The following is a 72,089-nucleotide window of genomic DNA, read 5'->3' as shown; positions in this document are numbered from 1 at the left end:
GAGAGAATGAATGCATAGTTAGGGACCTTCTGTAAAGGTGTTCTCTTTATCAGCATCATAAAAGCTGATAGGCTATTTACACCACATAAATAGCCTATACATCCAAGCCAAACTGATATTTTATCAAAAGCATGTTGGGTCGTTTTAACAACTCTTAATGTCCTTAAAATCGGTCAAACTGGGTCAAACTGATGTCATTTGGAAATTTTGCACATTTCTTTTTTTAGTTATTGCATTTTCTCCCGGTCCCTAAACGTCTTTGCTGCATGAGAGAGGCAGAGATGAAAGAATAAGAGAAAACAAACTTTACAGATGTCAACAGAAGAGAAGCTGCAGACAAGTTCACAAACAAATAGCCTACCAAAATGTTGGAAATTATAAGCAGAAACATAAGCCTATTTTAAAAGGCCTGTCAAAAAATCCTTCAGCCATCTCTGACTGACTATAAAATACATTTTCTGTATTTGCGGGTTACGGTCAGATTTCAACTTTATCACATATAGTTGGGCGGTTGCAGATGGTTATTAGCAGCTGTGGAACGGGTGAACTAACAGCTGACCCGCACACCACTAATATGTCGGGGTCTGGGGTAGTACATAGGGGGTGTTGTGTTGTGGGAGAGGGGAGGTAGCACAGGCCATGGGAAGCAGGAAATACCTGTGGGGGGAGAAGAAGACCTAGTGTCAAAAGTTGTGTCAGTGGTAAATTGTCCCCCAATCCAGACACACACACCTTCACACAACAAACACTTCTAGCACCTGGAAAAGTGCTCTATAAATGTAATCTAGTAAAAAAAAAAAGTAGTATTATGACTATCATTGCTATGACAGAGTTACACTGACCCGGGGAAAGCCATAGGGGGAGGTGGTACATTCTGTCCCTGGGCGGGTACTTGGGACGGTTGCTGGGCGTGGTAATAACCCCAAGGACTGCCATTATGTCCTGGAGTCAGCTGTGGCCAATACGGCATGCTGATTGGCCCCATAGGAAAGGGGTTGGAGCCAATGGGCATCAGGTAGTAACTGTCATCAGAGAGAGAAAGGAAATGTGAATTACTTAAATGTACTGGACATCAGGGCTAATGGTGAGCTAATGCTAAATTCAGTGCTAATTCTAGTGTAAAATGTTAGAGGCAATTAATAAACTGCTAGTCTCAAGTTGAGTTGAGTAGGGTGCTATAAATGGAGGCAGGGATCTCAACCATATGTTCTCTTCAAACAGGGAATTGAATGCACACTGCTCAACTTCGGGAATGATGGCATCAAAAACATATTCCGCTAACTCTGTTTTCATTGCCTGTAAATCGGGTTGTAAACATAGGGTTGGGCGGAGCGGGAGGGGCATTGCGGCACAAACTTTAGGGGGATGGAGACTTACCGTCCCCAGGGTTTACTTCTTGCGCTCCCAGAATCTCAATAGAAAAATGTGATTTTAATTTCTGAGATTAATAATCTGCTAACATGATACCTCATAGAATTGGATGTTGTCACTCATGATTTTATTTCCATAAACAGTGAATTGGTTTGAATCAAACAGGTTAATTATATTTCGAAGCAACTTCCACAGAGAAGGTATAGCTAATGTCACCACTAAATTCAAATCTGATATCCTTGCTGATGTTGCTGTTGAGATTAACAGTACTCTCGCCACATCAAGAGTACTGCTAAGACTACTACAGTATATACATTGGCAAGAAAAAGTATGTGAACCCTTTGGAAATACCTGGATTTCTGCATAAATTGGTCATACAATTTGATCTGATCTTCATCTAGGTCACAACAATAGACAAACACAGTCTGCTTAAACTAATAACACAAACAATTATACATTTTCATGTCTTTATTGAACACACCGTGTAAACAATCACAGTCCAGGGTGGAAAAAGTATGTGAACCCTTGGATTTAATAACTGGTTGACCCTCATTTGGCAGCAATAACCTCAACCAAACGTTTTCTGTAGTTGCGGATCAGACCTGCACAACAGTCAGGAGAAATTTTGAACCATTCCTCTTTACGAAACTGTTTCAGTTCAGCAATATTTTTGCGATGTCTGGTGTGAACTTCTCTCTTGAGGTCATGCCACAGCATCTCAATCGGGTTGAGGTCAGGACTGACTGGGCCACTCAAGAAGGTGTTTTTTCTTCTGTTGAAGCCATCCTGTTGTTGATTTACTTCTGTGTTTTGGGTCATTGTCCTGTTGCCTCACCCAACTACTGTTGAGCTTCAATTGGTGGACAGAGCCTAACATTCTCCTGCTAAATGTCTTGATAAACTTGGGAATAAATTTTTCCGTCGATGATAGCAAGCTGTCCAGGCCATGAGGCAGCATAGCAGCCCCAAACCATGATGCTCCCTCCATACTTTACAGTTGGGATGAAGTTTTGATGTTGGCATGCTGTGGCTTTTTTTCTCCACACATAGTGTTGTGTGTTCCTTCTAAACAACTCATCTGTAGATTCATCTGTCCACACAATATTTTCCCAGTAGTGCTGGCAGTAGTCCTGGAACATCCAGGTGCACTTTTGCAAACTTCATACGTGCAGCAATGTTTTTTGGACAGCAGTGGCTTCTTCCGTGGTGTCTTCCAATGAACACCATTCTTGTTTAGTGTTTTACATATCGTAGACTCGTCAACAGAGATGTTAGCATGTTCCAGAGATTTCTTTAAGTCTTTAGCTAACACTCTAAGATTCTTCTTAAACTCATTGAGCATTCTGCGCTGTGCTCTTGCAGTCATCTTTGCAGGACGGCCACTCCTAGGGAGAGTAGCAACAGTGCTGAACTTTTTCCATTTAGACAATTTGTCTTCCCGTGGACTGATGAACATCTAGGCTTTGAGAGATACTTTGTAACGCTTTCCAGCTTTATGCAAGTCAACAATTCTTAATCTTAGGTCTTCTGAGATCTCTTTTGCTTGAGGCATGGTTCCCATCAGGCAATGCTTCTTTTGAATAGCACACTCAAATTTTGTGAGTGTTTTTTACAGGGCAAGGCAGCTCTAACCAATGTCTCCAATCTCGTCTCATTGATTGGGCTCCAGGTTAGCTGACTCCTGACTCCAATTAGCTTTTGGAGAAGTCATTAGCCTAGGGGTTCACATACTTTTTCCAATCTACACTGTGAATGTTTAAATGATGTATTCAATATAGACAAGACAAATGCAATAATTTGTGTGTTATTAGTTTAAGCACAATATGTTTGTCTACCGTTGTGATTTATATGAAGATCAGATCAAATTTGATGACCAATTTATGTAGAAATCCATGTAATTCCAAAGGGTTCACATACAGTACATCACAAGGCGCAGACGGGGAGGCTTTCAGTTGAATATGGTGATGATTTCATACGTAATCCAATGTATCTCTCAGTTCACGATCAAAAGAAGGCAAACTGAAGTGGTTCAGCCGGCCACTTGTCATTGATGTGCGAAGGCGATTAAAAAAAATCCTAGTTGTTGTTGAGAAAAGTCTCTCCACACTGCATGATGACATTGGAAGTGTGATAATGATCCTTAATGTAACGGCAGATTTCCTCCTCTTCGTCTGAAGAGAAGGTGTAGCAGGGATCGGACCAAGACGCAGCGTAGTTAGTGTCCATGTTTTAATAATAAACAACTGAACCAGACACAATACAAAATAACAAAAGTGAATCAACCGAAACAGTCCTATCTGGTGCAATGAACACAAAGACAGAAGACAACCACCCACAACCCCAACACAAAACAAGCTACCTAAATATGGTTCCCAATCAGAGACAATGACAAAAACCTGCCTCTGATTGAGAACCATATTAGGCTAAACAACAAACCCAAAATAGAAACACAACATATAGATAACCCACCCAACTCACGCCCTGACCACACTAAAACAAAGACAAAACCAAAAGAACTATGGTCAGAACGTGACACTTAAGTTATATTATACATTTTAGCATGGCATTTGATCCCTTCATTTTCAGAGGTGGATTTCTAATTATTTACTGGATTATTATTATATTTAAAAAAAAAATTTATTATCTAATTGATCCGGTATGCATGTTTTAATGTGATTTTAAACAGCTAGTAAAACTAAATGCATGCTCTTCAACCGATCGCTGCACGCACCCGCCCGCCCAACTAGCATCACTACTCTGGACTGTTCTGACTTAAAATATGTGGACAACTACAAATACCTAGGTGTCTGGCTAGACTGTAAACTCTCCTTCCAGACTCATATAAAGCATCTCCAATCCAAAATTAAATCTAGAATCGGCTTCCTATTTCGGAACAAAGCCACCTTCACTCACGATGCCAAACATACCTTCATAAAACTGACCATCCTACCGATCCTCGACTTCGGCAATGTCATTTACAAAATAGCCTCCAACACTCTACTCAGCAAACTGGATGCAGTCTATCACAGTGCCATCCGTTTTGTCACCAAAGCCCCATATACCACCCACCACTGCGACCTGTATGCTCTCCTTGGCTGGCCCTCACTACATATTTGTTGCCAAATTCACTGGCTCCAGGTCCATCTATAAGTCTTTACTAGGTAAAGCCCAGCCTTATCTCAGCTCACTGGTCACCATAGCAACACCCACCCATAGCACGCGCTCCAGCAGGTATATGTCACTGGTGATTCCCAAAGTCAACACCCACTTTGGCCGCCTTTCCTTCCAGTTCTCTGCTGCTAATGACTGGAACGAATTGCAAAAATCACTGAAGTTGGAGACTTATATCTCCCTCACTAACTTTAAGCATCAGCTATCTGAGCAGCTTACCGATTGCTGCAGCTGTACACAGCCCATCTGTAAATAGCCCATCCAACTACCTACCCCATCCCCATATTGTTTATATTTAATTTTTTGCTCTTTTGCACCCCAGTATCTCTACTTGCACATTCATCTTCTGCCTTAACTCCCTTATTTTACCTAATTTGCACTCACTGTATACTTTTTGTTTTGTTTTCAATCATCTCCTTTGTCTTGATCACGTTGAGGGAGAGGTTGTTGTCCTGGCACCACACAGCCAGGTCTCTGACCTCCTCCCTATAGGCTGTCTCGTCGTTGTCGGTGATCAGGCCTACCACTGTTGTGTCATCGGCAAACTTATGATGGTGTTGGAGTTGTGCCTGGCCGTGCAGTCATGAGTGAACAGTGAGTACAGGAGGGGGCTGAACACGTACCCATGAGGGGCCCCTGTGTTGAGGATCAGCGTGGCGGATGTGTTGTTACCTACCCTTACCACCTCGGGGCGGCCCATCATGAAGTCCAGGATCCAGTTGCAGAGGGAGGTGTTTAGTCCCAGGGTCCTTAGCTTATTGATGAGCTTTGAGTGCACTATGGTGTTGAACGCTGAGCTGTAGTCAATGAATAGCATTCTCACATAGGTGTTCCTTTTGTCCAGGTGGGAAAGGGCAGTGTGGAGTACAATAGAGATTGCATCATCTGTGGATCTGTTGGGACGGTATGCAAAATTGGAGTGGGTCTAGGGTTTCTGGGATAATGGTGTTGATGTGAGCCATGACCAGCCTTTGAAAGCACTTCACGACCACAGACGTGAGTGCTACGGGTCGGTAGTCATTTAGGCAGGTTACCTTAGTGTTCTTGGGCACAGGGACTATGGTGATCTGCTTAAAACATGTTGGTATTACAGACTCGGACAGGGAGAGGTTGAAAATGTCAGTGAAGACACTTGCCAGTTGGTCAGCGCATGCTTGCAGTACACATCCTGGTAACCCGTCTGGCCCTGCGGCCTTGTGAATGTTGACCTGTTTAAAGGTCTTACTCACATCGGCTGCGGAGAGCGTGATCACACAGTCTTCCGGAACAGCTGGTGCTTTCATGCATTGTTTCGGTGCCATTTGCCTCAAAGCGAGCATAGAAGTTTAGCTCGTCTAGCTCGTCTGGTAGTTTAGCTCGTCTGGTAGTCTCGTGTCACTGGGCAGCTCTCGGCTGTGCTTCCCTTTGTTGTCTGTAATGGTTTGCAAGCCCTGCCACATCTGACGAGCGTCAGAGTGGGTGTAGTACGATTCGATCTTAGTACTGTATTGATGCTTTGCCTGTTTGATGGTTTGTCGGAGGGCATAGCGGGATTTCTTATAAAAGCTACCGGGTTAGAGTCCCGCTCCTTGAAAGCGGCAGCTCTAGCCTTTAGCTCAGTGTGAATGTTGCCTGTAATCCATGGCTTCTGGTTGGGTTACTGCTTGGATATTAAACTGGCTAGCTATTATGGTGCTATTGTCTGCTATTGCCTATAATCCATGTCTTCTGGTTGGGGTATGTACGTACGGTCACTGTGGGGACGATGTCATCAATGCACTTATTGATGAAGCCAATGACAGATGTGGTGTATTCCACAATGCCATCGGAGGAATCCCGGAACGTATTCCAGTCTGTGCTAGCGAAACAGCCCTGTAGTTTAGCATCTCCTTCATCAACAGCCGACAAAGTGATACATAGCCTTTAAATACAAATGAAATTCAACATCAACAATAACCAAATCAATTTTTAGACCTGTTTAATTTATTGGAAATGCAACAATTTAGCATCCCAACAAGGATTTATGGAGCAAATGATCTACCCAATATTTATATAATCAATAGGATTTAATTCAGACATACACAATCATAGAAACCTCTCTCCTGTAAATTGAGACCCATACACCCACACTCTCTGTTGTAGGGTAGGTAGAGAAGTAACATTTGGGGGCATGTAGAGACAGGAAAGAGTGAGAGCAGTGGGTGGGAGGTCTTAAACTGCTAATTGACTGTGTTTGTGTCTCTCCAGTCTCTACGACCCACTGTCCCTGATTATCAACAGCCCACATCCAGGATAGACAATAGAAATAGAAGCTGTAGAAGGGGATGCCTGTTCTACTCATTCTAATTCTGTGAATAGAACACTGTAGTTGTCTCATTACAAACGTTGAGATCCACAGAGTGCAGTTGGGCTCTACCACAGTGTCATGTTTCATGTGTGTTTCATACGTCTTGGCTGACATGGTAATATGATATTGGTCTCGCTCGCTCGCTTGCACGCACACACACACTCACATACACCCCCCGACACATGCACACACACGCATGCACACAAGCGCACGTACACACACAATAAGCCTCAAGGGGCCCATTCTATTGATTTATCTTTGTATCTTTAAGCCATTTAGACTATAATGGATGGAAGCCAGGGCAACTCATCCCATCTCATTATATTGAGGAGTCTTTTCATTGTACTTCAATATCAAACACATGTCCATTTCTAAATATACCCCACTGAGTAGACGGCCTTATAAGGTATTATTACAGTAATACGACCCTATACTTTCTGCATAATGTTCACAGTAATTTAGCTATTTTTATCATGATCTTCTATTCCCATTTGGTGAGAGGATGAGAACACACATACTTCATTATGATCTGCTTTCCTGACACTTTATTGTACCATAATGACTGACCCTAGTGCCCTGTCTCTCCTCCAGGGTGTACCACTAACCACTGTGTCCCCTCTAGTGACTGGCCCTAGTACCCTGTCTCTCCTCCAGGGGGTACCACTAACCACCGTGTCCCCTCTAGTGGCTGACCCTAGTGCCCTGTCTCTCCTCCAGGGTGTACCACTAACCACCGTGTCCCCTCTAGTGACAGACCCTAATGCCCTGTCTCTCTTCCAGGGTGTACTACTAACCACCGTGTCCCCTCTAGTGACTGACCCTAGTGCCCTGTCTCTCCTCCAGGATGTACCACTAACCACCGTGTCCCCTCTAGTGACTGACCCTAGTACCCTGTCTCTCCTCCAGGATGTACCACTAACCACTGTGTCCCCTCTAGTGACTGACCCTAGTGCCCTGTCTCTCCTCCAGGGGGTACCACTAACCACCGGGTTCGGAGTGAAAACCTACAGGACGGCAGCTCTCCTGGAACAGGGTTGGAGCAAAAACTTACAGGAGGGTAGCTCTCTAAGAACAGGGTTGGAGTGAAAACCTACAGGACGGTAGCTCTCCAAGAACAGGGTTGGAGCAATAACCTACAGGAGGGTAGCTCTCCAGGAACAGGGTTGGAGTGAAAACCTACAGAAGGGTAGCTCTCCAGGAATAGGGTTGGAGTGAAAACCTACAGGAGGGTAGCTCTCCAGGAACAGGGTTGGAGAGCCCTGATATAGACAATAGAATCAATGACCGAGACATACTGTAGTAGCCAAATGATCTCCCATGCGTATTTGTTTGGATAAAGAACAATGGCGCACTACTGTGTGAGGTCAACACAATCACCGCCTGTCCATATCACACAGGCTATGTCACAAATGACACACTTTTCCCTATGTAGTAGCCTGTCCCTATAGGGCTCTGGTCTAAAGTAGGCTAGTGCATTATGTAGGGCAGGGTTTCCCAAACTAGGTCCTGAGCCGTCGCCTGGGTACATGTCCAGGACAGAGTTTGGGAAATCCTGATGTGGGAAACGGGGTGCTATTTGGGAGGAAAGCGCAGTCAATTCTATTCTGAGACTGTCCTGTTGTCAAAATGAATAACGTTTGAGGCTCAATAAATAAGTGAACAGCAGCACTGAATAATACATGGAACATGTCATTATCTACAACAATGGTGTGACTTGAGTATTATGTTTCAGGCATAGTCACTGTAGAGTATGTGTGGATTAAAAGGGCCAATAAACAAATTGATAAATGATGCATTGTGGAGCCTACAGCCTCTCTGTAGGTTACACCTCTCAACCAGTGACATATGGGCTTTTTAGGTGAGCGCTGATGTCGCCCTTTGATAAGCATTGCCCACTTTGTCAAAGGCAGGGGTGAATAATATTTTGCTTGTCCATTCCCAGCGCCTCTCCAGGGTGCTGTTGGAGAGATGCACCTCTGCAGCGCTCCACCAACGTTCATTTAACAACATGATCTAACATAAATCATGTAGCAGATAGAGGATATGGTAGAAAGAGTATGTGGCCTTTTCTGTATCCTGCAGCCTGGAGATAAAATGTATGAAGATAGAGGACACTTTTACATCATGCAGGTTTTCCGATCAAATATGCTAATAACCTAAATGGCACTAAATCAGTTATAATGAGCTGTCATGTTAACAACATATCCTATAACAGGACAGGTCAAAGTAAAATGGACAATATGGAATTGACAATCACAACTGTTGTCCAGGAGTTTCACCCCATTGTCATGATCAGTGATTTCATGTTTGTATTTCTGAATTTGAAAAGCTTATCATAGCGAAAAATAAAATACTTCTGCATTTCCTGCTGTGTAAACACATTGCAAATAGGCTTGTGGTAACTCCTGATAAAGTTAGGTAGCTGGTGTTCAGAGCTTAAATAGACAAATTGATTAGTCACAGGAATCAAGACTAATAAAGCCAACTTTACAAATGGTGGGCCAACCACATGGATGGTCATTCAGAAAATTCCACTGGGGGCTGACATGGTAGGCTACACCCCAGCAAGCACGAGCCGACATCTTTTGGACGTCTTTTTTGGTCTTGTCCGGACGTCGGTAGGCTTATCATAAAGATGGGCATTCATACAATTAAATTTCAGGCAACACTGTAGGCTACACCTCTGTAAGGACGGACCAACGCTGACGCCTTTTGGACGTATTTTGGGTGCAGTTCGGGAGCAGACTTGATTTCTACCTCCACTTTTGGTCCAGTCAGGACCAAATCTGAACCAATCATAGACGCCTATGTTTGGTTCAGATTTTGTTCGGTCTGGACCAGCCATGATTTGGCCCAAACGTAGACATCTATAAATCACTTATTGTCACGGATGTCTTCGTCCTCCTCATCTGACGAGGAGAGGCGAGAAGGATCGGAGGACCAATACGCAGCGAGGTAAGTGTTCGTCATTATTTAATGAAAGAAACTGAACACTACAAAAAACAACAAAGTGACAACCGTGAAGCTAAATAACAATAGTGCTGACACAAACACTACACATAGACAATCACACACAAACCCCAACAGAAAACAGGCTACCTAAATATGGTTCCCAATCAGAGACAATGAATGACAGCTGCCTCTGAGAACCATATCAGGCCAAACGAGAAAACCCCACATAGAAACAGACAACATAGATAATACACACCCAACTCACGTCCTGACCAACTAAATAAAGACTAAACAAAGGAAATAAGGTCAGAAACGTGACACTTATTTTCAACTTTCATTCAGAGCCGAAAATTAACCTGATTTCAACATTTGGAAAATACATATATTTCTAAATCTACATTTCTAAATTCAATGTCCTGGAATATATGTATTTTAAACATACAGAAAATACCTCATCGTTCATTCAGAACATATATTGAACCTAACTTCAATGCCTGGAAAAGACATCTTTTAATAAAAAGTGACTCAAGTGTAAGTCACCCAGTAAAATACTACTTGAGTAAAAGTCTAAGTCTCTGGTTTTAAATATACTTCAGTATCAAAAGTAAAATAATAAATAATTTCAAATTCCTTATGTTAAGCAATCCAGATGGCACTATTTTTATTTTTAACGTTTTGCAAGGGGCACACTCCAACAGTCTGAGATATCAAACGAAGCGTAATCAAAAAGGGGATCATTTCGATCTCCCAGAAGCTTGGCTGGTGCATAAAACCCCCAAATTCAAACAAACACAGTGTGTGAGGTGTTCACATAAAGCTTACTTGATTTTTATTTTGACTGCATTAGGGATGGCGTACACAGACGTTTCAGTTTCTCCAGTGTGTAGGTACACATCTTTTTAATTCAAGACAGCATTTGTTGGGAACACAGACGAGCAACCCATGAGCAGCATGTGCTTCTGATCATTCCGCCAGATCAAAGGCAGTAGGGATGAACAGGTAGGGGATGTTCTCTTGATAAGTGTGTGATTTAGACATTTTTTATGTCCTGCTAAGCATTCAAAATGTAACCAAAAAACAGGCTACTATTGGGTGTCAGGGAAAGTGTATGGAGTAAAAAATGTATCATTTTCTTTAGGAATGTAGTGAAGCAGAAATTGTCATACATAAGTAGTAAAGTAAAGATACTCCCAAAAAGTACTTAAGTATTACTTTACACCACAGATAAAGACTATTGAGCCACAGACTTGCGATTCTTTCTACGTTTGACAGCCAACAAGATCTGCTCCAGGATCCTGTCTCTGTTGTTCTTCAAGTTGTCCTTGGCCTTCTTCAGGAGGTGGTCGATCTCAGGCACACCGTAGGGCTGCTGGAACGTTGTGTACTTCTCCCTCTCCTTCTTAATCTCCTCCTCGCCTGGGAAGAGAACAGAGAACCTTACAACACAACTTTGAACATATAGAACACAGAGGGTTCTATTTACAGCTGGGGTGTTAAGGCGACGCTAGTGTCAAATACACGTACGTTTGCAATTTCGTCATGTAAAAACTGACCCACTGGCATTTTCCTGCCCTAACGCCAGGTTCGGCAATTTACCTGTTTTATATCAGCTCCGTGCAATAAATGTACACATACATGTTATTCAATCACTACACCCACACTGCTCGTGTGGTCATCAAGCATCTGCGTGGCCAGGCGCTAAAATAAAACTTGGTTCTATTTGTGATGCTCAACACGCTGCAAGGGTTGCTCCCGCCTCTCCCATCTCCTGATTGGTTTTTAGGAACATATACCCATGTGGGTGATTGAAAGATGAACTGAGGTCTACACTCTATTCAGTTGCCAACCGCCATATAAAGTCCAAATAAGAAGAAGAAGAAGCCTGAAGGAAGGGTGAGGTGACTAGAAATTATTCGGTTGACCGTTTTATCTCTAGATTAATTATCGGAGTAGAGGACCTTGTCCATTTCAGGTAAAATAACAACCCAATGTTAATATCCCAGGACAAATTAGCTAGCAACAGCAAGCTAGCCAGCTAAATTGCCATAAATGTTTAATGCTTTTCGATAGGTCCCCAATATATTATAATTGGTTCAGAGTTTGTTTTGATATTTCAACCTGCATGTCCTGATCCCGTCTGGTGTGGGGGGACAAAATCAACATGCGTGAGGTCTGGTCAGCATGTAAGTAAAGACCATGACAAAGGATGAGAAAATGGTTAATGCAAATACTTCTAGTAAATTGAAACTTAGCTGGAGGAAATTCCAACACGGTTGCTGAGGTGAATGATTACATTGAAGCCTTAGTGGGGAGGAACACATCTGTAGCTTATTGTTTGGTTCATTTAGGAGCTGAATAGAATTGTTGCATTTCCATTGTCATTTTCGTTGCCGTAGCATCAATTCATCACATGATTTATGAACAGTATTGATGTGAAACAGGAATACCAAGGACACGGGTGGTAATGTTGAGAGAGTTCTAGAGTTCTGTACCTGTCTATTAATGTTATGTATGTCATTCTATGTAGTTCTGTCAGCTGCAATTGTCTTTTAATGTTTTGTATGCCGTATTGTATGTTGTATGTGGACCCCAGGAAGAGTAGCTGCAGCTTTGGCTGTAGCTAATGGGGTTCCTGATAAAAAATACTAAATACTAATGCCATCATAAAAAGCAGACAGTTGGTGACGATAAACAAGAAAAAGACATGACACAGAGAAGAACTAAGAGACAGAAAATAAGAGAGAGGTCAGAATAGGGCGTAGTCAGAGAGACAAGGATAAAAGACAGAGAGACACTGACTATTATGATGTCTACCACAGACCTGGGCAGTTCCGCAGGTTGAACAGGGGCATGTGCATGATGGTGGGCTCTTCAGGGCGTCGCCCCTGGAAAACGTAGCAGTCCTGAGGATGGTCTTTCTCCTTCCTCACACTCTCCTTCACCGGGGGAAGGGGAGCTTCAGCTCATCCGCGTACTGTTTAGCACTAAACACCGTCTGTGAGGAGCAGGACCAGCAGCATGGTTATGTCAATGTCCTTCTACAAACCAGCCCTTAGCCCCTACTCCCTAGGCCCTACTTCCTACTCCCTAGGTCAGGGGTGTCTCTCATTCCATGGCTGGCTGAGTGGCTGCGGGTTTTAGTTTTTCCTTTCAATTAAAACCTCCACAACCAGGTGAGGGTAGTTCCTTACTAATTAGTACCTTCATTTATCAATCAAGTACAATGATGGAGCGAAAACCCACAGACACTCAGCCCTCCGTGGAATGAGTTTGACATGTGCCCTACGTCCTAGTCACTACTCCCTAGAGAGAGAGCAGGAGACGGGAGAGAGAGAGAGGGTTCATGTTCTTCTCAAAGGCTTTACTGGAATATATATATATATATATATATATATACACACACACACACACACACACACACACACACACACACACACACACACACACACACCTTCCATTTGAATCATACTGCATAGAAAGGTAATGAAACAGGAATAAGCCTTGTGTGTGTGTGTGTGTGTGTGTGTGTGTGTGTGTGTGTGTGTGTGTGTGTGTGTGTGTGTGTGTGTGTGTGTGTGTGTGTGTGTGTGTGTGTGTGTGTGTGTGTGGTAATCGAAGTGGGTTTGTGTTCAGTAGATTGTTGTGTACAAGATGGCTGCCTCAGCCATCCAAGTTTTTGAAGCGCCCTCTATTAATTGTTTGTTGAGGTTTCGTAAAGTAGACCTTTTAGCTATAGCTGACCATTATGGATTCATTATCCCTGAGAAAGCCCTGAAGGCTGAGCTTTTGGCGCTAGTCAGGGAGGGATTAGTGAGAACGAATTCTCTCATTGCAAGGAGAGGAGACCGGTAGATCTTCCGATGCCAAGTCGGAGGAAGGGGTTGCTCGTACCCCCTTTACATTGCCTCGATCCTTTATCTTCTGCTTCAGGTCGTTCAGACGGGGCCGCTAGGCTGAAGGTGAGGCTGGCCCGGTTAGAAATGCAGCAGAAAGAGAGACAGATGAATTTTGATCTTGAAATTAGGAAAATAGAAGCCGACAAGGAGGTGAGGATCCGACAACTGGAGCTAGACGCTGGCTCCAGTACGACTCCAAAAGCTGCTCATCATCAAACCCACTTCGATGTGAGTAAAAACATAGCTTTAGTCCCTCCATTTCGAGAGTCGGAAGTTGATTCCTATTTCTCTGCGTTTGAGCGTGTGGCCGCTGCGCTGCATTGGCCACTCGAGGTTTGGCCGCTCTTGTTGCAATGTAAATTGTCTGGGAAAGCCCAGGAAGTAGTAGCTGCTCTCTCGCTGGAAGACAGTTTACATTACGATACAGTTAAAACTACCGTGTTGCGGGCTTATGAGTTGGTGCCTGAAGCTTACAGACAGCGCTTCAGGAACCACAAGAAACCCTCTCACCGTACTTTTGTTGAGTTTGCAAGGGACAAAGAGTCTCTGTTTAATCGATGGTGTTCAGCTAGCAAAGCTCACACCTTTGCTGATATTCGGGAGTTGATGCTGTTGGAGGATTTTAAAAGCAACCTCCCTGATGGAATTGTAGTTCATTTAAATGAACAGAAAGTGGTGACATTGGCCCAGGCAGCAGTGTTGGCAGATGAGTACACTTTGACACACAAGACTGTCTTTGGTGCACCTCGTTTTGAAGGTAGACTGATTATGTCATTAGTGCCTCGTTCAGGTCGCTTTTCCTCTGACAACTCTAAGCCTTTTCATGAAATCCGTGAATGTTTTTACTGTCACCAAAAGGGTTGTTGATTGCGGACTGCCCAGTTTTGAAAAATAAACCGAAACAGTCCCAGTCACCGTCCCCGAAAAGTTTGGGTCTAGTCTTTGGCTCGTCTATCAGCTTATCTCTGCCGGTTGTGTTTCCTTAACTGGAGAACAAGCTGATCAAAAGCCCATTAAAATCTTACGAGACACCGGGGCGGCGCAGTCAGTAATCATTACTGATGCTTTACCCTGGTCTCCTGAAACGTATTGTGGCTCACATGTCGTATTACAGGGGATAGAGACAAAAACAGTACCTGTACCATTACACTGGGTCCACTTAGTGTCAGACTTGGTATCAGGACGTTTCCGTGTTGGTGTGGTGTCTACCCTGCCAGTAAAAGGAGTCACATTGCTACTAGGGAATGATATTGCTGGTGGTAACGTCACTCCTGTGTTAGAGGTAGTAGACAACCCAGAAATCAGAACTACAGATGAGAAATTGGTTCAAGCATTTCCCCATGTTTTTCCTGCTTGTGTGTTAACGAGGGCACAATCTCACAAGCTTGGAGATGTGGATTTGGCTAGTTCCATTTTTGAGAATGTTGAAGTAGAAGACGATGCACCGAGTATTCCTTCTGCAAGGCCGACAGTTTTTACAGGTGTAAAAACTAGGGCAGGGGACTACGAAATCGCGCCCCAATTACATGACATTCTTTTGTCTGTCACCCCCGAGAAGGTGATTGAATGTCAAAAAGGAGACACCAGTCTTCGCAAGTATTTTGCTTCGGTAATTTCCATGAGGAAGCTAAAACTAAGGAGACCGCCTACTTTATGGAAGCAGGAGTTTTGATGCGTAAATGGGCAGCTCATGACACCGTTAATGACTGGCGTGAAGTGCGTCAAGTGGTTGTACACCGTTCTGACAGCAGGTGCTGTCACTCGCCCATGACCAGACGTGGTCTGGACATTTGGGGATCACAAAGACTTATAACCGAGTCCTTCGACATTTTTTCTGGCCAGGTTTGAAGTCTGACGTGGTCCAATTTTGTAAAAGATGTCATGTATGTCAACTCACTGGGAAAGCGAATCAAATAGTTCCTCAAGCACCGCTCTGCCCGATTCCTGTGGTGGGGGAACCGTTTGAAAGAGTGATAATCGATTGTGTAGGTCCATTGCTGAAAACCAGGTCAGGTAACCAGTTCTTACTAACAATAATGTGCAGTGCTACTCGATACCCAGAGGCTATTCCTCTCCGTACTATAATGGCTAAGACTGTGGTGAGGGCACTAGTGAAGTTCTTCTCTACGTTTAGACTCCCTAAAGTAATCCAAACTGATCAGGGATCCAACTTTATGTCAAAGCTGTACTCTAATGTGTTAAAGACATTGTGTATTTTTTTATCAGGTCTCCAGTCCGTATCATCCAGAGAGTCAAGGGGCTCTTGAACGCTGGCATCAGACGCTGAAGGCAATGCAACGCAAGTATTGTATGGATACCAGTAGGGATTGGGATGAGGGGGTGCCCTTTGTCCTACTTGCTATAAGGGAAACGATACAAGAGTCCTTAGGGTTCAGCCCTGCTGACCTTGTGTTTGGACACACCCCACGGGGTCCGCTGAAAGTTTTGAAGGAGCATATTTTATCTCCTACACCCAGTAGCACCCCTAAAAATGTGTTGGATTATGTCAGTAAGATGCGGGAGAGACTGCACGCCGCATGTGCGTTGGCCCAAAAGTCTCTCTCCTCTTCGCAAAAACTCATGAAGTTGCATTATGACAAGATAGCTGTTGGCCGTTCTTTTGCACCAGGGGATCAAGTTTTAGTTTTGTTGCCAATTCCTGGCTCATCTCTGTCAGCATGTTTCTCTGGACCATATCTTGTGGAAAAGAAACTCAGTGACACCAATTATGTGATAAAGACCCCAGATCGAAGGCGTTCTTCCCGTGTGTGTCATGTTATCATGCTAAAAGCATATTATGTACGTGACTCTCCAGACAGCTCCTCAAGTAAGCCGGTCCAGCCCGCCGTCTCCAGTGTGGCTGCGGTGGTGCTGAAGCCTGGCTGGGACCTAGAGGAGGATAAGGAGGACGGGTTGGAGTTACGCCATACGTTACAGCAGTGTGAACGCCTATGTAATTCAGAGATGCTGAAGAAGTTACCCTCTCAAATGGAACATTTGGATAACGATCAAACTAAGGACCTTATCCTATTGATAAACCGTTTTCTCAATGTGTTTCAGGATGTTCCAAGTCGCACGTCCATCTTGGAACATGACGTGGATGTAGGGAACGCTGCTCCTATACGTCAGCATCCGTACCGGGTTAATGCAAAGAAAAGGGAGGTAATGAAAAGTGAGGTAGCTTATTTATTACAGAATGACATGGCAAAACCTAGTAACAGCTCCTGGAGTTCCCCATGTATTCTTGTTCCTAAGCCTGACGGTACGTCCCGCTTATGCACGGACTATCGTCGTGTAAATGCAGTTAGAAAGTCTGATTCTTTTCCTCTACCTCGATTAGATGACTGCATTGATAGAATTTGATCTGCTGCTTACGTTAGTAAGTTAGATTTGTTAACTTCTCTGGGGCAGGTGGGACGCAAACGTGCCAATAGCCAGGGAAAATACAGCGCGCCATATTCAAATAACATGATATAAAAATCTAACTTTCATTAAATCACACATGTAAGATACCATGTAAGCTACACTCGTTGTGAATCCAGCCAACATGTCAGATTTCAAAAAAGCTTTTCGGCGAAAGCTTAAGATGCTATTATCTGATGATAGCACCATTGTAAACAAAGAGAGTAGCATAATTCAACACTGCAAGCACGACACAAAACTCAGAAATAAAATATAAATCATGCCTTACCTATGACGAGATTCTTTTGTTGGCACTCCAATATGTCCCATAAACATCACAAATGGTCCTTTTGTTCGATTAATTCCGTCTATATATATATATCCAAAATGTCAATTTATTTGGACCGTTTCATCCAGTGACTCTCTCAAAAGATTTACTTCATGTGACCCTCATTAACGGTAGCCCTACTTATTCACTGCACAAAGGAATAACCTCAACCGATTTCCAAGGACTGGAGACATCCAGTGGAAGCGGTAGGAACTGCAAGCAAGTCCATTAGAAATCCGGTGTCTCTAAAAAAAACATTGAAAAGACAGTGACATCAAAAAAAATACAAATTCTGAATGGTTTGTCCTCAGGGTTTTGCCTGCTACATAAGTTCTGTTATTCTCACAGACATGATTCAAGCAGTTTTAGAAACTTCAGAGTGTTTTCTATCCAGATCTACTAATAATATGCATATCTTATATTCTGGGGATGAGTAGCAAGCAGTTGAATTTTGGCATGCTATTTTTCCCGAAAGTGAAAATGCTGCCCCCTGCCCTCAAGAAGTTAAAAGGTTATTGGCAGGTGCTTCTGACCTCTCGAGCTTCTGACATATCGGCTTTTTTTACGCCTGATAACTTTGTACAATACACTGTGATGCCCTTTGGCATGTGTAATGCACCTGCTACTTTTCAGCGTCTAGTTAACATTGTGTTTGCAGATGTGCCAAATTGTACTGCTTACCTTGACGATGTGGTGATTCATTCGTCTACTTGGTCTGATCATCTCTCCCACTTTGAAAAGTGTGTTACAGCGGTTGGAGAATGCTGCTTTAACCCTCAATTTGGCCAAGTGTGAATTTGGGAAGGCTACGGTGACTTACTTAGGGAAACAAGTGGGACGAGGTCAAGTGCGCCCAGTATCTGGCAAGGTGGCGGCAATTGTTGCTTTTCCTGCTCCCACGACTCGACGCCAGTTGCGCAGATTCCTAGTGATGGTAGGGTACTATCGTACATTCTGTAAGAATTTCTCGAAGGTAGTAGCTCCCCTTTCATCTCTGCTTAGTCCCAAGGTACCATTTAGGTGGTCCAAGGACTGTAACTATGCTTTTGAGTCCGCTAAAGCGCTACTTTGTAGTGCCCCAGTGCTTGCCGACCCCAACTTTGACAAACCTTTTAAGTTGGAGGTAGACGCTAGTATAGTGGGGGTGGGTGCGGTTCTCTTACAGGAAGATGACGATGGAGTGGATCGGCCCGTCAGTTTCTTCTCCCGTAAGTTAAACTCGTGTCAGTCAAGGTACTCCACTATTGAACAAGAGACGCTGGCTTTATTGCTTGCCCTACAGTTCTTTGAGGTATATGTGGGATCCAGTGCCTTGCCTGTTATGGTCTTCACGGACCATAATCCATTGGTGTTCTTGAAACAAATGTACAATCAGAACCACCGCCTTATGCGGTGGGCTCTGATTGTACAAGGATATAATGTACAGATAGCCTATGTGAAGGGCTCGGCGAATGTGGTTGCCGACGCTCTATCACGGGTTTACTAACTGGGGAAGCGTTGGTTTTTGTTATTACAAACTGTAGGTTTGCAATTTGTGGTGGGCGTGTTACGTTCCCCAGTTTCTGTGTTGTAGTTTCTATTTGAGTGTGTGTTTCAGGAGATGGCTTCCTGGAATTTCTCCCCAAGCAGCTGATTGGTCGGCCCCAATTGATGATTGGAGAGCTGACCCCGCCCCCTCGTCAAGATACAACTGTCTCTAATTACCATTGCCACCTGAAGCTATAAAAGACAGTGTTCTGTTCAGAGAGAGAGATCAAGGGCAGGCAGAGAGAGATCAAGGGCAGGCAGAGATCAAGGGCAGGCAGAGATCATTGCTGGCTGAGATTGCCTGTGATATAGATCATTGCTGAGAGAGGAGGTTGATGGTTGAGGGGTATAGCATGTTGGTCGTGAGTATGTACTATGTTAGTTGTTGTTGGTAGCAGCTTTGGTGTGTTTGTGCTTTGTCAGAGCTTCTTTAGTGGCCTGAGTTAGTTTTCTCAGTTTTGTTGTGAAGTGGATTGTTTAATATTCTGTTTCATTTGTTCCCAGGGGGGAAGGGGAAGGCACCTAGGGAGTGCTTAGGCAAGAGGCCCGCGGGCATACATATACCCGTAGTATATTCACTGTCTAGGCACACTAGGTAAGACCTGGGCGGACCACCCCCTGTATTTTGGTTAGGGCACCAGGTGGTGCTAAGTTAGGTAAGAAGTGGGTAGGCAGGTTAGATAGGAGAGGGGGAGCTTTGATATTTACTTTCTTTGCTTTGGTTCCGTCCAGCCCCTTTTCCCTATATTACCGTGTAAAGGAAATAAATCCTAGTAAATGGTCAATTCTGCCTTTTTGTCATCCTTTCTCACACTTACAGTCCATACCTCTTTCGCTTCACGGAGAGTTGAGTTGTAGCAGGGTGTTGCGTTCCCTCTTCTCAGAGGCGTGTGAAACGGGGAGTGAGAAGCGAGAGAGAACCAACCAAGAAAGCTGCTATTTTGGAGGGAAACATACGATCCTGATGACTTATACTAGTTATGCTATCATGTTAGGAAGAGGTCTGATGTTACAGTACCTTGGATCTTGAAGAGGAAGTTGGACACAGTTCCCCATTCCCATGTTTGGACCAGAGGGAAAACGTTCTGTACAATCCACCAGTCTGGAGGAGACACACACCAATTTCAAATTATTCATATCAACATGTCAAAAATAATCTCAATGATGGAGAGAGTATGTAGTCTGTTCTGTATCCTTCATTTACTGGAATATACGCACGCACACACACACCTTCCATAGTAATCATACTGGACAGAAAGGTAATGGAAAAAAAACATTACCATCAGGGATCCAGGACTTTGTTATTGACACCTTATCCATCTTTCCTGTTGTCGCCATATACTTTGATCCATCTGCAGAGGCTAAAACAAGAAAGATTGCCTCATGGTCTGCTATGTATCACACGGTTTGAAAAAGCACGTGATAAAAATGAAGCTTCAGACGTCATTGATGTCATACTTTTGATAAAGTAATACACGCATCGGCACACTGCTTCAAAGTTAGCTGCTTAGAGACTTGGACACATGCCTCAGAGCTCCAGTATCAAACCTAACATCACTAGTAAAGGTTAGGCATTAACTTGGAGTGTTTAGGATTAGGCATTAACTTTGAGTGTTTAGGATTAGGCATTAACTTGGAGTGTCTTGGATAAGGGTAAACTGTCAGTGGAAGGTACTGTCAAAAATGTGCATTATCAACAAGAATTTGCAAACAAAAACACTTAAAGGACTTTTGTCAAAATTGACCCGATGCTGATTTGAACTCCTGACGTTCAGGTTGCATGTCATTGTTGTACGCCCAATCACAAACCCCAATCTAACACCTGGTAGGCCAATCTTCCATTTGTATCCCTCTGCATGGTTGTTATTGTCTGATACGTGCGTGCACACACACTTAGCCAGTAACCACTATCCCCTACAGCAGGAACAAGTATCCTATAAGTGACTGGGTGGCTGGACATGATGCTGAACCACAGGGGGCTGGTGTCGGGAGAAATCGGATCATGGGTTCACTGTAATGGATGGAACTGAATGAGAAATCGTACCAAACACGTGTTTGACATGTGTTTGATATCGTTCATGATGCCATTCCCAAGCATTACAATAAGCCTTCTTCTGATTTCTCCCTCCACCAGCCTCCCCTATTGGAGCTGTACTAGATACAGATGTCCACTGTTTATAACTACCTAGTACCATATACTCTCTTACACCTAGACCATATTACCACATAACCATACTGCATTTTACATCCAGGTCCCCAAAACCGTCTGTAAAAATCTCAGCTCCAAGGCATCAGCTCAGTGAACTAACATGGTCTTGAGTCATCAAGCCAGTCAGGTAATAGGAGTGGCACGGTGGAAGTTAGTGTTACCTGTGCAGGTGCAGGGTCTAATGCCTCTAAGAATAAAAGTACTACATAGTGCTACCTACCTATAAAGGGTTCATCAGTTGTCTCTGTGGGAGAACCCTTTGATAACCCGTTTGGGTTTCATGTAGAACCCTTTTAAGTTCCATGTAGAGCCTTTTCCAGAGAAGGTTATAAATGGAACCTAATGGGGTTCAACAGCACATGGAACCCATAAAGGTTCTTCAAAGTGTTCTCCCAGCCAGCCAGACCCAAAAATATTTTTGGAACCGCTGTAGTTCAATGGGCTAACCTGGTGTTGGAGTAATATTATGCCTTTGTTACCGTTGCAGATGCAGCGCTGGTCCTCCCAGTCTTTTGTCCAGCTGTCTGAGGTGAGGATGAGCTCCAGACTGACTGTCTCTATGAACTCCTTTCTCTCCACCAGGCTGGTTCTCTTCCACCTCTCAGAGTCCATGTTCCACAGCATCTCGCCCTTACTGCTCACATGACCTAGAGTCATTATGCACATAGGTCATGATAATATTGTGTGTGTGTGTGTGTGTGTGTGTGTGTGTGTGTGTGTGTGTGTGAGAGAGAGCCTGAGCATGTTTGTGTGTGTGTGTCTCACCTTCCAGTAGCTGTCTCAGTGTGGTGATGACTTCCCATGTCTTCAGTGGATCTGGGTCCTCAGCATTCACCATCAGCTCAGACACACACTTCACCACTCGGGAGGGCACACACTCACACACCTTTACCTTCCTGCATCCTCCAACCATACTCTTGCTCCCTTTCGACATCATGCTGTCCTGCACTGCAGAACAAAACAGGTTGGTCAGGTGTAGTGGAGGTGATTTGGAAACACACCCTCCTCATGATGAGGTAACCCTGTCTGAGACATGTAAATCTCAAGTGTCGTCCTTGGTTCTTGAGGATGTCCTCTTGGCCTATTCCATTCCAGCCATTACAATGAGCCTGACCTCCTATAGCTCCTCCCACCAGCCTCCTCTGGTCCATGTATCTCCCATCACCGGCTAGAATGCGGTTTTACCCAATCAGCATTCAGGATTAGACCCACCCGTTGTAAAATGTCTACTATTGTCATGTAGTTTGTCTACTATTGTCATGTAGTTTGTCTATTATACAACGGGTGGGTCTAAACACACACACACACACACACACACACACACACACACACACACACACACACACACACACACACACACACTGGGAGTAACAGATACTGGGATAATATGCAGGAGACACTTAATTAGTGTTACCTCCTTGGGGAACAGGAGTGGTAGGATTTTTTGGGGGTGTATTTGCTTATACCGAACAATACCAGTAGACCTACACCTATGACCATTTCACGTTCGCTAGTACCAACAGGAAATGTCACTTGCCTCATCATTTTTTTTAATGTCACTCAATCCTCAGTGTCACTCAGCATTCCTGATGTACCTTAGATGCTGCTACAGTATATACAGTATTTGCCCTGACTGCTATGTAAATACTGTGTAGTCAAGTTGCAGCCGCAGTAGCGATTTTACTTGGCTTTGACGGCCTTCTCAGTCTTCTTGGGGAGCAGCACTGCCTGGATGTTGGGCAGCACACCACTCTGAGCGATGGTCACGCCGCCAAGCAGTTTGTTCAGCTCCTCGTCGTCACGGACGGCCAGCTGCAGGTGACGGGGGATGATACGAGTCTTCTTGTTGTCACGGGCAGCGTTGCCAGCCAACTCCAGGATCTCAGCAGTCAGGTACTCGAGCACTGCGGCCAGGTACACTGGTGCGCCAGCGCCCACACGCTCGCCGTAGTTGCCTTTGCGCAGCAGCCTGTGCACACGGCCCACGGGGAACTGGAGTCCGGCACAGGATGAACGTGTCTTTGCCTTCGTCCTGGCCTTGCCTCTGGTTTTGCCTCTTCCGCTCATATTGGTAGCTTCAGTATGTCACAGAAAGTCTTCTACTTCCGGCGCCAACAGAGATGGCCGCCTCGCTTCGCGTTCCTAGGAAACTATGCAGTATTTTGTTTTTTTACGTGTTATTTCTTACATTGGTACCCCAGGTAATCTTAGGTTTTATCACATACAGTCAGGAGGAACTACTGAATATAAGAGCAACGTCAACTCACCATCATTACGACCAGGAATATGACTTTCCCGAAGCGGATCCAGTGTTTTGACTTCCACCCAGGACAATGGATCTGATCCCAGCCGGCGAACCTAAACAACGTCGCCGTAAAAGGGGAAAACGAAGCGGTCTTCTGGTCAGGCTCCGGAAACGTGCACATTGCGCACCACTCCCTAGCATACTACTCGCCGATGTCCAGTCTCTTGACAACAAGGTTGATGAAATCCAAGCAAGGGTTGCCTTCCAGAGAGACATCAGAGACTGTAACGTTCTTTGTTTCACGGAAACATGGCTCACTCGAGAGACGCTATCGGAGTCGGTGCAGCCAGCTGGTTTCTTCACGCATCGCGCCGACAGAAACATCTTTCTGGTAAGAAGAGGGGCGGGGGGGTATGCCTTATGATTAACGAGACGTGGTGTGATCATAACAACATACAGGAACTCAAGTCCTTCTGCTCACCTAACTTAGAATTCCTCACAATCAAATGTTGACCGCATTATCTACCAAGGGAATTCTCTTCGATTATAATAACAGCCGTATATATTCCCCCTCAAGCAGACACATCGATGGCCCTGAACGAATTTCATTTGACTCTATGTAAACTGGAAACCACATATCCTGAGGCTGCATTCATTGTAGCTTGGGATTTTAACAAGGCTTATCTGAAAACAAGACTCCCTAAATTCTATCAGCATATCGATTGCTCAACCAGGGCTGGTAAAACCCTGGATCATTGTTATTCTAACTTCCACGACGCATATAAGGCCCTCCCCCGCTCTCCTTTCGGAAAAGCTGACCACGACTCCATTTTGTTGCTTCCCGCCTACAGACAGAAACTAAAACAAGAAGCTCCCTCGCTCAGGTCTGTTCAACGCTGGTCCGACCAATCTGATTCCACGCTTCAAGACTGCTTCGATCACGTGGATTGGGATATGTTCCGCATTGCGTCCAACAACAACATTGACGAATACGCTGATTCGGTGAGCGAGTTCATTAGAAAGTGCATTGGCGAGGTCGTACCCACAACAACTATTAAAACATTCCCAAACCAGAAACTGTGGATTGATGGCAGCATTCGCGCGAAACTGAAAGCGCGAACCACTGCTTTTAACCAGGGCAAGGTGACCGGAAACATGACCGAATACAAACAGTGTAGCTATTCCCTCCGCAAGGCAATCAAACAAGCTAAGCGTCAGTATAGAGACAAAGTAGAGTTACAATTCAACGGCTCAGACACAAGAGGTATATGGCAGGGTCTACAGTCAATCACGGATTACAAAAAGAAAACCAGCCCCATTGCAGACCAGGATGTCTTGCTCCCAGACAGACTAAATGTGCTCGCTTTGAGGACAATACAGTGCCACTGACACGGCCCGCTACCAAAACCTGCGGACTCTCCTTCACTGCAGCCGACGTGAGTAAAACATTTAAATGTGTTAACCCTCGCAAGGCTGCAGGCCCAGACGGCATCCCCAGCCGCATCCTCAGAGCATGCGCAGACCAGCTGGCTGGTGTGTTTACGGACATATTCAATCAACCCTTATCCCAGTCTGCTGTTCCCACATGCTTCAAGAGGGCCACCATTGTTCCTGTTCCTAAGAAAGCTAAGGTAACTGAGCTAAACGACTACCGCCCCGTAGCACTCACTTCCGTCATCATGAAGTGCTTTGAGAGACTAGTCAAGGACCATATCACCTCCACCCTACCTGACACCCTAGACCCACTCCAATTTGCTTACCGCCCCAATAGATCCACAGACGGCGCAATCACAACCACACTGCACACTGCCCTAACCCATCTGGACAAGAGGAATACCTATGTGAGAATGCTGTTCATCGACTACAGCTCAGCATTTAACACCATAGTACCCTCCAAACTCGTCATCAAGCTCGAGACCCTGGGTCTCGACCCCGCCCTGTGCAACTGGGTCCTGGACTTCCTGACGGGCCGTCCCCAGGTGGTGAGGGTAGGTAACAACATCTCCACCCCGCTGATCCTCAACACTGGGGCCCCACAAGGGTACTTCACAGCCCTGTCCTGTACTCCCTGTTCACCCATGACTGCGTGGCCATGCACGCCTCCAACTCAATCATCAAGTTTGCGGACGACACTACAGTGGTAGGCTTGATTACCAACAACGATGAGACGGCCTACAGGCAGGAGGTGAGGGCCCTCGGAGTGTGGTGTCAGGAAAATAACCTCACACTCAACGTCAACAAAACAAAGGAGATGATTGTGGACTTCAGGAAACAGCAGAGGGAGCACCCCCCTATCCACATCGACGGGACAGTAGTGGAGAGGGTAGTAAGTTTTAAGTTCCTCGGCTACACATCACGGACAAACTGAATTGGTCCACCCACACAGACAGCGTTGTGAAGAAGGCGCAGCAGCGCCTCTTCAACCTCAGGAGGCTGAAGAAATTTGGCTTGTCACCAAAAGCACTCACAAACTTCTACAGATGCACAATCGAGAGCATCCTGTCGGGCTGTATCACCGCCTGGTATGGCAACTGCTCCGCCCATAACCGTAAGGCTCTCCAGAGGGTAGTGAGGTCTGCACAACGCATCACCGGGGGCAAACTACCTGCCCTCCAGGACACCTACACCACCCGATGTCACAGGAAGGCCATAAAGATCATCAAGGACAACAACCACCCGAGCCACTGCTTGTTCACCCCGCTATCATCCAGAAGGCGAGGTCAGTACAGGTGCATCAAAGCAGGGACCGAGAGACTGAAAAACAGCTTCTATCTCAAGGCCATCAGACTGTTAAACAGCCACCACTAACATCGAGTGGCTGCTGCCAACATACTGACTCAACTCCAGCTCACTTTAATAATGGAATTGATGGAAATTGATCAAAAATGTATCACTAGCCACTTTAAACAATGCCACTTAATATAATGTATATGTATATACTGTACTCTATATCATCTACTGCATCTTGCCATCTTTATGTAATACATGTATCACTAGCCACTTTAAACTATGCCACTTTATGTTTATATACCCTACATTACTCATCTCAGATGTATATACTATACCATTTACTGCATCTTGCCTATGCCGTTCTGTACCATCACTCATTCATATATCTTTATGTACATATTATTTATTTACACTTGTGTGTATAAGGTAGTAGTTGTGGAATTGTTAGGTTAGATTACTCGTTGGTTATTACTGCATTGTCGGAACTAGAAGCACAAGCATTTCGCTACATTCGCATTAACATCTGCTAACCATGTGTATGTGACAAATAAAATTTGATTTGATTTGATACTGTGTCTGTTTTTTGTCATGTTGTCATGCTACTTTGTGATTTGTGAATACCCTCAATGACTGGGCCACCAACAACAATGTTGACATTGGAGCACATGCAAATAAGACTTGATTTACATGTGTCAAAAGTCTCATTGTTTACTAATTGTCTCATTTAATTATGAAGTGATCATGAAGTGATCCAAACAGTGGTGAATGGGAAGATATATCTGTTACACAAAACACCAAAAAGTTTATGACATTGGCGATTGTCATTAGGCCAGAATTTATGCATCCACTGCAGTCCACGCACATCTCAGCCATTTATTTCTGCCTTGAAAAATGTTCTCGTAGAACAACATCACATGTTGGAGCGTAGGCTATACCACCGGTTCTCAAGTCCATTCGCTCAATTGTCTGACTGGCGGCAATTATAATGGTGTAACAGCCTACAGTTTTCTTGACGTTTTGTTTTCATTATTGTGATAGGCTCATGTTTTACCAGTATGGTGTACCACAACTATTTATTTTGTCGGGATGCCAGACCGGACCGGACCGCCTTACTTTCACCCCTGGAAGTGCTATAATTTGACATTTCTGAATGTTTAATGCCATTTAATTCAACAGTGGGAAATTAGCTTAATGAAAGTAGCTGATGCAGTTACTGAAACAGTGATACCTCTTGAATGACAGTAGATATTTCTGTTCTGATTTCAGATTTGAATGGTAGACAAGTAGACCATGGTTTCTTACCCTCTTTTAGAAACAACCGCTGTTTTGACCACTTTCCCAACAACTTGGACTAATACTTGGAGCGTATGACATCTTAGTCTACTTCTCTTCTCTACAAGTCAGCAATCAGAATAGAGATATATTCTACCAATCAGGAGATATAGCTGTTTAAGCAAACATTTTTTTAAGTAATACTTAAGTCGTTATTTTAGGCATCTGTACTTTACTTTAGTATTTATATTTTGACTACTTTTACTTTTACTTCACTACCGTCCTGAAGAAAATTATGTACTTTATACTCCATTTATTTTTCCTGACACGTGAAAGTACTTGTTACATATTTTATGCTTAGCAAGACAGGAAAGAGGTCCAATTCACACACTTATCATGAGAACATCCCTGGTCGTCCCTACTGCCTCTGATCTAGAGGACTCACTATGCTTCATTTGTAAATTATGTCCGCGTGTTGTAGTGTGCCCCTGGCTGTCCATAAATAAAAAAGCAAGAAAATTGTGCTGTCTGATCCTCTTATTATAAGCAATTTTTTAATTATTTATACTTTTACTTTTGATACATAAGTACATTTTTTGCAATTACATTTACTTTTGATACTTAACTATATTTAAAACCAAATACTTTTAGACTTTTACTCAAGTAGTATTTTTCTGGGTGACTTTCACTTTTACTTGAGTAATTTTCTATGAAGGTATCTTTACTTTTAGTCAAGTATGACAATTGGGTTCTTTTTCCCACCACTGTCTGTATCTCTGTTACGTTCCATCTTATGTTTTTAATGAATTTCTATTGTATTGCTATCTGTCTCAAGTTGTACAAATCATCAGCATGAAGAATATTTATTTTTGTTAAATTGTCAAGTGGACTGAATTCTCATTAAAATAATGTTGTGCCACTCAGCACACCTCTGCCTTTGCCTGCCACACAACCACTGCCTTAGAGTGGTTGGGTAAGCTCCTTCCTGGCTGGTCCTGTCCAGGGGTGACATTGGACGAGGCCACAGTGTCTCCCAACCCCCATGTCTCAGTCCCCAGCAAATTATTCTGCAATAGTGGGACCTGTGTCCGGGGGGCTACAGTCAATTTGTCAAATCAAACTGATCTAGGTTCAGTTTTTAGATCATGAGGAACACAATTATATTGACTGGTGGGACCTGACCCTAGATCAGCACTACTACTCTTGTGGGAGGCATTTCCATACAGGATTTATCCCAGTGTTTTACCCAAAAAGCTTAGACTTTTTATGTTTCCAGTTCAGTGATAACTGGGTAATAAGATGGTAATAACTATGTATTTATCAGGTAATTAGCTAGTAATGACCACTAGTTACCATCAGTAGTTACCATGTTGTTAACCCCCCAATCCTTTCCTGATATCCCTAACATCCCATGGTGTGTTACCTGGAAACGGAGATGGTAGTTTCTATGTATTAATACTGAATCAGTGCTGGAAAATGCATCATTACCTGTTTCTCTTTAGTTATACCATTATATCCCTCCCTTCCCCATAACTAACAGTAACATACATCCTTGTAGGTGACACTAAATTGATATGACAAGCAAAGCCCAGTTCAGTTCTTTATTGACAAAAAATATATCCACAAGATATGACTAATGATGGATATGACAAGTGACATTCAGTGACATTGTGCCTGTTGCCCTCTCATTGACTAGATTGGTCCCACCTGGTCTTGACTACTCCCGACTGCCTTCCAGTCTAAGTACCAGTCTCTTTAGCTAACATTCCACCCCTTGCTTAAAATAATAATAGGTTAGATCATATATAAATACAAATCAGCGTTCACATCAATAAAAGGGTTCATTATTAGGCTACATAACATGGTTTACATATTTAATAGTGACCATGGAAGTTTTTGTAGGACTACTGTTTTTTGGAGTCCAGCTTTCTTCAAAAAGTTGTTTTATAGTCAAACATCTTGTCTTCCAACTCTTATTGTTCACATTGCACATCATTGCCCACCATAGATCTTTAGTATTGTCATCCATGTCTGTATGGAAGACACCATGAAAGACATTCTTGGCATTTATACATACATCAAAATCAATACTTCTCATCAGATCCCATATTTCATTAGTTCTGTAGCAGCTCAATGAGAGGTGTTCTACACTCCTTCATCAGGACAAAATTAGCTTTTAACAAAACAGCTCCACTTGACTACAGCACTGGTAGGCCTAAACGTCGTACAGAAATCAACCATGCAGTATCTTTCAGCAATCTCAACATTCAATATGTGCTGGATTTACAGCTAGGGTGACCACATCTAAAAAGCCCAATGCGGGACTTGGGCAACAATTGGGCAGGTCGATGGATCATGTTCAAAAGGCGACATACACTGAGTGTTCAAAGCATTAAGGAAACCTGCTCTTTCCATGACATAAACTGACCAGGTGAAACCAGGTGAAAGTTATGATCCCTTATTGATGTCACTTGTTAAATCCACTTCAATCAGTGTAGATGAAGGGGAGGAGACAAGTTAAAGAAGGAATTTTAAGCCTTGAGACAATTGAGACACGGATTGCGTATGTGTGCCATTCAGAGGGTGAATGGGAAAGACAAAAGATTTAAGTGCCTTTGAACGGAGGTATGATAGTAGGTGCCATGCACACCGGTTTGTGTCAAGAACTACAATGCTGGCGGGTTTTTCACACTGAACAGTTTCCCAGCTGTATCAAATATGGTCCCCCACCCGGAGCCTCGGAGAGAGGGCACACACACTCAAACAGGGAATTCGCTAAATCAACCAAAAGTTGCTGGGGCAGCTTTAAAAAGTAGTTAAATGTGTCGCTATACGCTTTGAATAGTTAAAGTAGCTGGAGAGGTCTGAAACCTCACTGCATTTGTGAAACACCTTCAACCATAAACCTTTGCCTGTCCTCAAAGCATGCGCAGACCAGCTGGCTGGAGTGTTTACGGATATATTAAATCTCTCCCTATCCCAGTGTGCTGTCCCCACTTGCTTCAAGATGTCCACCATTGTTCCTGTACCCAAGAAAGTGAAGGTAACTGAACTAAATGACTATCGCCCCGTAGCACTCACTTCTGTCGTCATGAAGTGCTTTTATTTATTTACTTATTTACTAGAATATATATATATATTTTTTTTTATACAGTTTTCAACCCACCTCACCGCTAATTAGCCTACTAGAGGAGCTGATCATGGACTACAGGAAAAGGAGTGCCGAACAGGCCCCCATTAACATCGACAGGGCTGTAGAGGAGCAGGACCTATATACTAGGCGGTGTCAGAGGAAGGCCCAAAAAATGATCAAAGACTCCAGTCACCCAAGTCATTGACTGTTCTCTCTGCTACCGCACGGCAAGCGGTACCGATGCACAGAGTCTGTGCATCGGACCAAAAGGCTTCTCAACAGCTTCTACCCCCAAGCCATAAGACTGCTGACCAATTAATCAAATGGCTACCCAGACTATTACATTGACCCCCCTTTGTTTTTACACTGCTGCTACTTGCTGTTTATTATCTATGCATAGTCACTTTACCTCTACCTACATGTACACATTATCTCGACTAACCTGTACCCCAACATATTGACTTGGTACCGGTACCCCATTTATATAGCCTCGTTATTGTTATATTTTTTACTTTAGTTTATTTAGTAAATATTTTGTTAACTATATTGCTTGAACTGCACTGTTGGTTAAGGACTTGTAAGTAAGTCATTCACGGTAAGGTCTACACCTATTCCACGCATGTGACAAATAAAATTTGATTCGTTTTGATTTGACTCCAAGTTTACTTCGATATGATGCTTATTATATCAATATTTGCGTATAAAGGTGTGTCCACCACCGTTTCTTGCATAATTAATTTTACAGACACAAAAAGATCCAACCATGTCGAATGGCAACTTACAGTCAGTCGTGCGGTCAAACATTTTACTTACAGTATGGGTGGTCCTGTGAATTGAACCCACTACCCTGGCGGTACAAGCGCCACGCTCTACTAAGTGAGCTACCAAAAGTTCCTGTTTCCAACAGGCCTGTCGTGACATTTTTTATCCAATGTACATTATGAAAACCTGATGAAAACCTGTTTATTGACCTCCATACAAAAACTCCTCTAGTAGGCTACGTACTAATATACGTACGTACGGATGTTCAGACGAAGACTGATCCACAGTCCCCTCCCTGATTTCATCGTTAGTGACAACTATAATATTGATATCATGGATGGTCAGTCCTTGCATCCATAGCTCTGTCTGCCAAAACGGGCGAGGAGTACACTTTGTTATTGTTTCAAAGGCTGATTGCTGATTGCTACCGAGCTCTTCCTACATTTTCGGTTTGAACTCTGTGTACATTTGTGGCGAATTTACTAATTTTCTTTCTCAAGAAAATAGTGTGTGTGTGTGTGTGTGTGTGTGTGGTGTGGTGGGTGGGGGTGGGGGTGGGGGGGTGTTGCAGCATTTCACTGAATGTCTCTTGTCATATCTATCCATCATTAGTCGTATCTTGTGGCTATATTTTTTTGACAACAAAGAACTGAACTGTTTGTCATGTCATAGTAACTTATTATCACTTTACAAGGACGCATGTCACCGTTATGTTATGTTCGTTATTGGGAAGGGATATAATGGTATAACTAAAGAGAAACAGGTGATGATGCATTTTCCAGCACTGACTCAGCGTTATTACATAGAAACTACCATCTCCGTTTCTAGGTAACACACCATGGGCTGCTTGGGATGTCAGGAAAGGATTGGGGGCTAAACAACATGGTAACTGCTAATGGTAATAGTATTACTAGCTAATTACCTAGTAAATACAAAGTTATTACCATCTTATTACTCGGTTATTACCGAGCTGAAATGTAAAGTGGTATCTGCTTTTTAGGATATTTTTTGTTAAGATTTGTCTGTATCCTTCTCTCAAAAGTCACTAGAAATTCGATTTGCATGGGGGGCATGCAAAATGTGTCCCCCCTCATGTCCAGCTGACTCCTATGCTCTTTTCCTGGAGTCTTCTCCTAAGGAGATGTGGCTTTCTGTAGGCACATTTTGTGCAATTCTACTAAGTTTTCAACACTCTTTAGCAACAGTTGGCCTGTTGTCTTCCTAGCCACAACATTAAAAAATGAACTCCAGTGTTGTATCCCTCCCTTGCAGAAGCCATCTCTGTGCCTCCTCGTGGTACAAACGCCAGTCTACTATATAGTTCTGAAACACCTTGTTTCCGGGTTTCCTGATGGCAGTGAAATTATATACAATTCAAGATAAAAGTGTGTGTGTGTGACTGTGTGTGTGTTGGTGAGTGAAACCTATGTCCATGCATGCTTATTTAGATCAAAATGTAATGGCGTTGACGTGATTGTAAAATGAATAAAGAAACTGTCTGTTCTGCACAATGTTTTTTTTAATGAAAATAACTCTTTAAATGTAGATTTCTGCCTTAATAGACATTAAAAATAATAATAATAATGAGATGGATATAAACAATTAGAAATGCTGCATAGTTCTAGAAACGTCTGGAACTACATTTTCAAAACGTTGCTAATTAACTACAATGCTAAAGTTATCCTTGATAAGATTCAAACTTACAACCTTTTGGGTTGCTAGACATTCGCATTATACGCCCACCCGTCCACGCCGACCAAACACCCATCTTATGTAACTATACCAAACGTAACATTTCATACTAATTTCAGTGTCCCGGAATTGCATTTATATGTACATATTCTCATTCACCCCTTTAGATTTGTGTGTATTAGGTAGTTGTTGGGAAATTGTTAGATATTACTGCACTGTCGGAACTAGAAGCACAAGTATTTTGCGAGTCACATTAAATCAAATCAAATTTTATTGGTCACATACACATGGTTAGCAAATGTTAATGCGAGTGTAGCGAAATGCTTGTGCTTCTAGTTCCGACTGTGCAGTAAAATCTAACAAGTAATCTAACAATTTCACAACAACTACCTTATACACACAAGCGTAAAGGAATTAATAAGAATATGTACATATAAATATATGGATGAGCGATGGCCGAACGGCATAGGCAAGATGCAGTAGATGGTATAGAGTACAGTATATACATATGAGATGAATAATGTAGGGTATGTAAACATATAAAGTGGCATAGTTTAAAGTGACTAGTGAAACATTTGTTACATCTAATTTTTAATTATTAAAGTGGCTAGAGATTTGAGTCAGTATGTAGGCAGCAGCCACTCAATGTTAGTGATGGCTGTTTAACATTCTGATGGCCTTGAGATAGAAGCTGTTTTTCAGTCTCTCGGTCCCAGCTTTGATGCACCTGTACTGACCTCGCTTTCTGGTTGTTGTCCTTGATGACCTTTTTGGCCTCCCTGTGACATCAGGTGGTGTAGGTGTCCTGGAGGGCAGGTAGTTTGCCCCCAGTAATGCGTTGTGCAGACCTCACTACCCTCTGGATAGCCTTACGGTTGTGGGCGGAGCAGTTGCTGTACCAGGCGGTGATACGACCCGACAGGATGCTCTCGATTGTGCATCTGTAAAAGTTTGTGAGTGTTTTTGGTGACAAGCCAAATGTCTCCAGCATCCTGAGGTTGAAGAGGCGCTGTCTGTGTGGGTGGACCATTTCAGTTTGTCTGTGATGTGTACGCCGAGGAACTTTCCACCTTCTCCACTACTACTACCCACCGATGTGGATAGGGGGGTGCTCCCTCTGCTGTTTCCTGAAGTCCACAATCATTTCTTTTGTTTTGTTGACGTTGAGTGGGAGGTTATTTTCCTGACACCACACTCCGAGGGCCCTCACCTCCTCCCTGTAGGCCGTCTCGTCGTTGATGGTAATCAAGCCTACCACTGTAGAGTCATCTGCAAACTTGATGATTGAGTTGGAGGCGTGCATGGCCACGCAGTCATGGGGGAGCATGGAGTACAGGAGAAGGCTGTGAACGCACCCTTGTGGGGCCCCAGTGTTGAGGATCAGCGGGGTGGAGATGTTGTTTCCTACCCTCACCACCTGGGGGCGGCCAGTCAGCAAGTCCAGGACCCAGTTGCACTGGGCGAGGTCGAGACCCAGGGTTTGGAGGGTACTATGGTGTTAAATGCTGAGCTGTAATCAATGAACAGCATTCTTACATAGGTATTCCTCTTGTCCAGATGGGTTAGGGCAGTGTGCAGTGTGATTGCGTCATCTGTGGACCTATTGGAGCGGTAAGCAAATTGGAGTGGGTCTAGGGTGGAGGTGTGATATGATCCTTGACTAGTGTCTCAAAGCACTTCATGATGACAGAGGTGAGTTGTCATGATTAACATCTGCTAACCATGTGTATGTGACTAATACAATTTTATTTTATTGTTACGTCTAGTCTATAAGACCAGGCTGCTCTAGGTGTCAGTGGTAGGAGCACCCTTTGAAGAACTTTTTGGGTTTCATGTTGAACCATTTCCACAGAGGTTTCTAAATGGAACCCAAAATGGTTTGACATGGATCCCAAAAGGGTTCTTCAGAGTGCCCCTACAGGGACAAATGAAGAACCCTTTTTTTCTAAGAATGTAGTATGCAGGCCAATTTGGGAATTTAGCGAGAACATCTACAATACAGAGGAAAGCAACATATAGAAAATACAAATAATAAGGTCAAAGCTTTATGCACAGCCGTGCAACTTCAAGGTGCTACATTTTTTACATTTACATTTTAGTCATTTAGCAGACGCTCTTATCCAGAGCGACTTACAGTAGAGTGCATACATTTTATTACATTTTTTTACATACTGAGACAAGGATATCCCTACCGGCCAAACCCTCCCTAACCCGGGCGACACTATGCCAATTGTGTGTCGCCCCACGGATCTCCCGGTTGCGGCCGGCTGCGACAGAGCCTGGGCGCGAACCCAGAGACTCTGGTGGCGCAGCTAGCACCGCGATGCAGTGCCCTAGACCACTGCGCCACCCTGCGTCTACCTACCTCATCCCCAAACTGTTTTTATTTACTTTTCTGCTCTCTTGCACACCAGTATCTCTACTTGCACATCATCATCTGCTCATTTATCACTCCAGTGTTAATCTGCTAAATTGTAATTCTTTGCTACTATGGCCATTTATTGCCTACCTCCTCATGCCTTTTGCACACACTATATATAGACTTTCTTTTTTTCTACTGTCATTGACTTGCTTATTGTGTTATTGGCTTGTTTATTGTATGTTATTCCATGTGTAACTCTGTGTTGTTGTCTGTGTCACACTGCTTTGCTTTATCTTGGCCAGGTCGCAGTTGTAAATGAGAACGTGTTCTCAACTGGCCTACCTGGTTAAACTATCATTATGACATCATGGCCTACCTGGTTAAACTATCATTATGACATCATGGCCACCTGGTTAAACTATCATTATGACATCATGGCCACCTGGTTAAATAAAAAAACATCAGTTCAACAACTGCAGAGTTTGTGTCTCTGTTTTTAAGACAGTACTTACTTGTGTTAATCAGGGAACGGTCTCTCAAAACCATCTTATGGCTAAGTTCATCCTTAGAACCATTGGATGCCTTAAGATGCGTTTGGGAAACCGGGCCCAGATATCCAGTTTCCTCCTCCTCCTTTTTCGATCTGACAGTCATCTCCCCCTCCTCCTCTTTCACCCCAAAAGCTGCATCCTCCTCTTCTTTTACTGTAAAATCCTCCTCTTTGAACGCGTCTTCCTCTTCTTTCACTGAAACGTCTTTATATTCTTGTTTAACTGTAACAGCCTCACCCTCTAATTCTTGTTTTACTGTGACATCCTCCTCTTCCTCCTCCTCTTTCACCAGAGCTTCTTTCTCCGTCCAGCAGTCCTCCTCTTCATTAACAAGAGAGTAGCTTAGTGACCTCATGGTTGGAGATGTTAGCTTGCTAGGCTAATGCTAACTTAACCAGCCCGCTAGATGAATGAAAACAATACCGTAAATATAAAAATTATGAAATTAAAAGGGATAACTAACTAGACGACAGAAGTGGGTTTAAATTACAGTGGCTAATATACACTAAAGCGTCTAAAGAGCTTTATTGGTTCGTCTATTTTGTCTAGCAAGCTACAGAGGTGGCTGAATTACTTTTGCTGCTGTTGAAAGAAGCGTTCCGTCCGTGCTAATTCTAGCAGGAACAACTCAGTATCCCTAAATACAAGGAGAAATCACACACTTGAATGACAACGACCGACCATGGATATAAAATGTAGTTTTTAATTTCATTGCAGTGTACACATTTGGAATGAACAACGCGTTTCGCATTTGCTTCGTCAGGTTTTTTCTGAGTACAAAATGTATTCACGTTTACAGTAACCAACACAGACAATAGAGCCTCAGCTGTCACTGCTGAACAGGAGAGTAGCAGAATAAGTTCATCCAAATTAAAACTAGTAAGGCGGCATGTAGCCTAGGAGGTTAAGAGCGTTTTGCCCGTATAAACTGAAAGGTCGCTGATTCAAATCCCTGAGCTGACATGAAAGGGGGTGAATAAAGAGAAAGCAATGCATACAAAATCCATAAATGTTTAATTATTGTGCAATTCATATCTATAGGCTACATTGAGGTTTTTCTTTCATTATTTATATATTTTTTGAAGTGTATCTGAAATCTGGACATTGACTGTAGGTCTATAACCTCTCACATAGCCTGTTATAATTTAACTCCTGCAGAATTATGTTTTTCTTGCAGTAAAACTATACACTAAATGTACATTTTGACTTGGGAACAGGAGTGTGGAAATATTATATATTTCTTTCAGCATCTTGAGAGAATGAATGCGTGGTTAGGGACCTTCTGTAAAGGTGTTCTCTTTATCAGCATCATAAAAGCTGATAGTATTTCAACCACATAAATAGCCTATACATCCAAGCCAAACTGATATTTTATCAAAAGCATGTTGGGTCGTTTTAACAACTTTTAATGTCCTTAAAATCGGTCAAACTGATGTAATTTGGAAATTTTGCACATAAAATCTTTCCCTTTTTATTTTTTTATTTTTAGTTACTGCATTTTCTCCCGGTCCCTAAACGTCTTTGCTGCATGAGAGAGGCAGAGATGAAAGAATAAGAGAAAACAAACTTTACAGATGTCAACAGAAGAGAAGCTGCAGACAAGTTCACTAACAAATAGCCTACCAAAATGTTGGAAATTATAAGCAGAAACATAAGCCTATCTTAAAAGGCCTGTCAAAAAATCCTTCAGCCATCTCTGACTGACTATAAAAGACATTTTCTGTATTTGCGGGTTACGGTCAGGTGCGGGCATCAGATTTCAACTTTATCACATATAGTTGGGCGGTTGCAGATGGTTATTAGCAGCTGTGGAGCGGGTGAAAAAACAGCTGACCCGCACACCACTAGTATGTCGGGGTCTGGGGTAGTACATAGGGGGTGTTGTGTTGTGGGAGAGGGGAGGCAGCACAGGCCATGGGAAGCAGGAAATACCTGTGGGAGGAGAAGATCTAGTGTCAAAAGTTGTCAGTGGTGAGTTGTCCCCCAATCCATACACACACACCTTCACACAACAAACACTTCCAGCACCTGGAAACGCGCTGTATAAATGTAATCTAGTCAAATAAATAATCTAAACTAGTATTATGACTATCATTACTATGACAGAGTTACACTGACCCGGGGAAAGCCATAGGGGGAGGTGGTACATTCTGTCCCTGAGCGGGTACTTGGGACGGTTGCTGTGCCTGGTGGTATCCCCAAGGACTGCCATTCTGTTGCTGGGCGTGGTAATATCCCCAAGGACTACCAGTCTGTCCTGGAGTCAGCTGTGGCCAATACTGCATGCTGATTGGCCCCATAGGATTGGGGTTGGAGCCAATGGGCATCAGGTAGTAACTGTCATCAGAGATAGAAAGGAAATGTGAATTACTTACATGTATTCAACAACAACAAAAAATTACTTACATGTACAGTACATCAGGGCTAATGCTAAGATCAGTGCTAATTATAATGTAAAATGTTGGAGGTAATTAATAATCTGCTAGTCTCAATAAATCAGACTCTTAATTAAAATAGACAGATTTGACCAGAGCCACAGATTCTATCGACGAATAGAGAGGAGTTGAGTAGGGTGCTATAAATAGAGGCATGGATCTCAACTAGATTTTCTTTTCAAATAGGGAATTTAATGCACACTGCTCAACTTCGGGAATGATGGCATCAAAAACATATTCCGCTAACTCTGTTTTCATTGCCTGTAAATCGGGTTGTAAACATAGGGTTGGGCGGAATGGGAGGGGCATTGCGGCAAAAACTTTAGGGGGGGTGGAGACTTACCGTCCCCAGGGTTTACTTCTTGCGCCTCAGAATCTCAATAGAAAAATGTGATTTTAATTTCTGAGATGAATAATCTGCTAACATGATACCTCATAGAATTGGATGTTGTCATTCATGATTTTATTTCCATAAACAGCGAATTGGTTTGAATCAAACAGGTTAATTATATTTCGAAGCACACTTCCACAGAGAAGGTCACCACTAAATTCAAAACTGTTATCCTTGCTCATGTTGGTTTAATCTGATGTTCTTTGAGATTAAACCCCTTTTGCCACATCAAGAGTACTGCTAAGAGTACTACAGTATATACATTGGCAAGAAAAAGTATAGGAACCCTTTGGAAATACTTGGATTTCTGCATAAATTGGTCTTAAATTTGATCTGGTCTTCATCTAAACACAGTCTGCTTACACTAATAACACACAAACAATTATATGTTTTCATGTCTTTATTGAACACACTGTGTAAACATTCACAGTACAGGGTGGAAAAAGTATGTGAACCCTTGGATTTAATAGCTGGTTGACCCTCCTTTGGCAGCAATAACCTCAACTAAACTTTTTCTGTAGTTGCAGACCAGACCTGCACAACGGTCAGGAGGAATTTTGGACCAATGCTCTTTACAAAACTGTTTCAGTTCAGCAATATTTTTTGGGATGTCTGGTGTGAACTGCTCTCTTGAGGTCATGCCACAGCATCTCAATCGGGTTGAGGTCAGGACTCTGACTGGGCCACTCCAGAAGGTGTATTTTCTTCTGTTGAAGCCATTCTGTTGTTGATTTACTTCTGTGTTTTGGGTCATTGTCCTGTTGCCTCACCCAACTTCTGTTGAGCTTCAATTGGTGGACAGATAGCCTAACATTCTCCTGCAAAATGTCTTGATAAACTTGGGAATTAATTTTTCCGTCGATGATAGCAAGCTGTCCAGGCCATGAGGCAGCATAGCAGCCCCAAACCATGATGCTCCCTCCACCATACTTTACAGTTGGGATGAAGTTTTGATGTTGGCATGCTGTGGCTTTTTTTCTCCACACATAGTGTTGTGTGTTCCTTCTAAACAACTCATCTGTCCACAGAATATTTTGCCAGTAGTGCTGTGGAACATCCAGGTGCTTCATACGTGCAGCAATGTTTTTTTTGGACAGCAGTGGCTTCTTCCGTGGTGTCCTCCCATGAACACCATTCTTGTTTAGTGTTTTACATATCGTAGACTCGTCAACAGAGATGTTAGCATTTTACAGAGATTTCTTTAAGTCTTTAGCTAACACTCCAAGATTCTTCTTAAACACATTGAGCATTCTGCGCTGTGCTCTTGCAGTCATCTTTGCAGGACGGCCACGCCTAGGGAGAGTAGCAACAGTGCTGAACTTTTTCCATTTAGACAATTTGTCTTCCCGTGGACTGATGAACATCAAGGCTTTGAGAGATACTTTTGTAACCCTTTCCAGCTTTATGCAAGTCAACAATTCTTAATCTTAGGTCTTATGAGTCATGTTTCACATCAGGCAAAGCTTCTTGTGAATAGCATACTCACATTTTGTGAGTGTTTTTTTATAAGGCAAGGCAGCTCTAACCAACGTCTCCAATCTCGTCTCATTGATTGGGCTCCAGGTTAGCTGACCCCTGACTCCAATTAGCTTTTGGAGAAGTCATTAGCCTAGGGGTTCACATACTTTTTCCAATCTACACTGTGAATGTTTAAATGATGTATTCAATGTAGACAAGACAAATGCAATAATTTGTGTGTTATTAGTTTAAGCACAATATGTTTGTCTACCGTTGTGATTTATATGAAGATCAGATCAAATTTGATGACCAATTTATGTAGAAATCCATGTAATTCCAAAGGGTTCACATACTTTTTCTTGCCACTGTATTATTGAGTACTATAAAAGTATCTATTCCTTCACAGGAATATACAGTTAAGGAAAAATAAAAACACTCACCCCAGGTTTCCCTGCTCTGATTGGTGGGGTCTCTTTGGTGCAATGGGGGAATTTTCCTCGTCCATGTTGTACATTGAACGCTTCAGTGAACTTTTGGCCATCATGGACCGAAGCACAGGCTGACCCTCCGAAATGCTGTTTGAATCAATTGATTGATCAATATAAATCTATTGATAAACAACAAATGTCTCAAGAGAATGTTACCCTCCATATCTGTCAGAAACGCCATGTTTTTTAAAAGCAGAAGAATGCAGTCAACACACACACACTAAAATGGTCCATGACTGATATAGATATAGACCGTTGAGCCACTGACTTGCGATTCTTTCTGCGTTGGATAGCCATAATGATCTGTCCCAGGATCCTGTCTCTGTTGTTCTTCAAGTTGTCCTTGGCCTTCTCCAGGAGGTGGTCGATCTCAGGCACACCGTAGTGCTGCTGGAACGTTTTGTACTTCTCCCTCTCCTTCTTAATCTCCTCCTCGCCTGGGAAGAGAACACAGAACCTTACAACACAACTTTGAACATATAGAACACAGAGACTTCAAATATTTAGAACAACTTAGAGACTGAGACAGAGACTAAGCAAAGACCATGATAAATGAGAAAAAACATAGTTGATGCAATACTTCTAGTGACATAAAAAGCAGACAGTTAATGCAGATAAACAAGAAAAATAGCAAGACATGACACAGAGAAAAACAGAGACAGAAAATAAGAGAGAGGTCAGAATAGGGCGTAGTCAGAGAGACAAGGATAAAAGACAGAGAGACACTGACTATTATGATGTCTACCACTGACCTTGGCAGTTCCGCAGGTTGAACAGGGGCATGTGCATGACGGTGGGTTCTTCAGGGCGTCGCCCCTCAAAAACGTAGCAGTCCTGAGGATGGTCTTTCTCCTTCCTCACACTCTCCTTCACCGGGGGAAAGGGGAGCTTCAGCTCATCCGCGTACTGTTTAGCACTAAACACCGTCTGTGAGGAGCAGGACCAGCAGCATGGTTATGTCAATGTCCCTCTTCAAACCAACCCTTAGTTCGGAGCGATTTCAGTGCCAACAGATATTGTATTTGAATTCCATCATTTTTAATTTTATTAGGGATATTGAATTACTTTGAATTTTAATGCACAAACTGAATCACATCATTTGAACTTGTTTTTCTTCATTTGGAACTGAATTGAATAAATATTACCTTCAGTTTAAAAATCTAATTCAATATTTAAATATTCAGTTTCAATATGTCAGATATTGTATTCATTGTCTGTTTACAAACAAGTGAGAATTAGGCAAGTCTCTTGCTGAAAAAGAAAGGAAATTATTACCTATTTCACCGATATATAATTTGAGCAAAAATAGTAGTGTGTAGTTCCAGTAGTCAGCGACACCACTACATGGCAAAAAAGTAATTAACTACTGAAAACACTACCTTGATTTGAATTTAGTTAAACTACCACCAAGCTACTGCAACATGTAGTTAAATGACCAGTGTCACAAAAACACAATTTGGCTCCCTTCTAAGGATAACCTTTCCACTCCCTATTTAATCTTGTGACTGACTGGGTTGGAACCAGGTCTCCTGTGTCACAAGTATATTAGCCCACTTAGCTGAAGCCTATAGGGATACGTTCAGGAAATGGATGTAATGGACGACACACTGCTTGCTTAGCGAGTACCGCTTCTCCTTGATTCAGCTCATACTGAGGCTCAAACTCAGGACTTCTGCCTTGAAAACACGTGACAGCCCTCCTGAAGCATTCCAACCCATCGTGCTATTAAACTCTTCAAGATCCTGCAAGGTTACTCATCAAATAGCGTGGTTAGGTGACCCATGCTTATGATCCTGAAGACGTGTTAGTTTGACGTGTTAGACATGTTAGTTTCAAGTCTCCGGCAAGGTTAGTCATTGTAAGGGTAACGTGACTGACTGGGTTAAGACTGTTTTAGCCTGCTGAGCTAAAGCCTAGGCATTGGTCCTGTGACTTGGTTGTGTCTCTTCAAGGAGGAGGTCAAAGGGGTTGAAGTGTAACACAAGTGGTTCGGTGGCCACGCTCGGTGATGAGTAATTTGTCTGAGACCTGAAAAGTCTGGTGAACAGGAAACCTGGGTTAGAACCCCAACAGTCAAACTAATAGTCATCAGTTCTCAGGCTCATCACATGCATGGATCACCAAACCACCTCTGTTGCACTCTCATTAAATGGGGTGCACAGATCCAGGGGCGGATTTAGGTATAGGCGACATGGGCAGCCCGCACAAAATATATATATTTTTTGAATGGTGACATTCGCGCAACCGGTTTTCTATCGATCATTTGGACGTCACGTCAATGATATCATGGACTTACTTCCGGCGCCGAAAAGAGATGGCCGCCTCGCTTCGCGTTCCTTGGAAAATATGCAGTATTTTATTTTTTTATGTGTTATTTCTTACATCGGTACCCCAGGTAATCTTAGGTTTCATTACATACAGTCGGGAGGAACTACTGAATATACGATTAACGTCAACTCATCATCGTTCCTACCAGGAATATGACTTTCCCGAAACGGATCCAGTGTTTTGCCTTCCACCCAATACAATGGATCTGATCCCAGCCGGCGACCCTGTGCGACGCCGAAAAAGGGGCAAACGAGGCGGTCTCGTGGTCAGGCTTCGGAGACGGGCACATCGCGCTCCACTCCCTAGCATACTACTCGCCAATGTCCAGTCTCTTGACAATAAGGTTGATGAAATCCGAGCACGGGTAGCATTCCAGAGAGACATCAGGGATTGCAACGTGCTCTGCTTCACGGAAACATGGCTAACTCAAGGGACGCTAACGGAGTCGGTGCAGCCAGCTGGTTTCTTCATGCATCGCGCCGACAGAAACAAACATCTTTCCGGTAAGAAGAGGGGCGGGGGGGTATGCCTTATGATTAACGAGAAGTGGTGTGATCATCATAACAACACACAGGAACTCAAGTCATTCTGTTCACCTGATCTAGAACTCCTCACAATCAAATGTCGACCGCATTATCTACCAAGGGAATTCTCTTCAATCATAATCACAGCCGTATATATTCCCCCCCAAGCAGACACATCGATGGCCCTGAACGAACTTTATCTGACTCTTTGTAAACTGGAAACCACACTGGGGATTTTAACAAGGCTAATCTAAAAACAAAACTCCCTAAATTCTATCAGCATATCGATTGTGCTACCAGGGCTGGAAAAACACTAGATCATTGTTATACTAATTTCCGCGACGCATATAAGGCCCTCCCCCGCCCCCCTTTCGGAAAAGCTGACCACGACTCCATTTTGTTGATTCCAGCCTACAAACAGAAACTCAAACAACAAGCTCCCGCGCTCAGGTCTGTTCAACGCTGGTCCGACCAATCTGAATCCACGCTTCAAGACTGCTTCGATCACGCGGATTGGAATATGTTCCGCATCGCGTCCAACAACAATATTGACGAATATGCTGATTCGGTGAGCGAGTTCATTAGGAAGTGCATTGACGATGTCGTACCCACAGCAACGATTAAAACATTCCCAAACCAGAAACCGTGGATTGACGGCAGCATTCGCGTGAAACTGAAAGCGCGAACCACTGCTTTTAACCAGGGCAAGGTGACCGGAAGCATGACCGAATACAAACAGTGTAGCTATTCTCTCCGCAAGGCAATCAAACAGGCTAAGTCCCAGTACAGAGACAAAATCGAGTCGCAATTCAACAGCTCAGACACAAGAGGTATGTGGCAGGGTCTACAGTCAATCACGGATTACAAAAAGAAAACCGGCCCCGTCGCGGACCAGGATGTCTTGCTCCCAGACAGGCTTAACAACTTTTTTGCCCGCTTTGAGGACGGTGCAGTGCCACTGACACGGCCCCCTACCAAAACCTGCGGGCTCTCCTTCACTGCAGCCGAGGTGAGTAAAACATTTAAACGTGTTAACCCTCGCAAGGCTGCAGGCCCAGACGGCATTCACAGCCGCGTCCTCAGAGCATGCGCAGACCAGCTGGCTGGTGTGTTTACGGACATATTCAATCAATCCTTATCCCAGTCTGCTGTTCCCACATGCTTCAAGAGGGCCACCATTGTTCCTGTTCCCAAGAAAGCTAAGGTAACTGAGCTAAACGACTACCGCCCCGTAGCACTCACTTCCGTCATCATGAAGTGCTTTGAGAGACTAGTCAAGGACCATATCACCTCCACCCTACCGGACACCCTAGACCCACTCCAATTTGCTTACCGACCCAATAGGTCCACAGACGACGCAATCGCAACCACACTGCACACTGCCCTAACCCATCTGGACAAGAGGAATACCCACGTGAGAATGCTGTTCATCGATTACAGCTCAGCATTTAACACCATAGTACCCTCCAAACTCGTCATCAAGCTCGAGACCCTGGGTCTCGACCCCGCCCTGTGCAACTGGGTCCTGGACTTCCTGACGGGCCGCCCCCAGGTGGTGAGGGTAGGTAACAACATCTCCACCCCGCTGATCCTCAACACTGGGGCCCCACAAGGGTGCGTTCTGAGCCCTCTCCTGTACTCCCTGTTCACCCACGACTGCGTGGCCATGCACGCCTCCAACTCAATCATCAAGTTTGCGGATGACACTACAGTGGTAGGCTTGATTACCAACAACGACGAGACGGCCTACAGGGAGGAGGTGAGGGCCCTCGGAGTGTGGTGTCAGGAAAATAACCTCACACTCAACGTCAACAAAACAAAGGAGATGATTGTGGACTTCAGGAAACAGCAGAGGGAGCACCCCCCTATCCACATCGACGGGTCAATAGTGGAGAAGGTGGAAAGTTTTAAGTTCCTCGGTGTACACATCACGGACAAACTGAATTGGTCCACCCATACAGACAGCGTTGTGAAGAAGGCGCAGCAGCGCCTCTTCAACCTCAGGAGGCTGAAGAAATTCGGCTTGTCACCAAAAGCACTCACAAACTTCTACAGATGCACAATCGAGAGCATCCTGTCGGGCTGTATCACCGCCTGGTACGGCAACTGCTCCGCCCACAACCGTAAGGCTCTCCAGAGGGTAGTGAGGTCTGCAGAACGCATCACCGGGGGCAAACTACCTGCCCTCCAGGACACCTACACCACCCGATGTCACAGGAAGGCCATAAAGATCATCAAGGACAACAACCACCCAAGCCACTGCCTGTTCACCCCGCTATCATCCAGAAGGCGAGGTCAGTACAGGTGCATCAAAGCAGGGACCGAGAGACTGAAAAACAGCTTCTATCTCAAGGCCATCAGACTGTTAAACAGCCACCACTAACATTTAGCGGCCGCTGCCAACATACTGACTCAACTCCAGCCACTTTAAAAATGGGAATTGATGGAAATTATGTAAAAATGTACCACTAGCCACTTTAAACAATGCCACTTAATATAATGTTTACATACCCTACATTACCCATCTCATATGTATATACTGTACTCTATATCATCTACTGCATCTTGCCATCTTTATGTAATACATGTACCACTAGCCACTTTAAACAATGCCACTTAATATAATGTTTACATACCCTACAGTACTCATCTCATATGTATATACCGTACTCTATACCATCTACTGCATCTGCCATGCCGTTCTGTACCACCACTCATTCATATATCTTTATGTACATATTCTTTATCCCTTTACACTTGTGTGTGTGTGTGTAAGGTAGTAGTTGTGGAATTGTTAGGTTAGATTACTTGTTGGTTATTACTGCATTGTCGGAACTAGAAGCACAAGCATTTCGCTACACTCGCATTAACATCTGCTAACCATGTGTATGTGACTAATAAAATTTGATTTGATGTCACTGTGTGGGACTGTGGGTCAATTAACCTTGTCGGAGTGGGCCCCTTGATTCTAGTTTGTGAGCTAGGCAGGCTACTGCCTGGGAACGTCTCCCACTCAGAAGTACGAGATGGGGAGGGGGGCGGGGGTAGGTTGACCTGAAGGGCGCATTCGCCCAGGGAGCCATACAAGCTAGAACCACTACTGCACAGATCCTTCTGCTTGCTTCAGAAAGTGTGCAGTAGGCCAGATTTCAAAACTAGTTAGTTATACTGATTCTGTGACCTCTGGGTAGGAGGTCAAAGGGGGGTTAAATGTAACTCTTTTGATGGGTAACCCTGCTGGAGACTTGAAACCATGTTAGCTTCCTGAACTCATCACTATGGGCTTCAGCTAAGTGGGCTAACACAGTCTCGTCACATACAGGAGACCTGGTTCAAACACAGTAAGATTAAATAGGGAGTGGAAAGCCTATCCTTAGAATGGCTATGACCTTATATTATTATTGGGGCTAAATTGCAGTTTTTGTAACACTCCCTTGAAACATGTCCTGCAATCATCAGACTGTCTGTCCATCTCCAGGCCATCAGACTGTCTGTCCATCTCCAGGTCATCAGACTGTCTGTCCATCTCCAGGTCATCAGACTGTCTGTCTGTCTGTCTGTCTGTCTGTCTGTCTGTCTGTCTGTCTGTCTGTCTGTCTGTCTGTCTGTCTCCAGGCCATCAGACTGTCTGTCTATCTATCTCCAGGTCATCAGACTGTTAAACAGTCTCTATCGTTTCTCTTTGCTTATTTGAGCTGTTCTTGCCATAATATGGACTTGGTCTTTTACCAAATAGGGCTATCTTCTGTATACCAACCCTACCTTGTCACAACACAAATTATTGTCTCAACGCATTAAGGAAAGAAATTACACAAATTAACTTTTAACAAGGCACACCTGTTCATTGAAATGCATTCCAGGTGACTACCTCATGAAGCTGGTTGAGAGAATGCCAGGAGTATGCAAAGCTGTCATCAAGGCAAAGGGTGGCTACTTTGAATAATCTAAAATATAACATATTTTGATTTGTTAAACACTTTGTGTTACTACATAATTCAATATGTGCTATTTCATAGTTTTGATGTCTTCACTACTATTCACCAATGTAGAAAATAATAAAAATCAAGAAAAACCCTTGAATGAGGTGTCCAAACTTTTGACTGGTACTGTATGTATGTATGTATGCATGCATGCATGTATGAATGACATTGCTTGTTATAATATTGATATATTTCTTAATTCCTTTCTTTACATTTTTGGGGATTTGCATGTATTGTTAGGTATTACTTCCCTGTTGGAGTTAGGAACATAAACGTTTCGCTGCACCTGCGATAACATCTGCATAAAACGTATACGCAACCATTAACATTTGATTTGAAAGCATGTCCATGATCCAGAAGAGAGTCTTAGCTTTCAGGAATGCGGTCATAATAGCTTATAGCTAAAACGGTTAAAACAGTAGAGCCAAACTCAACATGCCACATTGGCTTCAGAAACCGCCAGAAGCTTCTGTTTACCACAAGGAGCGTTTTATTTTATCAGTGCTCCTCTACCTTTCCTGGCTGGCAAAGTACCAGGATGTTGTGTCTGGTTTTGAACTGGATTTTAAAAATGAATCTATTTGAGAAGCTGAATGTATTAAACGTTGATCAACTTGAAATGATCATTTGTAAACTTGATACACCGGCAATGGATGTAATATTTACCATATTGAAACTGAATATCTAAATATTGAATTTGAATATTCAATTTAAAACTGAATGCTACATTCATTAATTTCAGTTTAAAATCATGTAATAAAAGTTATATTTTTTAATTCAATAAAAAAAAATATATATATTCAAAAATTGATTTAAGCCTAGGACACCAGATGTACCTGATAATGAATTACGCACAACAGAAAACCAGCAGGCTCCAGACCTCATAAGGTAAGAGTTTAATCAAATCAAAGTTTATTTGTCACGTGCTCCGAATACAACAGGTATAGTAGACCTTGCGGTGAAATGCTTACTTACAGGCTCTAACCAACAGTGTAATTTTTAAGTAAAAAATAGGTATTAGGTGAACAATAGATAAGTAAAAACAACCGTAAAAAGACAGTGAAAATAACGGTAGCGAGGCTATATACAGGCACCGGTTAGTCAGGCTAATAGTCCCTATTCCCTAGTCCTCACTCTCTATCCCCTTGTCCCTAGTCACTACTTCCTAGCCCCTAAACCTTAGGCACTTCATGTTCTTCTGAAAGGCTTGGATAGGAATAAGCATTGTGTGTGTGTGTGTGCTTGCCTCAAAGGGGTCTCCCGCGCTGAAGTCCAAGGAGATGATGAGGTCGACATCCCTCTCTGTGCGCAGGATGGGGGGGTAGGGAGAATTGATCTTTAACCCTGCGTCTATCAGGTGAATCTTCTCTTTGGACGCCATGCTAGTCAGATCTTTAGCATCTGGAGAGAGGGGGGGTTGTTAAGAGAGACAGACAGAGAGAGCAACAGACAGTGGTGGGGAGAGAGAAAAGAACAAACACCATTATGAATTTGATGTCCACTTATTGCGGGTAATTCACTTATTGTGGATAAAAGGCTGTACTTGATGACTTAATGCACATGAACATATATTTTGCAGTTCACTTCCTATGTACCAAATAAAATATACAATTTAAATGGGTTTCCATCGTGTTTTCAACTCTACTGATGGTTTTCTCACCAAAGAATTTTGCATTATATAGCGAGTGTGCCCACTCTGGTATTGGCACTTGAGCTCTAGCCAACAGCTGGCAGATACAGTGCTGGTATAGCCAACATGAAGAGATTATTTTTACTTGTCAAACAGCAGTCAAGTATCGATCAAATTCACATCTCTGGTGGGAAAATGCCCATAATGTTTTTATGCGGATTTTACAATATTTGCATGAAAATCTGTCGCCAATTGGATGGAAACCTAGTTTATGACTGATAGTAGTTATGCTATCATGTAGGAAGAAGTCTGATGTTTCTGTACCTTTGATATTGAAGAGGAAGTTGGACGTGGTTCCCCATTCCCATTCAATGAGCAGAGGGAAAATGTTCTTTACAATCCAAAAGATTGAAGCTGGGGGAGACACACCAATTTCAAGTTATACTTAACTGGTCAAAAATAATCTCAGTGATGGAGAGAGTATGTAGTCTGTATCCTTCCTTTATAGGAATACACACACACCTTCAATTGTAATCATAGTGGACAGAAAAGTGAGGGAAAAAACATACTTCCCCCTAATCTGGGGAAGGGGGACCAGCCGTTTCTTGCGCTCTGGTTGGATGATGACATGACAAACGACTCCCTTATTTCCATCGTCACCCCGTGCCTCCCTTCATCTGTAGAGGACAAGAGAATAAACATTATCTCATGCCATTATGATGAGAGAGTTTGGGAACGTGACAGTACAACACAGTCTCATAGCAAAACGTGCATGCTGTAACAAAGCACTCCTAGAGGGTGAAAATAAAAGTGTACGCAACTCATTTGACTTATACGGTGGTTAGCAGTATTAAGTATTCATTTACAGTAGTTGTGGTAAGGGCATTAACTTCTAGAGGCTATGTATAAGTTGTCAGTGAAAGGTATTAGCAAACATTAGCAACAATATTTAGCAACCAATCACTAAAAGCAATTGTCAAAATTGACCCAAAGCTGATTTGAACGCCTGACATTTGTGTTGCAAGCAATGCTTATATGCCTGCTGGCCAACCCTAATCTACCACCTAGCGAGCCAATTTTCCTTTTGTAACGCTCTGCTATTGTCTGATACGTACCGTAACCACTATCGTGTCCAGCTGTACCACGGAGGATGGGTTCATGGTAATGGATGAAACGCCGTTGTAATCACAGTCAATTACAACGGCAACGGACATAGAGTTGTAACGTTAGATACAGCGTTAATTGTATGTTCTCCTCTGCTCAACGAGAAAAACCCAGAGTGGCGTGTGTAGCTTGTTGTTGTTCTCGGACAATCAAAAGTCACCATAGCGCCACTACAGTCATCGAGCCTCCATGTGTGGCAAAGCAAGTAAGAGATTATCTAATCAACAGAATTTTATTAAAAATGAAATGAGAAGTTCTATAAACCAATGGTTGTGTTCATGCAAGTGGTTGACTCAACAAATTCTCAGATGTTGATATCTCAATTTCAAGGTCTCCGTTTAGAGAGGAGAAGCCTCGTGAGGTATTGGTCTGTCACATGTTATGAAACAGTATTGGTCGGTCACAAGAATGAAAAAAACGGTAATGATTCATTAATTATGTTAAATCACGCAAATATAACTTGTCCGTGTATAGCCATAAGACATCTGCTGGGTCTGCCCAGGGGAGCTCCTGATTGACATGTTGGTTTGAACCTCTCCAGCGCGCTCGAAATCCCTGTGTAAGAATTTTAAACAGTAGGCTGCTATTTAATAATATGAATGGAGGTGTTATTATTTGTAACTATAGGTCAGGAAGATAGGTATGCAGACTCAATTAGCCTAGCTAGCTGGTTAGCTAACTTAGCCATCTTATCCAAGTTGCTTCTTGCAGTTTGATGCAGTCAAGACAGGTACTAAATAATCATATTAGATCATACCCAGCTAGCACAGTGGATCTGGGCTGATTCCGGCTGAGAGTCAGACTCGGCTGACGTCATGTGGCCCGAAATTGGTATTCTAGCACGAGTTAGATTGATTAACATCTCTCCCTCCCTCCTTGCTACTTCTATAGCGCTTTTTAAGGACCCAAAGTTGCTTTACAATTGTATATATATTTTTAAAAAACAGGAGTAAAAACAAAATATCGGACTAAACAAAAACATAAAGAGAGGGTTGGGCTCAAAGAAAGGAAAGAGTTTGATGAATATGAGGAGGGTTTGGATACGAACCCAGTTTAGGGTAAAGGGGATTACTGTTATGATATGAACCTGGTAAGGGTTTGGGTTAGATGTTGCTCAGTATGGTGGAGAGAGGAGTGTCTTTGTAGTGTATTGCTTTGCTTTAGCAGGGACTGAAAGACGGTGATGGACTCAGAGACACGGATGGCTGGAGGGAGGGAGTTCCAGAGCATAGGCAAATACAGTTTACTTCTCTTGCTGAGAATTCTGGTATGTTTTGTTACCCATGAATGTCTTTTTCATCTGTTGTACACTGACTGTCTTTTTCATCTGTTGTACACTGACTAACTTAAGTGATTTTATTACTCCAGCAGTGCCCTGGAGAAGAACCTGTTGCCAAAGCTCTGAAGCTTTGACATGGGATGACAAGCTGGCCTGCTGTGGTGGAACGGATTGGGTTTGCGGGTTGGTAGGTGAGAAGAAGGTCTGCGAGGTAAGGCGGGCAAGGTGGTGAAGAGCTTTGTAGATCAGAAGAAGGATTTTGTAATCAATGCGTTGGTATAAAAGGAGCCAGTGGAGTTCACGGAGGACAGGGGTGATGTGCTGCCAGGACTTGGGCGAGGAGTCATGCTGCAGAGTTCTGCAGGATGGCAGGAAACAAATGCATTTAGGAGGGTTTCAGCAGCAGGATGGGAGAGGAAGTACCTGACTTTGCCAATGTTGCAGAGGAGGAAGAATGAGGACTTGACCGTCTGTCTTATGTGGTGTTAAAAGGAGAGGGTAGATTCCAGGTTGATGCCATAGTTGTGAGAGGGTGGATTTGGTGCCTATGAGAATGAGTTACAATTTTATCGCTGTTGAGGTTGAGGAAGTTTTGTTGCAGAGGCTGGTTTAGGAGGGATTTGTTGCTGAGGTAAATCTGGGTGTCGTCAGCATAGAAGTGGAAGTCAAGGTTAAAATGACGGAGGATCTGATGAAGAGTAAGGGGCCCAGCACAGAGCCCTAGGGGAACCCTGTATAACTGAAGTTCGAGTTGTGGCCATTGAGTGAGATGTACAGTGCCTTGCAAAAGTATTCATCCCCCTTGGTGTTTTTCCTATTTTGTTGCATTACAACCTGTAATATGAATAGATTTTTATTTGGATTTCATGTAATGGACATACACAAAATAGTCCAAATTGGTGAAGTGAAATTAAAAAAATAACTTGTTTAAAAAAATTCTAAAAAATTAAAACGGAAAAGTGGTATATGTATTCACCCCCTTTGCTATGAAGCCCCTAAATAAGATCTGGTGCAACAAATTACCTTCAGAAGTCACATAATTAGTTAAATAAAGTCCACTTGTGTGCAATCTAAGTGTCACCTGATCTCAGTATATATACACCTGTTCTGAAAGGCCCCAGAGTCTGCAACACCACTAACATGGGGCACCATCAAGCAAGCGGCACCATGAAGACCAGGGAGCTCTCCAAAACAGGTCAGGAACAAAGTTGTGGAGAAGTGCAGATCAGGGACTTAGAACGTCCCACGGAGCACCATTAAATTTATTATTAAAAAATGAAAAGAATATGGCACCACAACAAACCTGCCAAGAGAGGGCCGCCCATCAAAACTCACAGACCAGGCAAGGAGGGCATTAATCAGAGAGGCAACAAAGAGACCAAAGATTACCTGGAAGGAGCTGCAAAGCTCCACAGCGGAGATTGGAGTATCTGTCCATTTGGACCATTTTAAGCCGTACACTCCATAGAGCTGGGCTTTACAGAAGAGTGTCCAGAAAAAATCCATTGCTTAAAAGAAAAAAATAAGCAAACACATTTAGTGTTTACCAAAAGGCATGTGGGAGACTCCCCCAACATATGGAAAGGTACTCTGGTCAGATGAGACTAAAATGAGATTTTTTTCCCATCAAGGAAAACGCTATGTCTGGCGCAAATCCAACAGCTCTCATCACCCCAAGAACATCATCCCCACAGTGAAGCATGGTGGTGGCAGCATCATGCTGTGGGGATATTTTTCATCTGCAGTGCCTGAGCAACTGTTTAGAATTGAAGGAATGATGGATGGTGCTAAATGCAGGGAAATTCTTGAGGGAAACATGTTTCAGTCTTCCAAAGACTTGAGACTGGGACAGAGGTTCACCTTCCAGCAGGACAATGACTGCTAAAGCAACACTCGAGTGGTTTAAGGGGAAACATTTAAATGTCTTGGAATGGCCTAGTCAAAGCCCAGACCTCAATCCAATTGAGAATCTGTGGTATGATTTAAAGATTGCTGTACACCAGCAGAACCCATCCAACTTGAAGGAACTGGAGCAGTTTTGCCTTGAAGAATGGGCAAAAATCCCAGTGGCTAGATGTGCCAAGCTTATAGAGACATACCCCAAGAGACGTCCAGCTGTAATTGCTGCAAAAGGTGGCTCTACAAAGTATTGACTTTGGGGGGGTGAACAGTTATGCACGCTCAAGTGTTCTATTTTTTAGTCTTCTTATTTAAAAAATATTTTGTATCTTCAAAGTGGTAGGCATGTTGTGTAAATCAAATGATACAACCCCCCCCCAAAAAATCTATTTTAATTCCAGGTTGTAAGGCAACAAAATAGGAAAAATGCCAAGGGGGTGAATACTTTCGCAAGCCACTGTAGTGGGTCCGGTTTGTGAGGTATGATTGTAGCCAGGAGAGTGCAGTGCCCTCAACACCCAGACCCTGGTACGGAGGATCTGATGGCTCCGTGTCAAATTGTAACGGTTTTGACTTGAGGTTATTTATAGGGGTGCCAGGTAGGTTGTGCCTACCAGAGAGAACATTGGTTTCTCCTTCTGGTTTGGGAGGGAATGAGTCCCATCTGGTCCGTCAAGTCAACACCAATACAAAGGACTTATGTCAAAGTCAGGATGGAAATATACTTTTCATAAACCCTTAAAACATTGGAAAGAACTTCAAACACCAGTGTATTCTTTTGCGTGGTTATATTAACAACATAAATGATCACACACACACACACACAACAATATAACAAATAATGCGCTCTTGTTCATTTAGAAATGTCCTGTACCTTGGGCATAAAAAGAGTCCAGCCCGGTAAATAAGTTCAGGGACTCAAGTGACCTTAGTCACGCAACGTTTGACCGTAGCGTAAATCCAGTATTATTCATACACTCAAAATAACACTTATTTTACAACACAACTATAAAGCGTATCACAGACTAATACGTCCTCACAACTACATAAATCACAGTATACATCACCCCAAAACAAATGAAATACCGTGTACAAAAAGGTTGTAGTCAGTCAGTCAGACAATCCAATCCGCCAACAGATCTCCAGCGGAGAAAAGGCCACTTTGAACAACGGAGAGGTGTAGTCCACAGACTCACAGAGTGGATCCAATCCTGGGGTAAACTCGCTATAAGGCTAAGGCAACAAAACAAACGGAATAGTGAAGCTTCATGAACTGAGGGTTGAACACATCCTCATTCATGTCTCAATCACAACTTTTCCTTTGCGCAGCTGATGCTGGCTATTTAATTGGGAATTAAAGGGGAAGCGCCCTATTGGAAGGAGAAGCACTGAGACGGTTCAGACAAATTCAGGGCCGTCACAAAATGCGGCACTCAGGTTGAGGAGAATCGGGATGTTGAGGTCACCAGAATCAGCAGAGGTGCGGAGGTCATTGACAACTTTGAGGAGTGCAACTTCAGTTCTGTCATGGGGGTAGAAATCAGACTTGAGGGGCTCGAATACGTTGTTGTAGATACACATAGACACTGTTTATAACTACCTAGTACCATATACCCACTTACACTAAGACCATGTTACCACAACCATCCAGACGCCCAAACCTCCTATAAAAACTCAGCTCCAAGGTGTCAACTCAGTGAAATAACAGTCTTGAGTCATGAAGCCAAGTCAGGTAAGAAAAGTGGCACTATGAAAGCTAGTGCTACCTCTGTAGGGGCTAATGCCTCTAAGAATAGTGCTTCCTACCTATAAAGGGTCTTACAGCTGTCGCTTTGGAAAACCATTTGAATAAACCTTTTGGATTTTATGTGGAACCCTTTGAGGTTCCATCTTAAAACCCTTTCCACAAAAGGTTATAAATGGAACCTAATGTGGTTCTACAGTGCATGGAATCCATAAGGGTTCTTCAAAGGGTTCTTCATACAGGGACAGCCAAAGCATCCTTTTGGAACCCTTTTTTTCTCAGAGTACAGGCTGTAGTTCAATGGGCTAACCTGGTGTTGGAGTAATATTATGCCTTTGTTACCGTTGCAGATGCAGCGCTGGTCCTCCCAGTCTTTTGTCCAGCTGTCTGAGGTGAGGATGAGCTCCAGACTGACTGTCTCTATGAACTCCTTTCTCTCCACCAGGCTGGTTCTCTTCCACCTCTCAGAGTCCATGTTCCACAGCATCTCGCCCTTACTGCTCACAAGACCTAGAGTCATTATGCACATTATCACACAGTTCATTGTGTGTGTGTGTGTGTGTGTGTGTGTGTGTGTGTGTGTGTGTGTGTGTGTGTGTGTGTGTGTGTGTGTGTGTGTATGTGTGTGTATGCCTCACCATTCAGTAGCTGTCCCAGTGTGGTGATGACTTCCATTGTCTTCAGTGGATCTGGGTCATCAGCGTACTTGATCAGCTCAGACACACACCTCACCACTCGGGAGGGCACACACTCACACACCTTTACTTCCCCCCTACTCACAAACTCCAACCTCATGCTGTCCTCCCCTGCAGAACAAAATAGGTTGGTCAGGTGTAGAAGAGGTGATTTGGAAGCATGCCCTCCTCTCATGATGAGGTAACCCTTCCTGAGACATGTAAGTCTCAAGTCCCGCCCTCGGACCTTGAGGATGTCCTCTTGGCCAATTCCATTCCTGCTATTACAATGAGCCTGACCTCCTATAGCTTCTCCCACCAGCCTCCTCTGGTCAATTTACCTCCCCACACTGGCTGGAATGCGGTTTTAACCAATCAGCATTCAGGATTAGACCCACCCGTTGTATAATGTCTAGTATTGTCCTGTAGTTTGTCTGCTATTGTCCCGTAGTTTATTGTCTATTATACAACGGGTGGGTCTAATCCTGAATGCTGATTGGTTAAAACTAGTTTTCCAGCCGGTGTCGATTCCACGGCTAAATCTATGACATTAAAATAGCTATTTACTCTGTTCCATCTGACTATGCAATCCACTGTCTCATCAGCCCAGCCAGGCAATTTATAAACTTGATCTCTACTATAAAAAGCATCTAGACATAATCTCACATTTCTTTTAGACTAACATTTAGTTTTCAACAGCAGAGATTTGTATGAACCTTGCTGTCTATCTCCGACATTTGCAACATTGTTTCAATTTACCAATTCGATCTCCAGCTGCCCCATAGTAATGAACGAGTATACAAAGAAATATCAATTGAAAACAGGTCGAACAAAACAAAGTGCAACTAGTTTGCAGTCTTTTCAGCTTCAGTATGAAGTGATTTTGTTAGCTGTCTTGTTGGATAGATCCTCTGAACAACAGTGGCCTTGACAAGTGAGCAAATGTCTATGCCATGCGAAATTGTGCCTCATTAGCCCACTGTTATGGATGTACATAAAATAATGTCACTAGAAAACAGCTTAATTAAACAAATGCAAATGCGGGGACATTTCTGTTTTTCTGGCTTTTTGCCGTGACTGTAATTAGCCGTAATTGGCTAGTTAGCAAGCAAGGGATAAGAACGTCCAAAACTTGGATCCCTCCACAGTCTCATAGAGGATCTAGATAATTTTTCTAACCTCTCTGGATTACAGACAAATTGTGATAACTGTGTGTGATAAATATTACGTATTGGATCACTAAAGAATACTACTTTTACATTACCATGTAGTTTACCAATAAAATGGTCTGATGGTGATGTGGATATACTCTGTATAAATATCCAGAAAGAAAGAAATGATCTCATTCCAATAATTTTAATAGAAAGTTAGCAAAAATAGATAAGATCTTGCTAACATGGACAGGTAAATACCTTTCTATTTGTGGAAAAAGTACCCTGATTAACTCTTTAGTCATTTCCCAGTTTAACTATTTGATCATGGTCTTGCCTACACCTAGCCAACAGGTTTTAAATGATATGAGAAAAAAATATAGAATTTTATTTGGAACCACAAGCCAGACAAAATTAAACAGGTCTATTTATATAATGAATATGAATTTGGAGGGCAGAAATAATTAAATATTAAAGCATTAGACCTCGCACTAAAGGCTTCAGTCATACAAAAGTTATACTTAAATCCGAACTGGTTCTCTAGCAAATGAGTAAGAAAGTCTCACCCTATATTCAAAAAAAGACATTTTCCCTTTATTCAGATTAACCTCTCACTTTCAGTTATTTGAAAATATTGCTATTTTCAATCAATCAATCAAATGTATTAATAAAGCCCTTTTTACATCAGCAGATGTCATAAAGTGCTATACAGAAACCCAGCCTAAAACCCCAAACAGCAAGCAATGCAGATGTAGATCCACGGTGACTAGGAAAAACTCCCTAGAAAGGCAAAAACCTAGGAAGAAACCTAGAGAGAAACCAGGATCTGAGGTGTGGCCAGTCCCCTTCGGGCTGTGCCAGGTAGAGATTAAAACAATAATCTTGGTTGTTTGCAATTTAAATGTAATCCACCAGAAAAGACAGAACAAATAATACACCAAATATTGTGGTTAAACTCAAATATACTAATTGATCAAAAAAAACATTTGTTTAAAAATAAATAAGTATCATCTTTGTAGATGATATCATAAATACGAGTGGTGGAGTTATGTCACACATGCAGCTAACAAAAACATGGAAATGTCTACTCTACCCAAAATTACAACTAACTAATTGCAGCATTACCGCAAAAATGTAAGGAACTTAAAAAAAAAAATGTACTTAACTAGGCAAGTTGGTTAAGAACAAATTCTTATTCACAATGACGGCCAAACCCGGACAACGCTGGGCGCCGGCCTATGATACAGCATGGAATCGAACAAGGAACTATAGTGTCACCTCTAGCACTGAGATGCAGTGCCTTGGACCGCTGCGCCACTCAGGAACCCATCATTGGTTAAAGAAAATTCAAATAAATAAAAAAGTATCACTTTCATTTAAGGACCAAAAAATTGACAGCGAAAAAGTTGGGAAGAGATTTCTGACGTACCGATACCATGGCACATGGTTTTAAAACTGATACGCAAAATGACGCCAGATTCAAAACTTTTCAATTTAAATTATTATACTAATTCTGGCAACGAATAGAATATTATTTATATGGGGGATACAACCTTCCCAGCACTGCAGATATTGCTGTGAAGAGGAGGATTCATTGGATCATTTGTTTTGGTACTGTCCATATGGTCACAGGTCCAGGAATGGTTGAAGAATTGCAATATTTACCTGCCCCTGCCCCTGCAGGTGGCACTACTGGGCGATCTGAAAAGTCACAGTCAATTGATCAATAATATAATAATCCTTTAACAAAACTGTTTATTTTCAATTTACAATCTGTAAAAACAATGAGAATAGAAAGGTTCAGAACTTTTGTGAAAGATCACAGCACAGTAGAAAAATATATGTCAAATAGAAATCCAATATGGATGGTGTTAAGAGATAGATGGAAGGGGTTAAATGGCGCTGAAGGTTGGGACTAATAACAACTAACTAACTAACAAGATAACTAATGTAAAACATACTGGGCCCTTAAAACATATACAGGTTAAGAACTGTTTTGAAAAAGTACAGTTTGAAAGAAATCAAACCGGATGGACATCAGAAATAGATGGGAGAGGTTGAGAGTAGAGGAGGGACAGGAGTAAATAAAAAAGAATATATATATATAACTATTGTAAAATAGACTGTGTCCATAAAATGTATATAGTATGTATAAGCTGGAAATACAGGCCTAAGCGTTGATGTTCACTAGTTTGCTCCAATTGGGGGAGGGGTGGTAGGGTAATAAAGGAAATGTATATATTTTTTATAGGTGCTGTATGTATATATGTATGTGTATATATATTTTCAAAAATATATATGGGGGATTGGAAGTGATGAAGACAATTACATTGATGGAAGCTATAATCTATCTGCAATATAAAAGCTGATCACAGCCAGTATGGCAAAGGAACATTTAGAACAAACGACTGGGTCACGCCCATAGATACAGAACAAAAAGACTGAACAACTTAACCGACCTGCCGGCTTGGGTAGCAACCCTAGATTTGTGTTGCGACTGTATCTTGTGGAAGGATGAATTAGTATTAATAAATTCATCAAAATTATGTTTTTATTAAAAATATGTCAATCATTATTTGAATATGTAGCTAACCCATTGTATAAAAGTGATTAAGCCCTTGAAGCCGGTGTTTGTAGGATATATTGGCACAGTTTTCCGACCCTCGGCTTTGTCTCGAGCCTAACAACTCCCGTGCCAAAATATCCTCCAAACACCGGCTTCACTGGCATTATCACTTTGTCTGGTATTGTCCTGTAGTTTATGGTCTAGTAGTGTCCTGTAGTTTATTAGAACCATGTAATTTATGGTCTAGTATTGTCCTGTAGTTTATTAGAAGCCTGTAGTTTTTGGTCTAGTATTGTACTGTAGTTTATGGTCTAGTAGTGTCCTGTAGTTTATGGTCTAGTAGTGTCCTGTAGTTTATAGTCTAGTAGTGTCCTGTAGTTTATAGTCTAGTAGTGTCCTGTAGTTTATGGTCTAGCAGTGTCCTGTAGTTTATGGTCTAGTAGTGTCCTGTAGTTTATTAGAACCATGTAATTTATGGTCTAGTATTGTCCTGTAGTTTATTAGAACCCTGTAGTTTATAGTCTAGTATTGTACTGTAGTTTATGGTCTAGTAGTGTCCTGTAGTTTATGGTCTAGTATTGTCCTGTAGTTTATGGTTTAGTAGTGTCCTGTAGTTTATGGTCTAGTAGTGTCCTGTAGTTTATGGTCTAGTAGTGTCCTGTAGTTTATTGTCTAGTAGTGTCCTGTAGTTTATGGTCTAGTATTGTACTGTAGTTTATGGTCTAGTAGTGTCCTGTAGTTTATGGTCTAGTAGTGTCCTATAGTTTATGGTCTAGTATTGTACTGTAGTTTATGGTCTAGTAGTGTCCTGTAGTTTATTGTCTAGTAGTGTACTGTAGTTTATGGTCTAGTAGTGTCCTGTAGTTTATTAGAACCCTGTAGTTTATGGTCTAGTAGTGTCCTGTAGTTTATGGTCTAGTAGTGTGCTGTAGTTTATGGTCTAGTAGTGTCATGTAGTTTATTGTCTAGTATTGTACTGTAGTTTATGGTCTAGTAATGTCCTGTAGTGTATGGTCTAGTAGTGTCCTGTAGTTTATGGTCTAGTAGTGTCCTGTAGTTTATGGTCTAGTATTGTACTGTAGTTTATGGTCTAGTATTGTACTGTAGTTTATGGTCTAGTAGTGTCCTGTAGTTTATTAGAACCCTGTAGTTTATGGTCTAGTAGTGTCCTGTAGTTTATGGTCTAGTAGTGTCCTGTAGTTTATGGTCTCGTAGTGTCATGTAGTTTATTGTCTAGTTTTGTACTGTAGTTTATGGTCTAGTAGTTTCCTGTAGTTTATTAGAACCCTGTAGTTTATGGTCTAGTAGTGTACTGTAGTTTATGGTCTAGTAGTGTCCTGTAGTTTATTAGAACCCTGTAGTTTATGGTCTAGTAGTGTCCTGTAGTTTATTGTCTAGTATTGTACTGTAGTTTATGGTCTAGTAGTGTCCTGTAGTTTATGGTCTAGTAGTGTCCTGTAGTTTATGGTCTTGTATTGTACTGTAGTTTATGGTCTAGTAGTTTCCTGTAGTTTATTAGAACCCTGTAGTTTATGGTCTAGTAGTGTCCTGTAGTTTATGGTCTAGTAGTGTCCTGTAGTTTATTGTCTAGTATTGTACTGTAGTTTATGGTCTAGTATTGTCCTGTAGTTTATGGTCTAGTAGTGTCCTGTAGTTTATGGTCTAGTAGTGTCCTGTAGTTTATGGTCTAGTAGTGTCCTGTAGTTTATTGTCTAGTATTGTACTGTAGTTTATGGTCTAGTAGTGTCCTGTAGTTTATTAGAACCCTGTAGTTTGTGGTCTAGTAGTGTCCTGTAGTTTATGGTCTAGTAGTGTCCTGTAGTTTATGGTCTAGTAGTGTCCTGTAGTTTATGGTCTAGTAGTGTCCTGTAGTTTATTGTCTAGTATTGTACTGTAGTTTATGGTCTAGTAGTGTCCTGTAGTTTATTAGAACCCTGTAGTTTATGGTCTATTAGTGTCCTGTAGTTTATTGTCTAGTATTGTCTTGTAGTTTATGGTCTAGTAGTGTCCTGTAGTTTATTAGTGTCCTGTAGTTTATGGTCTAGTATTGTCTTGTAGTTTATGGTCTAGTAGTGTCCTGTAGTTTATTAGTGTCCTGTAGTTTATGGTCTAGTATTGTCTTGTAGTTTATGGTCTAGTAGTGTCCTGTAGTTTATGGTCTAGTAGTGTCCTGTAGTTTATTAGAACCCTGTAGTTTATGGTCTATTAGTGTCCTGTAGTTTATTGTCTAGTATTGTCTTGTAGTTTATGGTCTAGTAGTGTCCTGTAGTTTATTAGTGTCCTGTAGTTTATGGTCTAGTATTGTCTTGTAGTTTATGGTCTAGTAGTGTCCTGTAGTTTATTAGTGTCCTGTAGTTTATGGTCTAGCATTGTCTTGTAGTTTATGGTCTAGTAGTGTCCTGTAGTTTATTAGTGTCCTGTAGTTTATGGTCTAGTATTGTCCTGTAGTTTATGGTCTAGTATTGTTTTGGAGTTTGTTTTACATTTTTTGATTGAAGGTGATTCTCTTCGTTGTTGTTGTTTTTTTGTGTGTCTGTACTGGGTCTGTTCCTGGGTTGCAGGCTAACTAGCATGCTGTACTATAGCTTACCTCCAAATAAACTCCAGATCATTTTTACTACCTCCTCATTGTTTATCTGCTTGTCTGCAAAGGCACTCCCACAGATACCTGCCCAGCAACAACAAACAAACAACAATAAATTGATGTGTGGGTGTGTTTGCAGTTTGCTTGTACATGTGTATGTCTGTGGGTTCCCCACCTTGCAGCAGAATCATGTCCATTTCCTTCCTCTTCTCTCTCAGAGTCCCACCTTCAAACTTGCTCCCAAGACAGGAAGTGGGGACGAAAGCGCCCAATCCGGAGAAGCCGCTCTCGTGGGGGGTCATCTCAAACCATACCCCTACAGAAAATTGGTAAATTACAGAAATGTACATTCATTGGCTTTGTCTGAAATGACACTGTATTCCCTATATAGTGCACTACTTCTAAACAGAGCCCAACTGGGACTCAGACTAATGCTTGGCTTGCTTTTTGGGTGTCTACAGATGAGTGTTAGTTCATATTGCATGAGTTGTTTATATTATTTATATTGTTCTTGCACTGTGAGACAATTGTCTCTGTAAAAAATGAAATGAAATTACATTTGATTGATGCTGCGTTCACTATGCACTCGGAACTAGGAAACTCAGAAAGTTCTGAATTTCCGAGTTTGCATGAACCCTGAATAAGTCACCTTTAGTGTCATCCTGTCTGCAGCAGTCCAGTTCTATGGCGCTGTAGATGGGGTAGGGTTTGATGATGTGAGCATCTTCAGAGAGACAGCGAGTGTGCATCTGATACAGGAGAGAGAGAACAAGGGGGAAGAGATGGGGAGTGGAGAGATGGGGGAGGGGTGTGGAGAGACAGGGAAAGATGGGGGGAGGGAAGAGAGAACAACGGTGGTGAAGAGATGATGGGGGGGATAATTAGCCCAACAGAGACAAATACACACACTGGCAGACAGACAAATACACACACACACACTGGCAAACAGACAGATAGACACGCAAACACACACACAACCATACACTGACCTCTTTCATGAAACAGGAGGCAGTGAAGGCACCCCAGAAGTCGGTGAGGTTGAAGTCCTGGTTTAGTTCTTTCCTCAATTTCAGCCACTCCACAGCTTTGCTCAAGTCCACTGTAGGACCCCTCAGCTTCTTTATCATTTCATCACAACGCTCACTTAACGACAAGGCTGGATCGCTGTACAGGGATGACATGCACCTGTGTGTGTGTGTGTGTGTGTGTGTGTGTGTGTGTGTGTGTGTGTGTGTGTGTGTGTGTGTGTGTGTGTGTGGGAGAAGGAGAGAGCAAGATAACTAGCATATTCAAAATGAACTTGCCTGCTAAGAACAATAGTAAGTGTGTGTGTGTGTACCAGGTGGTGCCTGACACCCCACACATGTAGAGGAGGCTGCCCAGCAGGTTGTCCTGTGCCAGCTGATGGAGAGATCCCAGCATGCCCACTGCTGCCCTCTCTCCTCCACCTGACCCCAGCAACGCTATGTTAGGAACATCCTCCTGAGAGATGGGGAGAGAGAGACAGAAAGAGAGAGATATAGAGAGAACGAAAGACAGAGATACCGAGAGAGATCAAATCTAAAAGATTTCACATCAGTATCCCATCATACAGTATGTTATATTAGGATGAGGGGGGGGGGGGGGGGGGCTAACAACAGGCAGCTGGAGACATGGGAGTGGGCTTCATATGTAGTTGGCTGTGGAGACAGGGAGGAGTTAGAGAAAGAGCACATGTGCGAGAGAGTGATTGAAAGAAAGAGAAGACTGGAGTACCCACTAGTTCACAGGAGATATCCTGACTGTTCAGCCACTCCTTAATCAAAGTCTTCCTCGCCATCACGTATTTTCTCTCCTCATCATTGATGGAGTGAGACAGACGTACAGTCTGACAGAATGAACGAGAGAGAGAAAAAAGATGATACAATTTGGTTTAACTGAGCCATAACACTTCTAAAGTAACATAGTATTTCAATGAAAGGTTAGTTGATTCTGACAGCTTATACTCTCACTCTGTCAGGAAAGTATATTTTATTCCTTAATTCTGGATGCGTATTTATAGCTATGTATTACAGTACGGTGTGGTATGTTACATACAAACGTCATCCTCATATTCTGATGAATTTCTTATGAGTGTGTACACTATACAGTACCAGTCAAAAGTTTGGACACACCTACTCATTCTAGGGTTTTTCTTAATTTGTACTATTTTCCACATTGTAGAATAATAGTGAAGACATCAAAGCTATGAAATAACACATATGGAATCATGTAGTAACCAAAAAATAGTTAAACAAATCAAATTATATTTTAGATTCTTCAAATTAGGCACCCTTTGGTTTGATGACAGCTTTGCACACTCTTGGCATTCTCTCAAACATCTTCACCAGGAATGCTTTTCCAGCAGTCTTGAAGGAGTTCCCACATATGCTGAGCACTTATCGGCTGCTTTTTCTTCACTCTGTGATCCAACTCATCCCAAACCATCTCAATTGGGTTAAGGTCAGCTGATTGTGGAGGCCAGGTCATCTGATGCAGCACTCTATCACCCTCCTTCTTGGTCAAATAGCCTTTACACAGCCTGGAGGTGTGTTGGGTCATTGTCCAGTTGAAAAACAAAAATGATTGTCCCACTCAGCGCAAACCAGATGTGATGGTGTATCGCGGCAGAATGCTGTGGTAGCCATGCTGGTTAAGTGTGCCTTGAATTATAAATACATCAGACAGTGTCACCAGGAAAGCACCATCACAACTCCTCCTCCATGCTTTACTTTGGGAATCACACATCCGGGGATCCGTACACCTACTCTGTGTCTCACAAAGACACGGAGGTTGGAAACAAAAATCTCATCAGACCAAAGGACAGATTTCCACCGGTCTAATGTCCATTGCTCATGTTTCTTGGCCCAAGCAAGTCTCTTCTTCTTGTTGGTGTCCTTTAGTAATGGTTTCTTTGCAGAAATTCGACCATGAAGCCCTGAATCACGCAGTCTCCTCTGAACAGTTGATGTTGAGATGTGTCTCTTACTTGAACTCTGTGAAGCATTTATTTGGGCTGCAATTTCTGAGGCTGGTAACTCTAATGAACTTATCCTCTACAACATAGGTAACTCTGGGTCTTTCTTTCCTGTGGCCGTCCTCATGAAAGCCAGTTTAATCATAGCGCTTGATGGTTTTTGCGACTGCACTTGAAGAAACGTCAAAAGTTCTTGACATTTTCCAGATTGACTGACCTTCATGTCTTAAAGTAATGATGGACTGTCGTTTCTCTTTGCTTATTTGAGCTGTACTTGTAATTATATGGACTTGGTCTTTTACCAAATAGGGCTATCTTCTGTATACCACCCCTACTTTGTCACAACACAACTGATTGGCTCAAACAAACAAATTAAGAAGGAAAGAAATGTAAATTAAATGTAAATGCATTCCAGGTGACTACCTCATGAAGCTGGTTGAGAGAATGCCAAGAGTGTGCAAAGCTGTCATCAAGGCAAAGGGTGGCTACTTTGAAGAAGCTCGATGTTAAAGACTTTTTTGTTACCACATGATGGAATATGTGTTATTTCATAGTTCTGATGTCTTCTCTATTATTCTACAATGTAGAAAATAGTAAAAATAAAGAAAAACGCTGGAACGAGTAGATGTGTGCAAACTTTTGACTGGTACTGTACATAAATATAATGACATAAGTTTCCTTTCATTATGATACAATTTGGTGATCTTCATATTGACAGCAACAGAAAAAGAGCTTTATTCAATATTTATTTTAGCGATATCCGCAATGCAGTAGCATAGCATTTCAATAAGAAGGTATTTTATAATATTGTGTGGTTTCTTTCAGACAAATGTCATAATCTATATTGTGATGAGTTTCTTACCTCAGGAGTATCTCTTGGTTGTGACATTGTTCTCACTGAGTCCACTTAAACAGATCCTTTAAACACAAACCAATCCCTTTGTTTGTATCCATGTCATAGGGTCAGAAAACTCTTGATAAGATCTTATTCGTAGTAAAAATACATGAATAATAATAACATTACTGTGATTGTCAATTACCCTAAATTATCACATTTGGGTCTAAAGACTTATAGTACTCAGTTGAAACCCAAAGACATTCTAATATAATTGTTTTCATAAACACATTAACAATGTGACTGCAAAACTAGAAGCCAAAGACTCTAGACTGATTTGAATAAAGGTCACCTGCATCATTCTATTACACAACAATCAATCCCATTTATTTATATAGCACTTTTTACAAAGACAGATTGTCATAAAGGGTTTTATAACAATATCATATATACTGTATATATAAGCAATAAAATACTAAAACTACACACAAACGCTACATGCAGTGTATAGACAGAGAAGTCTTACCAGAGATGTATAGTGTAGTACAGCAGACTAGTCCAGTCTTAATCTTCACCTCCAGTTGATCTCCTCTTGATCTCCACACTCTAGTCCCGTCCTCTTATATAGGCCCAGTTACACACACACACACACACACACACACACACACACACACACACACACACACACACACACACACACACACACACACACACACGCTGGGAGTGACAGATACTGGGATAATACGCAGGAGACACTTAATTAGTGACACATCCTTGGGGAACAGGAGTGGTAGGATTGTTTGGGGCGTATTTGCTTATACTGAACAAGACCAGTAGACCTACACCTATGCCCATTTCACGTTCGCTAGTACCAACATGACATGTCACTTGCCTCAATTTTTTTTTAATGTCACGCAATCCTCAGTGTCACTAAGCATTCCTGATGTACCTTAGATGCTGCTACAGTATATACAGTATTTGCCCTGACTGCTATGCAAAACTGTGTCTCTGTTTTTTGTCATGTTGTCATGCTACTTTGTGATTTGTGAATACCCTCAATGACTGGGCAACCAACAACAATGTTGACATTGGAGCACATGCAAATAAGACTTGATTTACGTGTGTCAAAAGTCTCATTGTTTACTAATTGTCTCATTTAATTATGAAGTGATCAGGGGTGAAAGTAGAATTAATTACTTCCCGGTATGGGACCTCCTATGTGTGCACGCACTAGTCAAACAATCACTTCAAAGGTCTCCTTTACTAGGCTACCCACACACGTTCATCCACTACCAACATACAGTACATGTATTTCCAGCCTCCAAACAGTGGTGAATGGGAAGAGACATCTGTTACACAAAACACCAAAAAGTGAATGACATTTGGCAATTGTCATTAGGCCAGAATTTATGCGTCCACTGCTGTCCGCGCACATCTCAGCCATTCATCTCTGCCTTGAAAAATGTTCTTGTAGAACAACATCACATGTTGGAGCGTAGGCTATACCTCCGGTTTTCAAGTCCATTAGTTCAATTGTCTGACTGGCGGCAATTATAATGGTGTAACAGCCTACAGTTGTCTTGACGTTTTGTTTTCATTATAGTGATAGGCTCATGTTTTACCAGTATGGTGTACCACAACTATTTATTTTGCCGGGATGCCAGACCGGACCGGACCGCCTTACTTTCACCCCTGGAAGTGCTATAATTTGACATTTCTGAATGTTTATTGCCATTTAATTCAACAGTGGTAAGTTAGCTTAATGAAAGTAGCTCATGCAGTTACTGAAACAGTGATACCTCTTGAATGACAGTAGATATTTCTGTTCTGATTTCAGATTTGAATGGTATTCACAAATTACGTGGCTTTAAGTATCCTCATCATAAGCTCCACAAACACAGCTGACTTGCCTGCTTCAACATGCCATCACACTGCTTCCTCCATTCCTAAAGAGGGTGGCTTTAAACATCACAAGCTCCACAAACCCTGCTGATTCAACTCTGTTTTACACCACATGAGGTGCAGCCTTGCAGGTACCAATCCCTTGTTATAAAACCTTCGTTTCTTCATCTCTCAGAATGTTTTTACATTTTTATTTCACCTTTATTTAACCAGGTAGGCCAGTTGAGAACAAGTTCTCATTTACAACTGTGACCTGGCCAAGATAAAGCAAAGCAGTGCGACACAAAAACAGAGTTACACATGGAATAAATAAATGTACAGTCAATAACACAATAGAAAAGTCTATATACAGTGTGTGCAAATGAAGTACGATTAGGTAGGTCAGGTAATAAATAGGCCATAGTGTTGAAATAATTACAATTTAGCAATTAAACACTGGAGTGATAGATGTGCAGAAGATTAATGTGCACGTAGAGATACTGGGGTGCAAAGGTGTTTAGCTAATGTTTAGCTAACATGCTAAGTAGTTGCAAAGTTGCTTAAAAGCAGTAATCAGTTGAAACGTTGCTCAATGTTAAAGTTGTCCGTGATGAGATTCAAACTCGCAACCTTTTGGGTTGCTAGACATTCGCATTATACGCCCACCCGTCCAAACACCCAGCATCTGTCTCATGTAACTATACCAAACGTAACATATCATACTCATTTCAGTGTCCCGGATTTACATTTATATGTACATATTCTCATTCACCCCTTTAAATGTGTGTGTGTTAGGTAGTTGTTAGGAAATTGTTAGATTGTTAGATATTACTGCACTGTCGGAACTAGAAGCACAAGTATTTTGCGAGTCACATTAAATCAAATCTAATTTTATTGGTCACATACACATGGTTAGCAAATGTTAATGTGAGTGTAGCGAAATGCTTGTGCTTCTAGTTCCGACTGTGCAGTAATATCTAACATGTAATCTAACAATTTCACAACAACTACCTTATACACACAAGCGTAAAGGAATGAAGAATATGGAGGGTCATGAAAGGGGTTGAATAAAGAGAAAACAATGCATTCAAAATTCATAAATGTATAATTGTGCAATTCATATCTATAGGCTACATTGAGGTTTTTCTTTCATTATTTACATATTTTTTGAAGCGTACCTGAAATCTGGACATTGACTGTAGGTCTATAACCTCTCACATAGCCTGTTATTGTAACGCTTGTCGTGGTTGGAAGAAGAGAAGGACCAATGCGCAGCATGGTAAGTGTCCATAATGTTTCAATTTAATAACTGGACACTAAGAATACAAAAATAACAACGTGAATGATACAAAATGAAAAAGTCCTGTGGTGAACACACAGACACAGGAAAACAACCACCCGCAGACCCCCGGGAGACACAGTGCGTAGGGCTGGTGCCATATAACACGGACCGAGGAGACGCACTGGAGACCAGATGTGCTGAGCAGGCTTCATCGCACCTGGCTCGATGCCCACTCTAGCTCAGCCGATACGAGGAGCGGCAATGTAGCGCACCGGGCTATGCGTGCGCACTGGGGACATCGTGCGCTTCTCCGCATAACACGGTGCCTGCCCGGACCACCTCTCTCCACGGAAAGCACGGGAAGTTGGCTCAGGTCTCCTACCTGACTTAGCCACACTCCCCGTGTGCCCCCATCCACTCCCGTGTGCTCCCCCCACTCCCCGTGTGCCCCCCCAAGACATTTTTGGGGCTGCCTCTCGGGCTTCCAGCCGCGCTGCCTCCTCATACCACCGCCGCTCAGCTTTCGCTGCCCCCAGCTCTGCCTTAGGGTGGCGATATTCCCAAGCCTGTGTCCAGGGTCCTTCTCCATCTAGAATCTCCTCCCATGTCCATGAGTCCAGAACTCACTGCTGCCCGATACCACACTGCTTGGTCCTTGGTTGGTGGGTGGTTCTGTAACGCTTGTCGTGGTTGGAAGATGAGGAGGACCAATGCGCAGCGTGGTAAGTGTCCATAATGTTTCAATTTAATAACTGAACACTAAGAATACAAAAATAACAACGTGAATGATAGAAAACGAAACAGTCCCATATGGTGAACATACAGACACAGGAAAACAACCACCCACAAAACACAAAGGAAAACAGGCTAACTAAATATGGCTCCCAATCAGAGACAACGACTGACACCTGCCTCTGATTGGGAACCATACTAGGCCAAACACATAGAAATATAACCATAGAACAAAACATAGAAAAACATAGAATGCCCACCCCAACTCACGCCCTGACCAAACTAAAATAAAGACATAACAAAGGAACTAAGGTCAGAACGTGACAGTTATAGTTTAACTCCTGCCTAATTATGTTGTTCTTGCAGTAAAACTATACACTAAATGTACATTTTGACTTGGGAACAGGAGTGTGGAAATATTATTTCTTTCTTTCAGCATCTTGAGAGAATGAATGCATAGTTAGGGACCTTCTGTAAAGGTGTTCTCTTTATCAGCATCATAAAAGCTGATAGGCTATTTACACCACATAAATAGCCTATACATCCAAGCCAAACTGATATTTTATCAAAAGCATGTTGGGTCGTTTTAACAACTCTTAATGTCCTTAAAATCGGTCAAACTGGGTCAAACTGATGTCATTTGGAAATTTTGCACATTTCTTTTTTTAGTTATTGCATTTTCTCCCGGTCCCTAAACGTCTTTGCTGCATGAGAGAGGCAGAGATGAAAGAATAAGAGAAAACAAACTTTACAGATGTCAACAGAAGAGAAGCTGCAGACAAGTTCACAAACAAATAGCCTACCAAAATGTTGGAAATTATAAGCAGAAACATAAGCCTATTTTAAAAGGCCTGTCAAAAAATCCTTCAGCCATCTCTGACTGACTATAAAAGACATTTTCTGTATTTGCGGGTTACGGTCAGATTTCAACTTTATCACATATAGTTGGGCGGTTGCAGATGGTTATTAGCAATTGTGGAACGGGTGAACTAACAGCTGACCCGCACACCACTAATATGTCGGGGTCTGGGGTAGTACATAGGGGGCGTTGTGTTGTGGGAGAGGAGAGGCAGCACAGGCCATGGGAAGCAGGAAATACCTGTGGGGGGAGAAGAAGACCTAGTGTCAAAAGTTGTGTCAGTGGTAAATTGTCCCCCAATCCAGACACACACACCTTCACACAACAAACACTTCTAGCACCTGGAAAAGCGCTCTATAAATGTAATCTAGTAAAAAAAAAAAGTAGTATTATGACTATCATTACTATGACAGAGTTACACTGACCCGGGGAAAGCCATAGGGGGAGGTGGTACATTCTGTCCCTGGGCGGGTACTTGGGACGGTTGCTGGGCGTGGTAATAACCCCAAGGACTGCCATTATGTCCTGGAGTCAGCTGTGGCCAATACGGCATGCTGATTGGCCCCATAGGAAAGGGGTTGGAGCCAATGGGCATCAGGTAGTAACTGTCATCAGAGAGAGAAAGGAAATGTGAATTACTTACATGTACTGTACATCAGGGCTAATGGTGAGCTAATGCTAAATTCAGTGCTAATTCTAGTGTAAAATGTTAGAGGCAATTAATAAACTGCTAGTCTCAAGTTGAGTTGAGTAGGGTGCTATAAATGGAGGCAGGGATCTCAACCATATGTTCTCTTCAAACAGGGAATTGAATGCACACTGCTCAACTTCGGGAATGATGGCATCAAAAACATGTTCCGCTAACTCTGTTTTCATTGCCTGTAAATCGGGTTGTAAACATAGGGTTGGGCGGAATGGGAGGGGCATTGCGGCAAAAACTTTAGGGGGGGTGGAGACTTACCGTCCCGAGGGTTTACTTCTTGCGCTCCCAGAATCTCAATAGAAAAATGTGATTTTAATTTCTGAGATTAATAATCTGCTAACATGATACCTCATAGAATTGGATGTTGTCATTCATGATTTTATTTCCATAAACAGTGAATTGGTTTGAATCAAACAGGTTAATTATATTTCGAAGCAACTTCCACAGAGAAGGTATAGCTAATGTCACCACTAAATTCAAATCTGATATCCTTGCTGATGTTGCTGTTGAGATTAACAGTACTCTCGCCACATCAAGAGTACTGCTAAGACTACTACAGTATATACATTGGCAAGAAA

General features: G+C 42.5%; 2 protein-coding genes and 1 long non-coding RNA gene across 3 annotated transcripts; all 3 read right to left on the bottom strand.

Annotated features, from left to right (window-relative positions):
• Window positions 1–22,862: 22,862 nt before the first annotated feature.
• Window positions 22,863–23,249, bottom strand: LOC139561866 (histone H2A-like). The gene has a single exon (XM_071379207.1). It carries the CDS (start codon window positions 23,247–23,249, stop codon window positions 22,863–22,865), a length of 387 nt encoding a protein of 128 aa, XP_071235308.1.
• A 13,369-nt stretch (window positions 23,250–36,618) lies between these two features.
• LOC139561394 (uncharacterized) lies at window positions 36,619–56,044 on the bottom strand. The gene is made up of 10 exons (XM_071378450.1): window positions 55,888–56,044; window positions 55,592–55,759; window positions 49,733–49,840; window positions 49,488–49,577; window positions 48,780–48,934; window positions 41,454–41,628; window positions 40,970–41,138; window positions 40,654–40,788; window positions 38,048–38,266; window positions 36,619–37,861 (listed from the first exon to the last, which is right to left on the bottom strand). Exons 1-10 carry the CDS (start codon window positions 56,042–56,044, stop codon window positions 37,774–37,776), a joined length of 1,464 nt encoding a protein of 487 aa, XP_071234551.1. The 3' UTR covers window positions 36,619–37,773.
• A 7,184-nt stretch (window positions 56,045–63,228) lies between these two features.
• LOC139561395 (uncharacterized) lies at window positions 63,229–64,095 on the bottom strand. Its single transcript, XR_011672122.1, has 3 exons — window positions 63,984–64,095; window positions 63,564–63,706; window positions 63,229–63,409 (listed from the first exon to the last, which is right to left on the bottom strand). It is a non-coding gene; the product is annotated as an uncharacterized lncRNA (long non-coding RNA).
• Window positions 64,096–72,089: the final 7,994 nt, after the last annotated feature.

The sequence above is a fragment of the Salvelinus alpinus genome, chromosome 31, assembly GCF_045679555.1.
Source record: "Salvelinus alpinus chromosome 31, SLU_Salpinus.1, whole genome shotgun sequence".
Classification (NCBI taxonomy): domain Eukaryota; kingdom Metazoa; phylum Chordata; class Actinopteri; order Salmoniformes; family Salmonidae; genus Salvelinus; species Salvelinus alpinus.
The sequence above is the reverse complement of the archived record's forward strand: the minus strand, read 5'-3'. Positions and strand labels throughout refer to the sequence as shown.

Coding starts and splice junctions, on each gene's coding strand:
- LOC139561866 (XM_071379207.1), bottom strand. CDS start 23,249: ATGAGCGGAAGAGGCAAAACCAGAGGCAAGGCCAGGACGAAGGCAAAG.
- LOC139561394 (XM_071378450.1), bottom strand. CDS start 56,044: ATGAGGTTGGAGTTTGTGAGTAGGGGGGAAGTAAAGGTGTGTGAGTGT. Junction 55,760..55,887: donor ACTGGGACAGCTACTGAATG/GTGAGGCATACA, acceptor TAATGACTCTAG/GTCTTGTGAGCAGTAAGGGC. Junction 40,789..40,969: donor CAACGCAGAAAGAATCGCAA/GTCAGTGGCTCA, acceptor TGATTCAAACAG/CATTTCGGAGGGTCAGCCTG.